General features: G+C 42.8%; 2 protein-coding genes across 2 annotated transcripts; one reads left to right on the forward strand and one right to left on the reverse strand.

The window, feature by feature from the left end:
• The first annotated feature begins 1,772 nt into the window (after nucleotides 1–1,772).
• On the forward strand, nucleotides 1,773–25,605 carry LOC126484530 (U6 snRNA-associated Sm-like protein LSm6). Its single transcript, XM_050108079.1, has 2 exons — nucleotides 1,773–2,095; nucleotides 25,316–25,605. Exons 1-2 carry the CDS (start codon nucleotides 2,005–2,007, stop codon nucleotides 25,462–25,464), a joined length of 240 nt encoding a protein of 79 aa, XP_049964036.1. The 5' UTR covers nucleotides 1,773–2,004; the 3' UTR covers nucleotides 25,465–25,605.
• Nucleotides 25,606–30,535: 4,930 nt separating this feature from the next.
• LOC126484813 (craniofacial development protein 2-like) lies at nucleotides 30,536–31,576 on the reverse strand. The gene has a single exon (XM_050108410.1). It carries the CDS (start codon nucleotides 31,574–31,576, stop codon nucleotides 30,536–30,538), a length of 1,041 nt encoding a protein of 346 aa, XP_049964367.1.
• Between the last annotated feature and the right edge of the window lie 40,513 nt (nucleotides 31,577–72,089).

Genomic DNA, 72,089 nt, shown 5'->3' on the forward strand with positions numbered 1-72,089 from the left:
TTTACAAAAATCGTACGTCTGTTGTAGCTGCTCTGTCAATATATGAGAATTGAAACTGTTGCATATTCTTTCCCATACTTCGTTCGGAAATCTATAAACACATCTTACTGGTGAAATAACAAATATCTGATACTTTAATTAATTTCGAGATACATAGTTACTTTGTTGTACATATAATTAGTTCACTCGTTGTTTTCAAAACAACAGCAGAATGACTCCCCGAAACAAGGCAACTGATAGTATGGTATGACACCATAATGAGCGCTGAATAGCGTGCCACAACCATGGAGGTAGAATAAGGGGAGATGGCGCTACAGACTTACGCTGTACGTTGTTTTGAAGCCAGTGGGTGGGGCCTGCCGCCATCTTGGATCCCCCAAAACATTAGCAGACAAGTGTTTACAATTCTTTCGTGTTCGTTATTTCTGTCGTGTGCACGCGATTTTTATTTTATATAGTAAATGTTACACTGTTTTAGTGAACAACACAGCATAATGAATGCAACTTCAATCGTTTTTCTGGTCTTAAATGCATATTCGATGCAGTAATACAACACCAAAATATGAAGCTTCTGGCCTCAGTACTGTAATTCCTTTTTGTTTATACAACGAATAACCGAGAAGAGAAGTATGTGCTGTGAAAAGCGTGCTTTCATAATCCATTTCTGTTCACTTTCATTGTGTGTGTGCCGATAATTGATAAAGCCAGAACTCCAAAACAATGATTGATAGTTTACAGGCACCGATTTGTATTCGTTGCATTTTCAAATGTTCAGGTTTGCAAGAAACTTGCCTTATTTCCTTTGGTGTCCCATACATGTATGCAGGGACGATATAAACAAGCCAGCTGTCATGTCAACAAAGTGAAAGGTTCGTTAAATTACGAAGGAAAAGAACGGAATTTAAGATTGTCAGGCCCATCGTAGTTTACACATCTACTTTGTTTTTAAATTGTACCTACCAAGTGACATTCAGTGTGGCAAATAACAGCAATTTACAGGTTAACACGACAACACAGTGATTAATATAATGATCTAAGTAGCCTGGACATTGATAGGGAACTTTGCTTTAACAAATATGTAAACCTTAAGTACTCATAATTTAACCACTGTAACGTGTTCCAGAGATTTTACTGAAGATTTAATTAACTACATGAAGTTACACTACTTTTATATTAAATTATCCCATTTTAAAACATTAGTCTACATTTCCAGGATATTTATTGCCAGGACTTTTCAGTTGCTTGGGAATAACCAAACAATGAAAACCAAGTGTATTGCTCACCTCCAGAGAGTTCTTCGCATTGGACTGATAGGAAATCTAAAGTCAAATCACAGAAATAAAACCATACTGTATTACTTCACAGTGCATCAGAATTTCAAGTATATATAAGAAAATAGCGATTAAATAAGACCACTTAGGGATGAAATGTGGTTTGTTTAAACTTTAGACTACAATCAGAACGATTAGTACACCAGTAAGCGACGCAAGCCGGCATTTTTTATCAAAACACTTCACGACTACACGAAATCAAACTACCAGAAGCGAATGTTTTGGGGTAGCTAACATGGCGGATCTTGACTTGGGTCGGCTTCAAGTTTGTGACGTCATGACAACTCCTCTTATTTTTACCTCCATGGCCACAACCTCTGTATGAAAGGGGTATATAGGTCGTTGCCAAAGATAAAGAACATAGTCTACCTGTTTGGTCATTGGTCTTCATGTGTTCCCTACTCTTTGCTCCAGTCTATCTTTGCATCTACTGTGGTTTGTATTTTCAATTTTGTAATCAGCGATTCGTATGCTTAACCGCTTATAATGTATCGAGAGATCGAAACCTAAACCGCTAAACGTAAATTGGCAGTCGTACATTGTTTGTGGTGTGCAGTGCCGGGTCTAAGACAAAAGGGTACATGGGACAGAAAAAATCAGAACTGTAGCGTTGACTCTAATGAATTTCGCCTAAGAGAATTGCAGACTTTTGAAAGAAAGAAATTACACAAAAATGAGCAGGAAAGAAGCTTTGTCACAGTTCATCCAGCAGATACATGGGCGCCCTGTAGTTGTCAAGCTGAACAGTGGAGTTGATTACCGAGGTACGCTTCAGACAGCAATATTTGACGATAACTATTTACTTCTCGTGTTACCATTAAGTTACTCGGAAGTGAGGCAGCTTGCACAGGATAGAGTGGCATGGAGAGCTGCAGCACACCAGCCTCTGGACTGAAAACAACGCCAGCAACAGCTTGATTTCTCTTTCCGCCTTGCCCCAGTAGTTAAATAAACGGTTTGTCATATTGAGGCAGCATGTAAAATATTGGATGTGAGAAGCTGTCTGGTGGCCTTTTAGCATAAGAAGTTTGCTGACAAGGACGACCGTGTAAGAATCCAGGCTTTAAAGTAAGCCAGATGCACGATATGAACGCAGGGAAATAAATTTGTGTAAATTAGTTTCCGTTGATACTGTTATCACAGAGTGATCAGTATTATTCACAGCCTGTGTAGCAACGAACTGATAATTCCTGATAGTATGAACTTCCTGATAGTATGAACGGAAAATCTATCCCTCTTTTTTACTTAATTACTGATTCTCCACAGTTAAAGTAAAATGTTATTTGACACCATTTTTATATGTAGTATGTGGCTAAGGCTTTTCACATAGTATGGTGTAAATAGCATATTAATCGTAAAAATTAATGAAGGCTCAGTGAACTTACGATGCATGATTGCATATTCGAGAAATGTTCTTCATGATGGTATTTTTTAGTAGGAAGCCGAAATGTTCATTAAAGTGAAGTTAGGTAGCCTACTCCATCCCAGTGGAAAAATAATCTTCATTATTAAGTCCCTCAAGGTCCTTCCCAGTCTGTGCTGCACATGTTCAACAAATATGAGAAAAATGTAAGGTATTTAGCTTGATGCTTCTCATAATATGCGAAAATTCCATGCTGTAGTAAACTTTTTCAAAGTTTTTGTTTTCAGGTACATTTAGTGGTGTTCTCTATGGCATAGTCCATATCAGTTCAGGCAGGCTAGGAAAAATTCTTGCCTTCATTGTCTTAGATGTTATTGAATTCAGCGTATGTTGAAATGAAGGAATATGTATTTTTTGTTTTCTCCAAAAACAATTCTGCTCAGAGATACAGCCCTCCAAAGATGGCACTGCGCATACCAGTTAAAATGTGAATTTTGTAAAAAAATTAAAATGCTGTATCTCTGGAACAGTTCTAAATATTTTGTGGGTTATTTTTATTTGGAAGATAATTGCTTTATGATTACAAAGAAATATGTGTTTCTTACTTACTCCTGAATTTCAACATATACTAAATTCAGTAACATCAGAGACTATGAGGGTAACCCCCTGCCTGAAGCGATATGAATTATGCCCTACGTTTCTCGCCTTGTGCTAACCTTTTCATCTCTATGTATAGTAACTACTATGTACTTTTGTAATACTTTTTTAATCAGCCAGGCAAGTCTTACAGTAAGTGTACTTTCATTAGAATGGGGTAGGTGGTCAGTCCTTGTAATTACCTGAAATGATTTAGGGAAACCTAAATCAGGATAGCCACGCAGAGCATGCTCCATTCACCCCAACTGTCTCATTGGGTTGGTCCCTATTGTACAATATTCTTTGGTCGACACACAGTTTGCTCCACATAACTTATGTCAGAAAACATAGTTTTGCTCTTCATCACTGTACACACTGACACCTTTTGGTGATACATGGACCATGAATATGCTGTTATACCACTTGCACCACTCCAAGCCCATAAACATGCAACTACATCCCATGCATGTCTTCATGCCCTCCCCTTAGTCTGCCTGGAAAACTGAGACAGCATCCCTCCATGATAAGAGGTATTGAACTTCAGGAGAATGACAAGACGTTACTGTCATGCCCCACAGATCTTGGCAAATGATTTTCGTGTAAAACCATTACATTATCATAAAGTACTGCAGTGTGGCAGGGTCTAGTAGTTATCACATAAAATTATTAATCACTAATTATTCTGATGACTGTTTTAGTTGCCTTGCCATTGTAAACAAATGTCTTTTAGTAATCTTTTTCATCTCCCTAGGCAGTCTATAATATAATTTTATTCAATGAAAAACAATGCTGGTTTGAACTTTGTTTCGTGTTCCTTGGCAAGTAATTTGCATATTCTAGTTTTTGTGTGTCCCTTCTATTTATCCCACTACTGCTCCCTCTAGTGCAAAGTTATTCATGATCCCATAACATATGTCCCACTAGCCCATCCCTTCTTACAGCAAGGATCTTTCATAAACTTCAGTACCAGTTATTTTTAGTATGCCATCAGATACTATTCACCTAATTTTCAACTTCGATAACTTCACATGCTTTGGGTGTATTATTCAGATTGCGATGGTTCTTTTTTTCCGTACAGTGCTGTGGTCGAGACACTTTTTGCCCAGTTCCATACGACTTTACTTTACATGTGGCAAGTGCCTTATTGACCATATGCCTGCTCTATGAGCCTGTTCCACTTCTGCGTATCCAATTTGCTGTTTGTCCAGTTGCTGTTGCTGTTCATCTTAGTTGTCCTCCCGAATGTTATCCCACCATCTGATTCTGGGTATCCCTCTTCCTCTCGTTCCATCTATTCTGCTAAATGACATTCTAGGTAGTCTATTCTGTCATTCTTGCTATATGACCTGCCCAATTCAACCTTCTCCTCTTGAGCACTTTGACGATGTTATGGTGTTTGTACAGCCCTCGTAATTCTTCATTTCTTCCTCTTCTCCATTCCATGTTATTTTCGTCGTATACAGGTCCAAAAATTTTCGTTAGTACTTTTCTTTCGAATATTAACAGTTTTTCTTCTTCTGCTTCTTCTTCTTCTTCTTGCTTTCTAAATGTTAATGTTTCACATCCATATAACATCACAGGTATAATGGTCGATTGATATGAGCAGATTTTGAAGTTACTGTTAAGTGATCTTTTTCTTAGAATTTTGATGAAACTAAAAACTGTCTTGTTTGCTGTTGATAAACGGGCATCTATTTCTATAGCAGTTCTGTTGTTATTACTAAAAAGAGTTCCTAGGTACTTGAAGTGGTCAACAATCTCGAAATCGAATCCATCTACACAGTCAGACGAGCATCTTTTCTGGTTTTCTTACTTATGGGCAAGTATTCTGTCTTTTCTTCATTAACATGTAATCCTGTTTTCTCAGCAATTTTTTAGTAATTTTGCATCATTCTGATTAATTCTTTTAATTCATTGAAACTTTATTCGCCTATGTCGTTTTACCTACATCTTCCTTGCATTGGCCATCTTCTATGATCTTGCTTCCTAGATAGAATTTTCACTTCTACACCACAGACATTAACAATTTTTAAAAAAATTTTAAGGCAGACAGTTTCTATGTAAGAATGCTGTACACTAATTTCAACAAACTTTCCAAGTCTTCCTTACATCTGGCCAGAACAGGCCCTACTGTGTTTTTGCATTAAACTCTCTTGGATTTTCTGCTGGTATAAAGATAACCTTTGCAGCACTAATGAGGGCATTGTTCATTTATACTTGCTCAATATATATGCTCAGTTTCCCTAAACAAACTATTGCTGTGTTCCAGAGAAGAATGAAAGACATGTTGAGATGCATTATAAAGTGATTATTAAAGCTAACTATGTAGTGAAAGTTGTCATGATTGATACACTAGACATGGATTTAGGATGAGCGGGCTTCAAATCTCCATCTGGTTCTCAAGATTCTCTGGTTTCTTTAAATTGCTTGGGTAAATGATTTTAAATACCAATGTAGCAAAATCTAACCCTACTGAAAACAATCCCTTTTGGAGAAATCTTTGATGTAGTGTATCATTGAAACTGCATATTTTTGTAATACACAATTATATATGAAAACTGTCGAATACAGCATGTTAGCTTTGGAAGCACTGAAATCAGATTGGTGGCTGCTTGATTTGCTTCTCACAGCCAATAACAGCACAAGAAACATGACCTATTCAGCCAGTTTTACCTGGCCTTGGGGCAAGCTACAGATAACTCCCCACCAAGTGAGGTTCTTGCTTTCACATTTATTGACTTTGCCAACTCACAACCAAACTGTTACCTTCTGACCTAACCCAGATTTCAGGACCTCGGGCAAAGCTGCAAATCTGTCAGCAATCAGTGGCCCCTTTCTTACAACTAGGAATATGTGTATGTTATGATTGGTTGACAAGATCATCTGACCTGTGTTGTTGTCTGACAGAAGCAAGTTGAGCAGCCCCCATCATTCAGTGCCCGTGAAGTTCAAATGCCATAGTTGATGATTTTTCATATTTATACTTAATTCCTTTGACACCTATGGGGGCATAGGGCATATATTTCTAATTACAAAAAGTGCAGTTTCAATGGTACACCACATAAAGGCCTCTACAAAATACATCATTTTTAGTACAGTTTGTTGTGCTGAAGTGGCAGGAAGTGTGACTTTGTTATATAAATTGAAGGGGATCACTGCTGTCAGCTGCAGTGGGACATTAAGTGGAATCAGCAGCAATGAGTGAAAGTGTGTACTGGAGTGGGAGTCGAACCCGGGATTCTGCTTAATGTCCCACTGCAGCTGACTGCAGTGATTCCCTTCAGTTTAAATGTTTGAAAGAACAGGCACCAAGCATTCATATAATCATTACATAAAACCTTTCCCATTACTGGAAAATATAGAAGTACAGTTCGACAAATGAGACAACAGTAGATTATGAACCCGTTCCATTTTAACCACATGTACTTCATGTATTATGTACGTTTGTGAGCCAAACATCAACACCTGTTTAATACTGAGTTGGTCTCTCATGGAATGCAGTGCAGCAATGATTCCCACAAGTCCGTTGTAGGTTACCAGAGTTATGTGGGATCAGATGTCTACACATAGGTTGCACAGTTCTAGAAAATAATGGGGTGGCAGATGTGGAACTGTTGTCCAGTTGCATAAGATGTGTTCAGTCAGTTTCAGATCAAGGGAATTAGGTGGTAGTAATCAATGTGGGAGTTCACTATCATGCACAAACCATGGTAGCACAATTCTAGCTTTGTGACAAGGAAAGTTACTATGCTGAAAAATGCCATTGACATCGGATAAGGCACGAGGCATGAAAGGATTCTAGTAGTCTGCAATAATCTTCATAGCCCATAGTTCTCATGGTGACTTCAATTACAACTAAAAGCCCCATGGAAGGCCAGTTGAATGTCATAGCATAATACTGACCTCACCAATCTGCATCTGTTGTGCAGTGCATGTGTTGAGTTGCTGTTCACCGAGATGATGGGGTATCTGGATATGACCATCAACTTGGTGTAACAAGAAGCATGATTCGTGTGGCCAGGTGACACTTTTCTATATGCTAATGGTCCAATCTTGGCTATGCTGTGTCCACTGCTGTTGTAATTAATGTCATTGTTTCAACATGAGAACAAACTTAAGCCATCTGTCACAGAGGTCCATAGTCAACAGTACACAGTGAATGGCATGCTCTAAAACACTTGTGCATGCAGCAGCATTGTACTATGTCATAAAGTGTGCTACACAATCCCAGGGGGCTCACCACCCTTTGGTCCCCCAGGGGATCCACAACTCTTTTGTGGATACGTGCGTAGCGAGCACGGGGCCCCGAGCTAATGTGGCCTTCCTTCCTTTCCGGGCTGCATACCTTCCCTTTCCGCATCCTTCCCCATCCCCTGTCTTCGCCCCCCCCCTCACCTCTGGCTGTTTCCTTCACTTTCTCCCCCTCTGGGAGTATGGTTTGCGCCTACGTCCGGAGACGGACGCTTGTAAATGTACCGCATTCTTCGCCTTCCTTGCTTGTATGTCTTCTTCCTTCCTTTGTCCTTCTCTTTTCCTTACCTCTTCTCTTTACCCTTTTCTCCGCTGCGGCGTTTGAGACCCCCTCTTCTTTCCTTTCCCTTTCTCTTTCTTCCTCCCTGTGCGTGTCTGAAGGCCGACCCACGCACTTCCATGCATAGCCGGTGATGGGGTAACGCGTAATTCCCCGCCCCGGGTAGACAGGTAGGACACGTACGTACCCCCTGGTAACGGCCAGGCCCAGGGAGGGGTCATTACCCGAGCTGATACCTTCCGAAAGTGCCGATTGGTCCCTCCGTCCGTTTGTCGGGAGGTGTGACCTGAGGTGTGAACAATCACCTAAGGCGGGAGTGCCCTCAGAGAGGGCCCCCACAAGGGAGGAGCGCGCCATCGGAGACGCCGGTAATCATGGGGGATTCTTCCGCAATGGTTTCCTCACCTTCCACTTTGTCTGCTCACAAACGTAAGTTCACTGAGTCTCAGCCACAGTCAGTTCTTCCATCGTTGCCACAGTTCCTTGTTGTTTCTCGGTCTGACGAAGGTCACGACTTCTCCACGGTCAACCCTTTCATTATTCAGAAAGGTGTCGACGCAATTGCAGGTCCTGTAAAGTCTTGTTCCAGATTACGGAATGGCACCCTGTTGTTAGAAACAGTCAGTGCCCTCCAGGCACAAAAATTGCTGCGTACCTCACTACTACACACCTTCCCTGTCCGGGTGGAACCGCACCGTACTTTAAATTCCTCGCGTGGAGTCGTTTATTCACGCTCCCTCGATGGCTTGTCTGATAAAGAAATTCAGCACTACCTGTCTGACCAGGGCGTAACGGCTGTTCGTAGGGTTATGAAGATCATTCCAACCCGCACTGTCTTCTTGACATTTGACAGAGTTCAACTCCCATCAAAGATCAAGGCAGGCTATGAGATAATTTCCGTTCGCCCTTACGTCCCAAACCCTACGCGTTGCTATCGGTGTCAGCGGTTCAATCACACCAGCCAGTCCTGTTCCAATCCGGCCAAATGTGTTACGTGTGGCAGGGATGCCCATGAGGGCGCTTGTCCACCTCCATCCCCTCGCTGCATCAACTGTATGGGTGACCACGCTGCTTCCTCTCGAGATTGTCCCGTTTTCAAGGACGAAAAGCTCATCCAGGAGATCAGAGTAAAGGAAAAGGTGTCGACCTTTGCTGCTCGAAAATTATTCGCCAGTTGACAGCCCACCGTGCCTCAGAAAGGAAAATACAGCACTGTCCTTGCTTCTCCTCGGCCAACAAAGGAGGCGGCCACGCAGACTTGCGACCTCACTTTTAGTGCCACAGTCGTCAGATCGGCCAGCGCAAAGATCGCCCGTTCAACCTCCCCGCTTTCGCCTGCCCACTCTATGGCTCACCCTTCGTCGGGTTCTGCTAAATCTCGAGCCCACAAGTCAGACACGAAGTCTTCGAAAACAGAGCATACTCGTGAAGAGTTTTTACGTACCGCAACTTCACAACCATCGGTTCCTCCTTCATCTAAACATCATACTTCCAAGAAGGCTACAAAGAAACCCAGTTCCTCTCCTTCTCCGCCAAGGCGTGTCCCATCTACAGCACCACCTGGCGGAAATCGCCCTCGGCCGTCCTCTGTGTCGCCGAGGCGCACTGCTGGTGGCCGGTCAACCGGCCGATCGCTGGTGGCAGGAGCTGCTCCTGACCAACCTATGGATCAGGATCTTCTGCCTTCGGCTGAATGCCATTCCATGCTGCCGGTCGCAAGCTCTGAGCAGTCGTTGAGTTGACAGCGACCTTGGTCACAGTCCTAAATTTTCTGTTCACCCTATGTCCATTATCCACTGGAATATCCGCGGCATTCGAGCCAATCGGGATGAATTGTCGATCCTCTTACGATCCTACTCGCCGGTCATCTTCTGTCTTCAGGAAACAAAGCTGCGTCCCCATGACCGCTTTGTTCTCCCTCATTTTCAGTCCGTCCAATATGACCTCCCCTCTGTTGAAGGCACCCCAGCACATGGAGGACTCACGATTCTTCTCCATGAAACTCTCCATTATCACCCAATCCCCTTAAACAGTTCCTTCCAAGCTGTTGCCGTCCGTCTTTCTCTTTCTGGATACACGTTCTCTCTTTGTACTGTATACATTCCATCGTCCATACCAATGGCACGAGCTGATCTCCTTCATCTTCTTGGTCAGCTTCCACCCCCCTATTTGCTGGTTGGGGACTTCAATGCCCACCACCCGCTTTGAGGATCTCCACATCCTTGTCCACGTGGCTCCCTATTGCTAGACGTCTTCCACCAAGCGGATCTAGTTTGCCTCAACACTGGGGCCCCCACATTTTTGTCTGCCTCCACGACACATTTATCTCATTTGGACCTTGCGGTCGGTACTGTTCCGCTAGCTCGGCGCTTCGAATGGTTCGCCCTTGATGATACACACTCGAGTGACAACTTTCCATGTGTCCTTAGACTGCAGCCTCAACTGCCATATATGCGCCCGCGACGCTGGAAGTTTGCCCAAGCCGATTGGACACTTTTTTCGTCTCTAGCGACATTCGATGACCGTCGCTTTCCCAGCGTCGACGATGAGGTCACACGTATTACCGCTGTTATTCTTACAGCTGCGGACCATTCAATACCACGCACCTCCGAATTGCCCCGGCGCCCCCCAGTTCCTTGGTGGAACGAGGCATGCCGTGACGCAATACGTGAGCGGCGACGTGCTCTTCGCATTTTCCGTCACCATCCTACTTTGGCCAACTGTATCCGCTATAAGCAGCTCCGTGCGCGATGCCGTCGCGTCATCCGCGATAGCAAGATGGCAAGCTGGAAATTCTTTATTAGCTCATTTAACACCTTCATTCCCTCCTCGGAAGTTTGGAGTCGGCTTCGACGGTTCTCAGGCGCGCCTAGTTTCTCCCCGGTCTCTGGGCTCACTGTCGCGCATGATACCTTAGTGGACCCTGTCGCAATTTCTAACTCATTGGGTCAGCACTTTGCTGAGATTTCGAGCTCTTCCAATTACCCGCCAACATTTCTCCCGAAGAAACGTGCAGCGGAAGTGCGACATCTTGCTTTCTCCTCTCAAAATCACGAAAGCTACAATACTGTTTTCTCCATGCGGGAACTCCAACATGCCCTCTCTTCTTCTCGCTCCTCCGCCCCAGGACCGGATGGTATCCACGTCCAAATGTTGCTGCATTTATCCACCCATAGTCTGCGTTTCCTCCTTCGCCTTTATAATCGAATTTGGACCGACAGTACTTTTCCCAGACAATGGCGGGAAGCTATCGTCGTTCCCGTTCCGAAACCTGGAAAGGACAAACATCTCCCCTCTAGCTATCGCCCCATTTCTCTCACGAGTAGTGTCTGTAAGGTTTTAGAGCGTATGGTGAATTACCGTTTAGCTTGGTGGCTGGAATCCTGCAGTCTTTTAACACCTGCCCAATGCGGATTCCGAAAGCATCGTTCTGCAGTTGACCATCTTGTTGCTCTCTCCACTTATATCATGAACAATTTTCTCCGGAAACGCCAAACGGTAGCAATATTTTTTGATCTGGAGAGAGCATACGATACCTGTTGGAGGACAGGCATCCTCCGCACACTGTTCTCTTGGGGCTTTCGAGGCCGGCTGCCCCTTTTTCTTCGCGAATTTATGGCAGAGCGCACATTTAGGGTGCGGGTGAACACTACTCTCTCCCGTACTTTCTCCCAAGAAAACGGGGTACCCCAGGGCTCCGTGCTGAGTGTTGTACTGTTTGCCATCGCCATAAATCCAATTATGGATTGTCTCCTTCCTGATGTCTCGGGCTCCCTCTTTGTGGACGATTTTGCGATCTACTACAGCTCTCAACGGACAAGCCTTATTGAACGACGTCTTCAAGGATGTCTCGATCGCCTCCACTCATGGAGCATCGAAACCGGCTTCCGTTTCTCACCCAGTAAGACCGTTTGTGTTAATTTTTGGCGACGTAAGGAGTTTCTTTCGCCCTCCTTACATCTAGGTCCTGTCAACCTTCCGTTTTCCGATGTCGCTAAATTCTTGGGTCTTATGTTTGACAGAAAACTGTGCTGGTCCTCCCACGTTTCCTATCTTTCGGCTCGCTGTCTGCGTTCCCTTAACACCCTCCGTGTCCTGAATGGTACCTCCTGGGGAGCGGACCGAGTGGTCCTTCTCCGCCTCTATCGCGCCTTAGTGCGCTCGAAATTGGATTATGGAAGCATAGTGTACTCCTCTGCTCGGCCGTCTGTTCTTCGGCGTCTCGACTCTATCCACCACCGTGGATTACGTTTAGTGTCTGGAGCTTTTTACACCAGCCCTGTGGAAAGCCTTTATGCTGAGACTGCTGAACCTCTGCTGTCCAATCGGTGGGCAGTCCTTCTGAGTCGTTATGCTAGCCATCTGTCTTCCATGCCTGCTAATCCAGCCCATGACCTTTTTTTCGACGCCTCCTTTGATGTAGGGTATGCAGGCCGCTCCTCCTCCCTACTACCCCCGGGAGTCCGCTTCCGTCAACTGCTCCATTCTCTTTCCTTCCGCTTTCCTAAAACCTTGACAACTTGGGGTACAGCACCGCCTTGGCTCCGTCCCCGGATCTGCTTGCTCCGTGACCTATGTCAATTTCCCAAGGATGGTACCCCTACACTTGTTTACCGTCGGGCATTTGCTGCTCTATGTGCACAAATGACTGACGCCACATTTATTTACACCGACGGCTCGAAAACATCGTTAGGTGTAGGGAGTGCCTATATTGTTGGCGACACCCCAAATCACTTTCGGCTTCCCGACCAGTGTTCGGTTTATACTGCGGAGCTTTACGCTGTTCTCCAGGCTGTCCGCTACGTCCGCTGCCATCAGCGGATACAGTACGTAATCTGCTCAGATTCTCTCAGCTCTCTCCTCAGTCTCCAAGCTCTTTACCCTGTGCACCCTCTGGTCCACCGGATTCAGGACTGTCTGCGCTTGCTCCACCTGGGGGGCGTCTCGGTGGCGTTCCTCTGGCTCCTGGGACACGCTGGTATCTGTGGGAATGAGGCGGCCGATATGGCGGCCAAGGCTGCAGTCTCTCTTCTTCGGCCAGCTATTCAGTCGCTTCCCTTCACCGATCTACGGAGCGGTTTATGTCGCCAAGTTGCTCATTTATGGTATGCGCATTGGTCAACACTTCCCCATAATAAATTGCGGGAAGTGAAAGCCCTTCCTTGCGCTTGGATCTCTTCCTCCCGAACGCGTCGTCGGGAGGAGGTAATTTTAGCTAGACTCCGGATAGGGCACTGTCTTTTTAGCCATCGACATCTTTTAAGCGGCGATCCTCCCCCACTCTGTCCCCACTGCTCTCAGCTGTGGACGGTCAGACACCTTTTAATTGAATGCCCCTATTTTAATCAGTTACGCTCCCGTCTACAGCTATCGCCTGATCTATCGTCGATTTTAGCAGATGACACGCGCTCAGCCGACCGCGTTCTCCAGTTTATTAGTGACAGTGAAATGACTTCAGTTATTTGGAGCTTTTTTGGGGACAACCAACCCCTTTCTGTAGTGGATTTTTAAGCATTCCTTCTGCTTTTAGTTTCTCAAATTTTATGACTTTGTTCCCATTGCTGCTGGTTTTAAATTTCGGTTTTTTCCTGTTTCCCAAGTCACGGGCTGGGCGCTAATGACCATAGAAGTTTTGCGCCCTAAAACCACAAACAAAAAAAAAAAAAAAAAAAAACACCCTTTGGTGAGCTAATGCTTGGCTACCATGGGGCCCCAGCCTTTGTTGCACCTTTCCCCTTCCATGCTGCATGTCTAGTCTCCTGCCATTCTTTTTCCCCTCCCTTGATGAACATGTCTGTGGTATTTTTGGGGAATGTGTTCTGAAGTTTTAGTATCCTGACATTAGAACAATCCCTCCTCTATTTTTTCTTGAATCTTTCTTCATTCTCCATCTCATACGCTTCCTCTGCTTTGGCGTTTGAGGTTCCTCCCTCTGTGCTTATGGCGGCCGGCCCATGCATTTGACACATGACAGGTGACCTGGATAACATGTAGTTCCCAGCCCCAGGTCGACAGGTAGGGTTTGCAAATATCCCCTGGTATAGACCAAGCCCAGGGATGGGTGATTGCCGCTGAGGGGACGGGGGAGGGGGGGGGGGGCAGTTGGAAGCAGTGCACCATCGGAGATGCTGGCAGTAATGAGGGTTTTCTTGCAGTGAGCCAATCGCCATCTCTATCTGCACCTACTAAATGTAAACCGAATAAGGCTAAAGGTCCCAAGGCTCTCCCAGTTGCACCTCAGTTCCTCGTGGTATCACAGATGGAGGAGGTCACTCCTTTATCAAGATTAATCTGTTTATCATTCAGAAAGGTGTTGATGTAGTTGCTGGCCCTGTGAAATCCTACTCTTTTATTTAATGGCACTTTGCCTTTGGAGACCAATTGTGATTCTCAAGCCGAGCAACTGCTTGTAGCTTCGCTCCTCCACAGCTATCCTGTTCATGTTGAGGCCCCTTGAGTGCTCAATTCTTCACATGTTATTTATGCTAGGCTGCTCGTTAGCCTTACCGAGGAAGAAATACAAACTTACCTCTCTGATCAGGGCATCACTGCAGTCCATTGAGCGATGAAAAAGGTTGATGAAACCGTAGCCCCTACACAACTCTATTTCTCACGTTTGATAGAGTGCTGCTTCCATCGAAGATCTAAGCAGGCTATAGAGTCATCGCGATCCAACCATCCATTCCAAACCTGATGAGCTGCTACCAATGTCAACATTATAATCGCACTCAAATGTCCTGTCAAAACGTGACCAAATGTTTTAATTGTGGTTGGAATGCTCACAAGGGTGATTGCTTGCTGCCTCATCCTCCTTGCTGTACAGATGTCTGTGGTGACCATGCAGCCTCATCCTAAGAATGGCTTTTGTATATGTCGATGAGTGAGTGATCCAGGAGCCCCAGGTGAAGGAAAAAATGCCTTACCTTGGTCGCTCGCAAGTTGTTGGCTAATCAGAAGCCCTGTGTTTTACCATCTGACACTTACAGTACTGTTTTTGCTACACCTCACTCCATGAAGGATGCAGCCACAGACCTATAACCTCAAATTCAGCACCATGATTGCAAAATCACCCAGTGTCATGGTAGTAACCCTGTCTCTTTCTCTCCAGCTGTGCAGCAAGCCACCAGTTCTTCACCTCCAGTGGTGAAATCACGTACTACACCACCAAAAGGCTAGAAATGGCAGAAGGAATACTCCCACAAAGACTTTTTATGTCCCTCAAGCCAACTAGCATCTTAGTCTTCATCTACTGGCCACAAAGGCTCCAAGAAATCAAACAAAGGCAAATGGTCTTCTTCAGACTTGGAGATTCTCTTCAGTGGTATTGTAGCATGATGCCTCTCTGGCCTGACCTGCATTTTGCCGCTACATACTGCCAACATTTTTCTGCCCTGGAGTCCACAGCCTGACGCAGTGGAAATGCTGACTCCTTTGGAGATCTCGTGGAACAGGATCCTATAGTCTCTGCACCCTGTAGCAGTGGGCCTTCAAAGGCTGGCACTTGTCAGCTGCCAAGGTGACAAGTCCCTCATTTTTTCCCTGGCCCCCTTCATGGCTCTCCTCCAAAGGAATGTTCGCAGCATTAGATCCAACAAGGAGGAATTGTGGCTGCTCTTGGAATCACAGTATCCGCTTGTTTTCTGCATGCAGGAAACAATATTGCTTCCTCATGATGGCTTTTTTCTCTCTTGCATTTCCTTCCAGTCCACTTTGACCTTCGCCCTGAGGATGGCATTCCATCTCGTGGGAGAGTCATGCTGCCCATCCAGGATGAAATTCATAGGCAAACCAATGAACACCCAGCTACAACCTGTTGCAGTCCCCATTTCATTCGTTCACCGTTTCTCGTTGTACCGTCTACAGCCCTCTGTCATTCATTGTCGCCATGGCAGAATCCCTTCAGCCTATTGGGCAACTCCGTCTCCCCATTTTACTGCTTAGTGACTTGAATGCACACCATCTCTGGGGCTCTTCCAGAACCTGTCGGAGAGGTGTCATATTTGTTGGCTTTGTAATCAACTTGTCTGTCTTAACACTGGAGCACCCACATTCTTTTCAGACTCCACACACATCTATTTCCATTTTGATCCCTCGTTCTACACTGCCCAGCTTGCCTGTCATCTTGATTGGTCCATTCTTTCTATCACATACTAAAATGACCATTTCCCGTGCTCTCTGCATTTTTAACAGCCATCCTACGATGGCGAACTGTATTCATTATAAATAGTTGCGTGCACAGTGTCATCACATTCTTCAGTATTGCAAAAAACCTAGCTGGATTTCATTTACTTGTTCTTTTAACAGTTCCACTCCCTCTTCCATCATGTGGGGCAACCACCATTGGTTCTCTGGAACCAAGGTCCATTTCCCGATTTCCGGCCTGAACATAGCAGGTGATGTTGTTGTGGACCCTATGACTATCTCCAACACCTTGGGCCACTATTTAGCAGAGATTTTGAGCTCCACACACTATAACCCCACCTTCCTCCATTGGAAATGAGGGGAGGAGGCTTGGGAGATACCTCATCTCAGAATTGTGAATGCTACAATGCCATATTCTCTATGAGGGCGCTAGATCATGCTCTCACTTCATCCCGATCTTCTGCCCAGGGCCAGACAATGTTCACATTCAGATGTTGCAGCACCTTCCTCTTCCAAGCAAACACTTTCTCCTTCATATGTACAATTGCACCTGGGCAGATGGCATGTTTCCCAAACACTGGCATGAAGCCACTGTCATAACCGTACCTAAGCCTGGTAAGGACAAACCCCTTCCTTGTAGCTAATGCCCCATTTGCAGGGTGATGGAATGTATGATTCATGCTTGGCTGGTACGGTGGCTCGAGTCTCACAATTTACTAACTGCTGCACAATGTGGATTTTGAGCATGCCACTCTGCAGTTGACTATCTTGTCACTTTGTCGACCCATGTCCATGGACATTTTTCTGAAGAAATACCAGCCTGTGGTCGTGTTTTTTTGATTTGGAGAAAGCCCATGACACCTGCTGGAGGACTGGTATCTCCGTACTCCCTACATGTGGGACTTCTGAGGCCGCCTGCCCCATTTCCTTCAGGAATTTTTAAAAGACAGAGTTTTCAAAGTATATGTGGTTTCTGTCTTGTTGGGTTCCTTTATCGAGCAAGGCGGGTGCCGCAGAGCTCCATCCTGAGTATCGTCTTCTTTGTTGTAACCCTTAAACCCATTACGGCCTGTCTCCCACCAAGCATCTCCGGTTTCCTTATTGTTGACAAGTTTGCAGTCTATTGCAGTTTCCACTAATTTGTCTCCTTGAGCAGCATCTTCAACAATGGCTTTTGCTTTTCCTCTGACGAAACCATTTGTATGAATTTCTGTTGGCACAATGGATTTCTTCTATCTTTACATCTTGGACCTGTTGCTCTTCTGTTCACTGAAATTATGAAATTCCTTGGGCCCATCCTTGGTAGGAAACTTTGTTGGTCCTACCACCTTGTCTTATCTGGCTGCAGCTACACTCAGTCCATTAATGTCCTACATGTCCTGGGCAGTACTTCATGGGGAGTGGATCGGACCACTCTTCTGTTTTTTGTTTATGCATCTGCTCATCCATACATCTTACATGTCTAAATAAAATCCACCATTGTGGATGATAATCTCTATGTAGAAGCTGCCAAACTACTGCTGTCATACTGATGTGGTGTTCTCCTCAGCAGATAAGCATGCTGTTTGTCTGCCATGCCCGGCCACCCATCCTATGTCTCCTCTATCCTATGACTCCTTTGACCACCAGTATGGGGCATGTCCCTCTTCTCTGTTACCTCCTGGAGAAAGTATCCTGGAGTTTCAGCTATTGCTCCAGTATCTTAACTTTGTGCTACCTGCCCCTTTCCTAATGGATGTGAATCCTTCACCATCTTGGCTTCGTGTGGCAACCATTGTTCAACTTTGACTTCATGCGCTTCTGAAGGAAACTACTCTAGATGCAATCTATCACTCTAAGTTTCTCGACCTTCTCACGGAACTTCGCGATAGTACCTTTGCTTATGCTGATGGCTCTTGGACTGACCATGGTGACGAGTGTGCCTTCATCATTGGCACTGATGATTTTCAGTAGGCTATCGACTTCCAGAACACTGCTCAATATTTACAGCAGAGCTCTTCGCCCAGCATCAGGCCACGCTGTACGTGAGGTGACACAGGCTTTTCAGTTGTCTTGTGCTCTGATTCTCTCAGTGCCCTTTAAGGCCTCTGTGTGCTGTACACAGTCCATCCGTTAGTGCTATGGGTCCAAGAAAGTATCCACTTGCTCACTCTTGAGGGAACCACCCTGATGTTTATGTGGGCCTGTGGTCATGTCAGTCTGATGGGCAACAAGGCTGCAGTCCTTTTACCACAGCCCACTAGTTCATCCATTCCTTCCTCCATGTCACCGTCTTGTCAGCAGGTGGTGTCAGTTTGGCGTCACCACTGTTCTTCCCTTCATTGGAACAAGCTCTGGGAAATTAGACTTCTCCTTGTGGCTTGGCAGACCGCCTCTTGGTCCTCTTGCAGCGAAGAGATCGTTTTAGCTAGGTTGTCGTTTTAGACATCACCATTTGTTACGTGGGGATCCCCCACCACTTTGTGCTCATCGTCATCAACCTTTCATGATTCGCCATTTCCTGACCAAATGCCTTTTTTAACCACTTACGTTCTAATGTATGTTTGTCATCTAGTTATCAGCCGTATTAGCGAACAACTCATGGGCTGTTGACTATTGCGTTTTAATTTTTATCTGTTGCAGCATTATGGTGAGGGACATTTAATCATTAGTTTGGAACCTCCGTTGTCTCTGTTTCCTTTCATCGGGCTTAATGTGTAGTCGCTTTTAACTCCTTTTTTGTCTTAGTGTTCTAAGGTTCTGGCATGGGCACATTTGACCTTAGCTGTTTTTGTGTCCTAAAACAAAACAAACGTGTGCTACAGGTTGCTGTATATCCTGCTGTACACCCCCCCAGTGGGTTCTGGGGTTAGAATAGGCCTGCGGTATTCCTGCCTGTCATAAAAGCCGACTAAAAGGGGTCTCAAACATTTCGGCCTATATGTGATGGTACCCTCTTGGGTTTGACCTCCATATTTCCAAATTCTTCCGAAGAGCTAGCCGATTGGGGAAGGGCACCTTACATGTGCATTGTGTCCATCGTGCATTGAGACCTTTAGCCAGCTTTCTCGTCGTTGCATTGCCGTCCCGCTCGTTCTCCATCTCTTGGGCGAGGCTACATTCCTGGGTGCAATTTCCACCATGCACTGTGCAGTGTTGCTTTTTGCGGAGACGACCACCATGGACTACCTTGCACCTAATATCCAGCACGGTAGCCAGTCTGTTGTGGTGGGGCCACCATGTACCCTGTTGTTTGTAGCCCCCTGACAATACAGGGATCGCTCTGCTGATGCCTGATGATCCCCACATATTCCAAGGAGTAGATGCCTATCTCCCTGGGGCATCAGGACTCCTGGCAATGGCCATCCTGCCAGATGGCCCTAGCTGAGGCTGGGTGGCACCCGTGGGGAGGGCCCTTTGTCGGAGTGGGTGGCATCAGGGCAGATGATCCTCAATGAAGCGTGGTACATCACCTCTCGCTGGTGGCCAGCCACCAGCAGTCTCTAAGCGTTCTCGGGCTCAATTCAACGCTGAGAAATATGATCCCAAATCGTTCCCCTCTGGCCACACCGTGGGAGGAGCGCAAAGCTCAAGATGGCAGTGACACTTATTCACCCCGGTTCCTAGTTTGTAAGAGAGGTGATGGGAAGTCTTTCATGTCAACAAAGCCTCAATTCTTCGTAGAGCATTTAGAGGACAAGTTTGGGAGGTGGAGGGCTTGTCTAAAACGCGCTCTGGGTCAGTATTGATAAAAACGGCATCCTCTGCCCAGTCATGAAGGTTACTTGCTTGTGACAAGTTGGGGGATGTTTGTTACCATCACACCCCATAAGAGTTTAGATATGGTCCAGGATATTATTTTCCATAGGGTCCTTCTTTTGCAGTCTGATGATGAACTGCACATCAATTTAGAGTGTCGAGGTGTTCATTTCGCCCGGCACGTTCATGGGGGTCCAAAGGATAATCAGATCGCTACCGGTGCCTTCATCTTGGCCTTCGGAGGTGATACCTTACCGGAGAAGGTCAAGGTGATGGTCTACCGCTGTGATGTCAAGCCCTATATCCCTGCCCCGATTCGGTGCTGTAAGTGCTGGAAGTTCGGCCATATGTCTTCCCGCTGTATTTCCTGCCTCACATTTTGATTGCGGATGCCCATCACATCCCAATAGGAAAATCATGGAATACAAGACCCTGGACCAACTGACCTATACTGAGGCTAAGAGGAAATACGAACGACTCCATCCTGTGCGAATGATTTCCTCATATGCTGCCGCTACGACAACCGTGATAGCCTCATCAGTTCAGCGAATTCCAGTCGGATCACCGAGCCGTACAACTCTACATGCCCCCTTGCCCAGGGGGGCACTACCCAACTACCCACCCTGTTGCTGCTCCTGCACCACCTACCTCGGGAGCAACACATCCCCTCCACCCCACCCCACCCACCACCCACCGGCGTCATCTGTCCCCACTTCTAAGCCAGAGAAGCGTCAAACTTCTTCAACTCCTCTCGCTCGCAGGGGGTCCATTGGGTCTCTCCCTTCCCAGGTTTCCGCAAGTGGCAAGAATGACACCCGACAGTGGCATAAGTGCCCACAAGCAGCTGGTCGTAGTGCTTCACAATCCTCTTCCATCCTGGAGACTAAATCAGTGAAGCCCTCCCAGCCAGTGAAACCCAAGGAGCAGCGAGTAAAGTCCAAGAAGAAGACCTCGTAAGATGAAGGCGCTTGTGGTGGCACCCGCCCCACCGCAACCTACAAGCTGTGCGTCTGAGGGCGAGGTAGAGATTCTGGTGTCTGCTGAGGACCTAGATCTCGCCGGACTCTGACACAGTAGTTGTCACTCGCACAGGTACTCAATGAATGGCAGCAGGTGACCCAGTGGCCCAATCTGCCTCCCCAGTCCCTTCACGCCTTTCTCGGCTACGGACAATATCATCCTCCAGTGGAACTGCAGTGGTTTTTTCCACTATCTTGCTGAGCTCCAACAACTTCTCAGGCTTCACCCTATTCTCTGCATTGCTCTTCATGAAACTTGGTTTCCGGCGATGCGAACCCCCGCCCTCTGTGGCTATCGGGATTCTTATAGGAACCGGGCAGTTTATGAGAAGGGTATCTGGTGGCGTCTGCATCTACGTCCTTCACTCTCTTTACAGCGAGTCTGTCCCACTACAAACACCTTTAGAGACTGTCGCTGTTCGGGTGTCAACGTCTCAGTCTGTTACTGTCTGCAGTCTCTATCTTCCACCAGATGGTGATGTCCCACAGCATGTCCTGGCTGCACTGATAGCACAATTGCTGCCACCTTTTCTGTTACTGAGCAACTTCAATGACCATAATCCTCTGTGGGGTGGATCAGTGGCAACAGTCTGAGGCAGCATTGTTGAGCAAGTATTGGCACAACTCGACCTTTCCCTTTTAAATAATGGTGCTTTCACACATTTCAGTGTGGCACATGGCATGTACTCAGCCATCGAGCTTTCAGTCTGCAGCCCTAGCCTATTACCATCTGTGCAATGGAGTGTGCGTGATGACTTGTGTGGTAGTGACCACTTTCCGATGTTTCTGTCACTGCCACAGCGTCACTCTTCTGGGCGCACCTGCAGGTTGGCTATGTGAATAAGGCTGACTGGGCTTTGTTCACCTCTATTGCCACTATTGAGCCACTTTCCAATGACGCCATTGATGTGGTGGTTCACTCGGTCACCACCAACATCGTTACTGTCGCAGAATCTGCCATTCCTCTTCTTCTGGGTCCCTCGGCAGAGGACTCTGCCTTGGTGGTCGCCTGAGATCGCTGAGGCGATTAAAGCCCGCAGGCAGGCACACCAGCATCACAAGCGGCATCCCTCATTGGAACACCTCATCACCTTTAAATGGATCCATGCGCGAGCGCGCCGCCTCATTCGCCAACACAAGCAGGAGTGCTGGGAAAGGTATGTCTCCACCATTGGCCTCTGTACCTCTCCATTGCGGGTTTGGGCCAAGATTAGGCAACTATGTGGCTATCAGACCCCCGTCAGCGTACCTGCGCTTTCGTTGAATGGATCACTCTGTACTGACTCAAACACAATATCAAACAACTTAGCGGAGCATTTTGCTCAGAGTTCTGCTTCTGCGAATTACCCACTGGCCTTCTGCTCCTTGAAAGAGCTGTTGGTACATAGGAGCCTTTCATTTCGAATTTGCCACCCAGAATCGTACAATGCTCTGTTCAGTGAGTGGGAATTCCAAAGTTCCCTAGCCGCTTGTCCTGATATGGCTCCCGGGCCAGATCACATCCACTGTCAGATGCTCAAATACCTCTCGGTGGACTGTCAGCGACACCACCTAGATCTTTACAAATGTATCTGGGTTGAGGGTGAGTTCCCGTCACAATGGCGGGAAAGGATCGTAATCCCCGTGTTGAAAACTGGCAAGAACATCACTGGAGGTGGACAGCTACTGCCCCATTAGCCTCACCAACGTTCTTTGCAAGTTGCTCAAACGCATGGTGAGCCGGAAGTTGAGTTGGCTACTTGAGTCTCGGGGCCTTCTGGCTCCGTCTCAGGATGGTTTCCGTAAGGGCCGCTCTTCCGCTGATAATCTGGTGTGCTTGGAGTCTGCCATCTGTACGGCCTTTCCCCACCGTCAGCACCTGGTTGCTGTCTTTTTTTGACATACGGAAGGCATACGATACGACATGGCGACATCACATCCTCTCTACGCTTCATGGCTGGGGTCTTCGGGGTCTGTTCCTGATTTAAAAAAAAATGTTTTGTCTCTGTTCCTTCCCCGTGTGCAAGTTGCGGCCTGCCACAGTTCCTTCCGAGTTCAGGAGAATGGGGTACCACAAGGATATATCTTAATTGTCTGCCTCTTTTTAATTGCAATTAATGGGCTCTCTGTAATGGTGGGAATGTCTGTCTCAGCTTCCTTGTATGCTGACGACATCTGCCTTATACTTTAATTCCACTGGCATTGCAGCTGCTGAACGGCAGTTGCAGGGTGCTATCCGCAAGGCACAGTCTTGGGGTGTAGCGCATGGCTTCCAGTTTTCAGCTGCTGAGACCTGCATTATGCATTTCTGCCGGCGACACACTGTTCACCCTGAGCCACGGCTTTATCTTGACGGCGAACCTCTTGCTGTGGTGGAGACGCATTGGTTTTTGGGGTTGGTTTTTTATACACAGTTGACTTGGCACTCTCATATTCGGCAGCTTAAACAGACATGCTGGCGGCATCTTAATGCTCTTCGTTCCTTGAGTCACACTAGCTGGGGTGCCGATCGGTCTACCCTTCTACGGCTGTACCAGGTGTTAATTCAGTCCCATCTAGATTATGAGAGCCTGGCTTACGGTTCGGCATCACCTTCCACATTGCAGTTGCTGGACCCCATCCTTCACAGCAGGATCGGACTCGCCACTGGAGCTTTCCGGACAAGCCCTGTCAACAGCATACATGTGGAGGCAGGTGTTTCTCCATTGCGGTTCTGGCACCGATTACTGGCCGCTTATGCTACACGTGTTTGTAGCTTGCCCAGGCATCCCAATTATCGTCTCCTGTTCCCTCAGTCAGTCGTCCATCTTCCGGAATGCCGGCCCCGGCCAGGGTGTACGATCGCGGTTCGCGTCGGAGCTCTTCTCTCTGGGCTTGAGATTTTTCCTCTTCCACCTCTTTTCCAGGCCCCTCTGCATATACCCCCACGGTGTGTGCCCCGCCCATACCTTTGGGTCAATTTGGCACAGGGCCCAAAGGACTCAGTCCCTCCTGAGGCCCTCCGCCACTGCTTTTTTTCAATCCTTGCTGCGTTTCAAGGCTCTGAAATTGTCTATACTGACGGTTCGATGGTTGCTGGTCATGTCGGTTATGCTCTTACCCTAGGGGATCATTCTGAACAACACTCATTGCTGGCTGGCTACAGCATTTTCACTCCCGAGCTGGTCGCCATCTCTTGTGCCCTAGAGTATATTCGCTCCTGCTCAGGTGAGTCCTTCATTATCTGTAGTGACTCCCTGAGCAGTTTGAGCTATCGACCAGTGTTTCCCTTGCTCTCGCCTGGTGATGGCTATCCAGGAGACCCTCCATACTCTTGTCCAGTGCGGCCGCTTTGTGGTCTTTGTGTGGACCTCGGGTCATATCGGCATCTTGGGAAATGAATGTATTGATGCGCTGGCCAAACAGGCTGTCGGTGCAACAAACTTCGGGCCATCAAGGAGGCTACCGGTGCGTGGCACTCCTCCTTGCGGGTCTCTCGCAAGGACTCTGTTGTCCTGTGCTGGCTGCACATTGGCCACACCTGGATAACACACAGCTATTTATTGCGCCGCAAGGACCCACCTTTATGTTGCTGCAGGTCAGCTTTGACAGTGGTCCACATCTTGTTCGACTGCCCACTTTTAACTCCGCTCAGGCAGATGTTTGCGCTGCCTGATACGCTTCCTGCACTTTCATCAGGCGACGTTGTGATGGCAGATTTAGTTTTGAATTTTATTCGTGCAGGGGGTTTTTATCGCTTGATCTAAGTGTTTGTCCTTTTTTGTGTTGAGTCTGGCCTTTGGCCTACGATTTTAGACTGGGGTTTTTAGTGCGTTTCTTGGTAGTTGGCTTTTCCGTTTTTGTTTCTATGGTCGGCCTACCACTGTCACACTCAGTGTGATTTTAATTCCTTTTTTCTGGTCTCTGTGTCTTTCTTGTCCTGCGTCGTCTCTTGTCATCACCATTGTTTGTTCTTATTCTTCGTGGGTGTTTAAAGTTCGTGGAAAAAGGGACCGATGGCCCTAGTAGTCCGGTCCCTTCAATCCCGCAAACCAACCGATCCTGCTGTACAGATCAGGCTGTACCATCTTGTGTACCTCTGGTTTCACCGTCCTTCCATCACATGCACACAGAAGGAGTACGCAAATAGCTGATCAGCTCTGCCAGTTTTGAAATGCACATACCCAGGTGTGGCACCATAACATATCTGCCCTTTGTCAAAGTCACTTATGTTTGTCAGTTTTCCCATTTGTGGCCCATATTGTATTTAGAGTGAATCCACATTCATCTCTGCTCTGCATATGTACTTCCTTACCATGTTATGTGTCCCTAGTGCCACCAGGGGGCCACCCATCTCGTGGTGCGAAGTGCTCGTGATGTTTTGGAACGTCAGTGTATAACTGTTGTTGAATCATCTTGATAAAAAGGTTATGTTTAAGTAATTTTACAACCAGTATTACTATTTAGATTTAGAAGCATGTGCTTTCCAGTGTAATTTATTAATTTGCTCTAAGAATTTGAGATCAGTCAGTAGAAACAACCTTTGACACACTAACCAGAATATTAAGTTTTAAGCTTTATACATCTTTGTTTGCAGGAGTGCTTGCCTGTCTTGATGGTTACATGAACATTGCATTAGAACAGACTGAAGAATATGTGAATGGTCAGTTAAAAAACAAGTATGGTGATGCATTCATCCGAGGGAATAATGTTTTATACATAAGTACTCAGAAGAGGAGAATATGATGGAAAATTGCTTTAATTTCTCTCTGTTTTGTTATACCTTGAAGATTTTTGTTTTATATAGAATTGAAATTGTAATATGATAACTATTTTGTGAATGAAATAAAGTGTCAATAAATGTGTATTGCACAAAGAATGTAGTAATTTAACTTTGTTAATACTTCCGTGTCATAAAACAGGTCGATACTTTTTTCATTCGGTAACATTTGTGTGAAACAGTTACATACAAAGCTTAGACCATATAGTCCACAACAGCATTTATGGCCTCTGGGTTGAGGATGCGCAGTACGACAGCTGTGCAGCTAGCCAGTCAGCACTCAATCTGTTTCCACATTCCATACTGTGTAAACTTAAGTCATATTTGACCATTCTGTTGTGTTTTACATGTGTGAAACTTTGACTCATTCCTGTGTGTTATGCGAATTTTCTCATAATGGCTGAATTGCCTAGAAGGTGCCAAGTGTTTCACAAACAGACAAGGGACCTTATTTTTAAAGTGTAGTCATTCTTCAAACATGCGGCAGATTCAGACGAGCCGGTCTGTGATGTTGCCAAGACGCAAGAATGTAATGTAGTTGCTGTCTGTGCACTTTCAGCCGAGTTGACAATGCAGCATTTCTTGTGAGCTCTGCAGCCAGGGGCATTAATGCTGTCACCAACTGTAGAATATGTTAACCTTGTAGGTAATATTCTGTAAAAATAATAGTGTTGCCTCTCTTGCTGTTGATAATATCTGCTTTCCCTGGTTATGAGTTTACTGCACATTTTTGAAATCTTGTAGTTGTGCTCATTAAAACAGCGTATCATGTTCTCATCTTAAATAAAATATGTGGATACTCATGTCTGTAAATGTTATGCTTTACTCCCAAGCTGCCCCCATTGTCCTCCGTGGTGTGGGAGTGGAAAAGAAGTGACAACTCGATCTCAAGACTCCTTGCTTTTTTTTAATTTAGAAAACTGAGCTGGGTAATGCATTCTCTTTGATTAGAACTCGGTAAGGTGTTTAAGATAATACTCATGTTCTCAATTGTTATACCAATGATAAGGATCTTAGTATTTTAATTTTGTAATAATGTAAATAAAATGTGTTCCGTCCCTCCCCTCTACCCCCAGCAGAAGAAATAGACACAACCAAAATGTTACTAAGGTATAATATCAGAATGCATATTTGAGATAAATATTGAGAAATGTGCGAAGATACTTCTTTTAGTGCTGGGCAAAAAAACACTTGACATAGTCATGCCAGCACTGTAGTGGGTTCTAACAAGCCTAGATTTGGTACTTCTGGAGATCTACCACACACACACACACACACACACACACACACACACACACACACACACACACAAACACAAAGTATTAGATCACTTTATTAACACTTGAACAATCTGAAATACTTAACTTGGAGACAATCCATACCCTCAGGAATGTCTGTCTACTTGTCACTGAAGCTGGACTCAGTGGTTCCCAGCAGGTGGTCCACAGACCCTCAGGGGTCCGCGAGCTATGCCAGAGGAGTCCGCAAGATGCTATTAGAATAAAAAATGTTTCGTATGATAATAGATTTTTTTTGTTTTGTCCACTTCCTGCGTGAGCAGAGATTTAGCAAACACTAACTTCTGCGTCTAGTGTCTTCCTAGAGCCAACTGACACTAGCACACTCTAGGGCAAAACTAGAATTAGATAGAGGCAAATCGTTCTGTTTTATGCTGTTAGACTGCGTGTGCTGCCTCTTTACAGCTGCCAACTGTCAGTCACTTTACACAGAAACTTGCATTTCAGACAAAACATGGCCATTGTTAATTCATTGCCAGTGCTTTCACAGATCGTGTTGTTTAAATATTCAATATTCTGTATTAAAACTGTAGTGTTTGTAAAGCGTTGTTTTTCATGGAAGCTACTGTTCGCGTAGTTAAAAATGGACCGTTGGTTAAAAAGTGGTTCGTTAAAACAAGAAAGTCCTACATATGAAGAGGAAGATAATGCATTTGATGTTCAAGCAAGTAAGTCAGTGACTCTCAAGCTCAGCTTGTTGCTAAATGTGGGAAAAACCACAAAATTGCTGAGGAACTTGTGCTGCCATCAGCAATAATACTTTGCAAGAATGTTAGGTGATGCAGCTGCCAAGGTAGTAGGAACTATCCCACTCTCAAATAATACTGTTCAAAGATGAATTACTGATATGGCAGTTAACACCGAAGAAACATTGGTGGCTAGACTTTGCATGAGTGACATGTACGCTCTACAATTGGATGAAAGTACAGACAAATAAAAGCTATGATGTTGGTTTTCGCACAATTCTTATGGGTGTACCAAGTGTTCAAAGATTTTCTTTTTCATGGAAACTACTGCATACAACAGCAGACAATATTTTTACTCCATTAGATAATCATCTCAAATAACACGATGTCGCCTGGGAAAAATGTGTAGGCTTGTCGATGGATGGAGCAAAGTCGATGGCTGGCAAAAAAAAACAGGACTTCTAGCTCGTGTCAAAGCATTAGTCCCCGAGGTGAAATGGTCTCACTGTTGCATCCATCGTGAAGCCTTAGTAACCAAAAGATTGCCTGAACCTTTGCTAAAGATACTAATGAAGTAGTTCAAATCATCGACATTAAAACTCGACATCTGTAATCCAGATTATTTTCTTTGTCGTGTAAAGAGATCAGCAGTGAGCATGAGCAACTTCTTATTCATATGGAAGTAAGATGGCTTTCTCGAGGTCGGATCTTGTTGAGATTCTTGAACTTAGAGACGAGGTTTGTGTCTTCCTTCTTGACACAAAGTATGCGGATTTTCTCACTAACTTTTCTTAGCTTTGCTCAGTTGTGTACTTAGCTGACATGTTTGAACACTTGAATGTGTTAAACTTTAGTTTACAAGGAGAAAATGTGGACATGTTCAAAGTTGTGGATAAATGGTAAAAAAGTGCCAGATCTGGGTGTCAAGGATAGAAAACGAGTCACTAACTAACTTTTCTACTTCAAAACAATTCGTGGAGTTGTCAGAGGAGAGTTTGCCTGATCAGATCAAGGTCAATGTAGCCGAGCATCTACACAGCCTAGCCACCACTTTTAGGGAGTATTTCCCTGACGACAGTTGTATTCGAAATCCCTTCAGCTGTGAAGAAATAGACAAAATCCAAGGCCTCACTGAAGAAGAGCAAGATCAAATTGTGGATCTGTCCAGCTGTGGTACAATGATAAACATTTTCATCGGTGATAAAATTACTGGCTTCTGGGTATCAGCATGCAAAGACTACAAGAAACTTGGAGATAGGGCAACGAAAAAGATCCTTCCATTTGCAACCACATATCGGTGTGAGCAAGCATTTTCTTCCATGTGTTTCATGAAAAACAAATATAGGAATCGGCTCGACGTGTGGTCGGATTTCAGAGTGAAAGTTTAAAGTTTGGAGCCTAGTATTTCAGAAATAATGGACTCAAAGGTCAGGTTGAACTCATCTCATTAAGAACTGAAAATTAAAACTAACTGTATACTGATGGAGTACTCTGTTAAAACTATATTTATTTCAAATAAATAATTCCTTTTATGAATTTAGTGTTTTCTTATTTTTCACACACGTCGTCTCAATGCAATCTCTAGTACACTTGAAAGACCAATACACTCAGTTTAATTTTTTCCTGTCATTTTCAGTTCATACTCAATTTATATATATTTTTAAGGAGTTTGTTATACCAAACACCCAGATTTGAAGACAAAGATTTTGAGCAATAATCAAAAATTTAACAATAACAATGATGGCTAAATTGAAAAAAGTTTTAAGCTCAATATTTTTTCAATAATGAATATGTCAGTGTTTTTTTCTAAGTACTAAAAATAGAAAACATATAAAAAGACTTAATTTGGCTTTTATGGTACTTGATACTGTGATATGACAAAGTACCAATCATGCTCGATGAGGGGTGTCCTTGAGAAAATTTTGTTGGGTACCCCTGCAGTAACTTATCATTCGATACAATACAGACTGATACTCACTTCTTTCAGTGTACAATTGACTATTAAGTAAGTTGCTGGATCTGAAATAAGACAATGCTGTTACCTTAGGCGATGATTAGTGTTGGGCTGAGTGGCACCACACACTGATGTAAGTACTCTTGCAGCAGCAGTGGATGGAACATCTTGAGGGAATGTCTATGCTGATGTCTCCCATTCATCACAGCATCTGGCAGCGGCTGTTCTTAGTTGTGGTTTTGTTGTGAGGTACCAACTTCAGCATGGGAAAAACACCACACCTTTTATCTTATTTTAGAATAAAACCTTCAATGTTGTTGGATGTGCTGCACCATTTGCAATAAACAAGCCTCTCCTCTGCCTCAAGCTGAATGTTTACATGAGCTCACTGTTTAGCAGTTGAAACTATTCCTTAACACATTATCTATGGATGTACATGCTGTAGTTCACTAAGGAAATTGCACTGATATGGCAGATAAGCCTATCCTAGAACAAGAATTGTTTTTAGATAATCTATAGCAGGCTGTTCCAATCCTGGGGAGCTCTCATCAGCTTGCCCATGGGCAGGTACTGCTAGTATAGGCTAACCACCAGATAGATCCATTGCGTGCGTTCTGTGTGTGTGCGCGCAAGCCACTGTCCACGAGGGCGAGCCCAGGGAAGTAAGGAGTGCATACTCTAGCCTGTCTGTTTGACTTCCTGATGTAGCCCGTGGTTGCCTCACTGGAACAGCCAAGTCTATGGGGCAAAGTTCAGCAGTACAAAACATTTGTGAAAACTTCTACAAGGGCAGATTTACACATTTTTAAGTATTGCTGCAGCCTCTGCATCATCCAGTTAGGTATACTGATTAGTTACTGGATGGTAAGGTGGTCTTGGGTCTATTCTTGACAACCTGCCAGTGTTAAACATTTAAGCTCAGTACAAAGGAAAGTGTGAGATGGAATCTAAGACAGCACTCCCACTTTCTGGAAGAAAATTTGTAGTAGAGCTCAGTGATGTTGATGTCTTGCCTTAGCGACTCGATATAAGTCTTGCTCTCCTTCATGTGTGTCAAGTTTTGCGTATAGATCAGCATGACGTGAGGATTTGGTTGCTGCTATAGCCTGTTTTGCATCTCTTTGGGCTGTTCTGTATGAATTCCATTGCTCCTGTGTTTTATCTGAAACTCATGACCCAATCTTTTCTTTATGTGTACCACATCTTTGATGGTGTCATTCCAAAGCCACGCATCTCTATAGGTCCGTCGTCGTCCTGGTTTTGTTGTCCCAAGAATTGCATGTGCAGTTTCGTGAGCAGACTCTTTCACTTTCTCCCAGCTTTCTTCAACTGTGGTAATTGGTGGCAAAGTAATTTGGGCTATGATGTCGGCTTCCTTATCCTTGAATTTCCACCATTTGATTCTTGCAGGTCCTGTGTGATCTTCGTGCTTGTTTGTTGGCAACTTGATTCGTAGCTTACAGATCAGTGAATGGTGTTGCATCACAACTGTTTTGTAGGGGATGACTTTTACATCAAGTACATCTTTGAGATCACAGCATCTCACGGGAATGTAGTTGACCTGCGTGGTGTTAGTGCCACTGTAATACGTGATTAAATGTGAGTCACGCTTTTTGAACCATGTGTTCGCAATTGCCAGGTTATGAGCTTCTGAGAAATCGAGGATACGCTGACCGTTCTCATTCTTTTCTCTGAACCCATACCCACCGTGAGCAGTATGTTCTTCCTTTCTGCACCCTATGTGCCCATTCAGATCACCAGCTGTGATGATGTAATCTTCTGGGGGCACTTCAGGAGTCTTTGCATCAAGCATCCTCCAAAAGGCATCCTTGATGGAAGTTGCTTGGCCAGTTTTTGGAGTGTAGGCACTGAAAATGTGGATTTCTCTGCTGTCTGTGATGTACACAATCTTCATCAGGCGATCATCATATCTTTGCACTTCAGAGATATTACCATCAAACTTGGATGACACTACAATGCCATTGTCATTAGTGGTTCCGCGTGTGCCCTTATACATCAGCTTGTAACTGCATCCAGTGTCATACAATTTGTTTCCACTCCACCATGTTTCTTGCACTGCACAGATGTCTATGCATCGGGTTTCAAGGGCTTTAGGTAGTCCGCTGTACTGTCCAGTCATGGTGCCGACGTTGAGTGCTGCAAGACGGGATGTGAGGGCTAGCTTGTTTAGCCATCGCCGCCCGTGCGACGGTAATCCTTGCATATTTTTCACACTGACTGGGCCATGCCAATACGCATCACCTACGGGGGATGCCCTAGCCTTTGTTCCGGATCCAGAAGACAATTTTTCCATAAACATGTGACAGAATTTTTATGGTCAACTCATCACATAGCCTGTCACCAAGCATTTTAGAGCTACTGCCAGCAGGAGGAAAGGCTGCTCCTGACATGGAGAACAGACGCCTGATGCAGCCACTCCTAACATGGAGTACAGATGCTGCTGAAGTACTTCGACCTTCTTCGCTGTTGGGTCTCCAGGCCTCATCCGCCGTTGAAGGTGTTGACTAACTTCAAGAGAAATGGAAAGAGAAAAAATTCCGACAGTCGAAGAATGAGCTATCAGAAGCACTAGGGCAAGGGCCAAGAAAGACAGAAATGAAAGACTCCCTAGGCCTCGGATGCCCTAATACCGTCAGGGTCAGAAGTGGGCAAGAGTTGACAGAGGGTGGAGCGACAGGAAAGAAAACAGGAGGGGCCTGACACAAGTTAAGTGGAAGCAATGCCAGGCCCAGCTTGAGGTCCTGTGCTCACAATGCCTGAGTAAAATTAATACATGGTCACAGTCTAATATATACAGTCGTGACACTCTCGCTGATTTTTGTTATACACAGCGATAACAGTGCCCCAAGTGGTGGAGAAGCTACGCTTCTGAATACGGTATTCAGTAAATGTAAACAGTATCGTTTATATTCATTTTTAAGATTGTTTTTATGAAAGGCAGCATATGTAGCGCAATAAATTGCAGTAATAATAGGAAGAAGACACCACATTTGTCATTCTTCAGGTTTCCTAAGGACCCTGAGAGGTATGAAACATCACAGTAGAGCGCTCTTTATGTACGATTTTTTTCTAAACTGTATTGAAGTACTGAATTTGTTTTTCTTATTTAGGAGCAAGAAATGGTTAATAAATAGTAGAAGACAGGACCTGCGAGATGGAAAGATGAAACTATATTATTTGCACTTAATTCGTTGTATTATAGTACTCAGGCATACAGTTTTTTATCACACTATTTTAGCCTTCCATCAGTACGTACCTTATAAAAGTATGTGGAAGATATACAATTAAATTGTGGGATAAATAATAACATATTTCATCTTTTAAAGCAGAAAGTGCAGCAGTTACCAGAAACTGATATAATTGTTAATTTGTCTATGGATGAGATGTCAATAATGGAAAATTTGATATATGACAGCTCTTGGGATCGTGTTATTGGATTTGAAGACATGGGTTTCATATGTACATCTGTGGTTGCCAATACTGCATTAGTTATAATGATTAACGGCATCTTCTCAAATTTTAAACAGCCATTAGTATATTATTTCTCCAAAGGACCAGTAGGAGCCACCATCTGACGCGCATATTTTTTGAAGTTGTCAAAAAACTCACAGAGATTGGTTTGGTTGTAAAAACATGTGTGACTGACTAAGGCTCGAATTTTGTGGAGTGGAGGCACAGACTGGGTATCACACCAGTTAATCCATGCTTAGTACATGAAGGGAGTAAGATCTACTTTTTTTATGACACCTCACACTTGATAAAAAGCATACGTAATAATTTATTCAGGTATAACATTATCCACACAACAGATGAAGGAGGGATTGGCACTGCTTCATGGAAGGACATTTGTCAGTTGTACTCAAGTGACTGTGAAAGGAAGTACAAGTTGGCCCCCAAGCTCACTAAAAGAGCTGTCCAACTGCCAGCATTTTCAAAAATGAAGGTTAGCACTGCAGTTCGTGTGTTGAGTCATACAGTAGCAGCAGGCATTGAGACACTTGTTACTTGTGGCACCATATCATCGTCTGCTACTGCTACCGCAGATTTTTGCCAAAAAGTAAACAATATTTTTGACATATTTAATGCATATAGTGTTAAAGGGCCTTTGTCCTTAAGAAACTGCATTACAAGTGCCTCAAGACATTTGGAAATATTAGAGACACTGAAGCCATGGATACAGTCATGGAAATTTGTAGATGTTGATGGGAAAGATTTTTCATCTAGGATTAAGTGTGTTAAAGGACTTCTGGATAACATAAGCGCTTTGAACATGTTTGTTGATGATGTGGATGAAACCAAGTTACATTTATTAACACGCAAAATTAATCAAGATCCACTGGAAAACTTTTTCTCAGTGATAAGGCATAAAGGCGGTTTTTGTAGCAACCCATCACCACGACAGTTTTGTGCTGCATTCAGTAGTTGTGCTTTAAGCAAATTAATGAACACACACAATGCAGCTACCTCCAATTGTGAGGGGATCAACTGGGGTCAGACAATAGTGGATATGAAAACAGCGCCCAAATTACTTGTTTCACCACTGTTGGACATCAGTGACATGAGTTCAGTGATCATACTACCAAATGTGGAAGCCCAAACAGACCTCGGAGAGGCAAACAGCAAGAGATACGTGTTTGGTTATGTATTAAAGAAACTGCTTACAATTCATGACTGTTATAAATGTAGGACAGTACTTGTAGATGGCAGCCAAGACTTAGACGCAAATGACAAAGTTTATTGTCATTTTAAAAGCTATGAAGGCAACTATGGAAGCCTATTTATTTGTACAGAAGATGTCAAAGAATTTTTAACTCATTGTGAGACTAAGATGACTTCTACTTTTGATGAATATGCTCACATAAGTAATTGTGGTGCTTTCTTTGTGAACATGTTGATGGACATCCCCAATTTTCCACCTGGGTGCTGTGCTGAAACCAAGCTGCTGTTAATAAGACTGTTTGTGAAAGTGAGGCTCTTATACATTATTAAATTCAGGAATCAAGACTTAGTCTGTAGGAGCAAGAGAAGAAATAAAAAATTAATGAAGCTGGCTCATTTGGGTTGCTAAAGTGTTAGGACAGACTCATTCATTTAATTTTATTTTCGTTAACTGTATCAATGGGATATAATAAAGTTTTAAAACAGTCATGCTTTTTATTGAGATAACCTGATACCACAAAGAATAAGATGGAAATTGTATTTTTGGAAGCAGGCTTCCTGCAAAGCAGAACATAATGAAAAGTGCTGTGCCGCTTCATTTTTACACAAGGTAGATCATCTATATACTTCACATGTGTGATATACAGTGTGTATTCTCTTACTTTCAGTGGAATAAGTGTGATTGTATGCTCCTTCTTAATTATTTCTTCAAGAATATGTTGCAACTTATGTCACTTCATTCAATAGTTCATGCTCTGTTTATTTATATTTCACGATCATTTATGTCTCTCGCTGTTCTCCTAACACTTGTGACGCAAAAATATACTAACTATTTTGTAAATTACGTACAAAACGAATTAAAAACAAACATTATTTTTACGTCGCATCTACCGTCAGAGGAAGGCGAGCTTTCTGGCCGCTAGGGGCGCTAGTGTCACTTGAACTGTCAAATGGTAACAACTTTCACAGCAGTAAGTGTCGCGACTGTATATATTAGACTGTGACATGGTAGTAATATTTATTTATGCTTGTTTAACTAAGGTTATAGTATAACTTTTATCAATACACAGTACTCGAGTTTGGCATCTTTAATGTTTATGTGCCTAACATTAATCATGCTCTTTTTGTAATTAACTACTAAAATCAGAGTTTGGAATACTGAGGAAAACGAAGTATCTGTGAGATATTTATTTATTTAACCTGATATGCTTAGGGCCCTCAGGCCATCTTATATCAGACCAGGGTTTCACACATACAGTATATATTACATCACAGTTACCTCAGAAAATAACAATTTCAGTATGGCAACTAGTATTAAAGTGATGGGAGAGTATGCAGTGGTGGTGTCAGTCAATTATACTGTCAGTGAACTAACAGTGCTAATACTGGCTGGCATTACTTGTATTACTGCAGCTGCAGCCAGTAATAGTAGCAGCAACTGCAGCAGCTGTGGTGTAAAAATAATGATAGAGACAAATAAAAGAATAATTTGTGGGGCTGTAAAATAGTTTCTTTCTGATATGGCGAGTTCTGGGAAAAGAAAATTTAAAGAGATTACATCAGCTAAGAATACAGGAAAATGAGGAAGATCTGGTTGAAATGAAGGATATACTACGGTAACAAGTGGGTACAAGGACAATGGTAATCGTATTGTTGCTTTAGTACAAATGTTATTACCTGTATTCTGAAGTTGGAGTTCTCTAGTATAATACAGAGGGTGTTCCAGAGTTGAGTTCCTGCTGCTGAGGAGGCCTTCAAGAAGGTCGCTGAATGATGGAGCTGGATGGAAAGGATTTTACTGTGATTGGAAAGAGTGTTTCTGCCATGTTGTTCAGATAATAGCATTAAGATCGTGGAGGTCTGTAAGGGACAGTGTACATTGATAACACAGTAGAGAATATGGATGGTATGTAAATCTCTGTGCTTGTCTTCGTGCAGCTAAGATAGCTGTGCATATGATGTGAAATGTGATCAAGGAGTCGAATGTCATAGATATAATGAACACAAACTTTCATAAGCAGTTCCAGGTGCTGTGAGTTTTCCTGAGAAAGGTGTTGCAGGATCACATCACTGTAATCAGTGAATCAGTAGTTGGTAGTATAAATGTTTGTAAAAGTTTCTTTTTCTGAAGAGCGAAGAACTTTTTATATTTTTGCAGGATACGGAGAGATGCTGATGCCTTCTTGTACATTACAGTTACGCATTCAGTCCAGTTTAGATTTTCTTAACATGTTGGGTTTTTTTTATGATACATAAGAAACTGAGACCTTTTAAATGGGCTAAAAAGTATTTTGGGTGAAGAAAATATGAAGAAAGTTACACAGGTATCAATGGATGACCCAGACTTCAACTTGAAGGTACTACGAGAGTTAACAAGTGAGTTAGAACAATCTCAGGGTACAGTGCTTTTAGAAATTGGTACCTGTGGATTACATACACTACATAATGCCTTTAAACACTCAGTTTAAGTTCTGACATCAGCTATTTTGCACCTTCAAGCAACAACAACAACAACAACCACTACCACCACCACCACCACATTTAAACACTGGTTGGGATATAGTACAGTAGTTTTTATGTGTTTTGTACTAGTTATTCGAGGACAAGCCAGCCAGAAAAGTTGATTATATTAACTCTATATATTCCAGTGCATTCCTGCTTAAGTTTTGCTCAGAGAGGGGGCTGGAAAATTTAAATGTAGCTGAGCGAGTTATTTCTTTCTTCCCAAATTTATCCATATTTGTTAACAGATGTTCAGAATCGTGAAGTATTAGAGACCATTCACAGTTTCAAAGTAGTTTCAGAGCACATCCAAGATAAATTACTTGATGCAAAATTGGCATTTTTTATGAGTTAAAGAAGGTTAACGGCATCACAGATTTACACATGCAGCTGTTCCAAAATGACTGTTCAACCTGTATGAAGGTACTATTACAGAAGTTAATGGAGAAGTCACCATTAAAATTTCATTTGATGAAGCCAATTTCATTTTTAGATCCAAATGTGGTAGGTAGCAATCAGATCAGTAAAAGCAACCACTCATTTACATTTATACCTTCCGCTTCTGGTTGAGAAAGAATGGCTTTCTACAATGACAACTGATAATGTTAAACATCAATTTAAGGAGTGTAGTTCACTACCTAGAGGAAAAGTAGAAAGTTCTTGTAGAAATGAAAGCAAAGTAGATTGGACCATTGCTGGATCAAACTTTTAAGCTCATTTGTGGGAAGAGGAATTTCACGATGTAAGATCTTTGGTGAGATGGGGATTGTCATGGGAATGTGTCATTGAACGGGGGTTTCCTGTGAATTCGTAAGGCATCATAGAACATCAAAAAGAAAAAAATTGTGATTCATCAATGGCAGGTTTTTGATGCTATTATTTCTTCAGGAGAGATAGCAAATGCTGAAATAATGAAAATGCTCATTTCCTTGTATGGAATCACTGGCAAAGGGTAAAAAAAAGAACAGAAGGAAAAGGCAGAGCATTAGAAGAGAGCCCTTGTAGAAATTCAACTTCTGACAATAAAAAGTTAAAATTGCTAGCAGAAACTGAAAGTAGGGAAGTGGCACTTACTGAAGAAAAAAATAAACATTAGTAGTGTCACATAAAACTCTCTTCCTTATAGTTTTGTATGTTTGAGACTTCTACAGTTTTTTTGTAATTTTAATATTGTGCTCAAGTTTTTCTTTAAATCAGCTGATGGAGAAAATTACATTCAGAAGAGTTACATGTGTGTTAAAGTGACTAGTGTATCGTTCTCTTGAATATTCATTCCCACAACAGTACAATATAAGGAAATACACTTCCTGAATCATCAAATGGGAGATTCCCTGTTTCAAATACTTGTTCACAGGAAGTCTTTCAAAAAGTGTGTGAATTTTGGATTTGCATTTAATTGTAAGTATTCTGCCAGTATTTTTTTATTTAAGTGGTAGGCCGTTAGTTAAAATTTATATGTATATCATTACTTGACTTTGCACACAATGAATAAATGTGTTTTTTCAATTTTTTCACAAGTTGTGATGGTCAGATCAGTTAATTTAATCTTATTTTAGGAACTGATTTCAAAATTGCGCATTTCATATTGAAATATTTCTTGTCTAATGTGTTGTGCTTTTTTCAGTGTATTGCAGTTCACTTTGCCATTTGGTGGTATGTTGAAATGTCAGTTGCTCAAGTATGTTAGACATTTTGCATTAAGCATGATATATAAAACCAGCACTTTAAAAAAGGCAGTAAAAATACTGAATATTTAAAGCATGCTCAACTTTCAGTTTACACTAATAAAAGACTATCTGGGAAAAATATAGTTAAATTCTGGAAAAGTCCTGGAGAAATCATGGAAATTTAATCAGCCAGTAGAATGACAAGCTTGGTGCAGAATGAAGACCATAGCAATACGAGGTGCGGCTAGAAAAAAACCGGACTGATGCTGGAAAAAGCATTTATTTACAATTATTTACAATTTCATGTTATCTCCTTCAATGTACTCTCTTCCTCGGTCTCTACACCGCTCCATACGAATTTTCCACTGTTCATAGCAATGCTGCAGATCATTTTCGATAAGTCCATACATTACTTCCGTCGCTTTTTCTTTTACTGCTTCAACAGTCTCAAATCTAGTTCCTTTCAAAGCTGACTTGACTTTAGGGAAAAGAAAAAAGTCACAGGGGGCCAAATCAGGTGAGTAGGGTGGATGATCTAAGATGGGAATGTTGTGTTTTGCCAAAAACGTCTTCACTGACAACGCACTGTGAGCTGGGGCATTGTCTTGGTGAAGGATCCATGACTTTTTTCTCCACAAATCGTTCCGTTTTCTCCGTACTCGCTCACGTAGGGTAGCCAGGACGCTGATGTAGTAATGCTGATTCACTGTTTGTCCCTCTGGTACCCAATCAATGTGCACAATCCCTTTGATGTCAAAAAAAAAAAAAAAAATCATCATTGCCTTGAATTTCGATTTTGACATTCGTGCTTTTTTTCGTAAGTAAAAAACCACGATTCATCACAAGTAATAACATTTTGTAAGAAGGTGGGATCACTTTCAATGTTTTCCAGGATGTCAGAACAAATCATTTTTCGGCGTTCCTTGTGTTCAATTGTGAGACACTTTGGAACCATTTTTGAACACACTTTGTTCATGTTGAAACTTTCATGAAGAATCTGCCTAACACTTTCCTTGTCAACTCCTGTTAACTCAGACATTGCTCTGATTGTTAAACGGCGATCTTGTCGAACAAGTTTACCGATTTTTTCAATGTTTGGATCAGTTTTTGCTGACAATGGTCTGCCAGTGCGAGTGTCATCACTGGTGTCTTCGCGGCCATCTTTAAATCGTTTAAACCACTCAAACACTTGTGTTCGCGATAAACAATCATCGCCGTACACTTGTTGTAACATTACAAACGTTTCACTTGCAGATTTTCCTAGTTTGAAACAAAATTTGATGTTAACACGCTGTTCTTTCTGTACACTCAACATTTTCCGACGCACAGACAAAACGTCAACTACTTAAAACAGACGCCACGGGCAGACTGAGTGCAGGAGGCAGATGAAACTCGAGCAGTAGGCGGAGCGAGAGTCACGTGACAGGCCACGCGACTTTCAGCCTTATTGCATTCGTTTTATTGTTTCACCAGTACTAGTCCGGTTTTTTTCTAGCCACACCTCGTATCCTTGCCAATGTCATTCTCAGACATGCCACTACCACTGCCATGCAGAGATACAAAGCACTTGCTTGGCTACTGAAAGCAGGAAACTAAGCGGAGTGGACCACCATAAGTAGAAATTTTGCACGGACAACAGTTGCCAAGATGTTTGGAAATGGCTGATATTTCAACAAAAAATCTTTTTGGACAGTAGTTCGCCCTGGGTCTTACTTTTCTACGACAGTGGATGTGCATTTTTGTGTAAGAAAGACAAATGTTTGAGGCTACAATGGATATTTTACTGTAAGCTGCAAATAAACATACATCTCTCAGTAGCCAAAACAGCCCTTAAAATAATATAAGCAACTTTTGAAGCCGATATGACTATTCTTTGGGTTCTGATTTTGTTTCTTGAAATGTTCCTTCACTCACCATCTTCTGGATAAAGTAATTTGTTGTCACATTCACTTTCATTTTCCAAATTTTTCTGCAGTATAGACCAGCTGTGGAAGAAAACCTTAAATAATGTTACTGCATGCAGTGTTGAAGATTATCTGTGTACAATATTTGCATAGGCATTAGGGCACATGAAACATATTAAATTAAATCGGCCATATTGTCAGGCAGGTATAGCAATTTTAGTGTGGATAGTTATAATCTTATTGCACTTCAAGGCCAACATGGTAGTCGGTACGACTTGGTAGGATCATTATATCCCCTTTCAGTTAAGCCCCCTGAAAACACAGTGATCACACTGCTGATGCATGACCTGCAAGCTCCCCACACTTCCCAAGGATTAGATGCCCATTGTCCTGAGGCATCAGACTGCCAGCAATGGCCATCATGCCAGATGGCCTTTGCTGCAGCTGGGTGACGCCCATGTGAAGAGCCCTTGATTGTTGTACATGGCATCAGGGCACATGAAACATATTAAATTATATCAAAGCAACGGCTGTTCTGATCCAGCCATCTCGTCAGACAGGAATAGAAATTCCAGATCGTATAGTTGTAACCTTATTGCTGTCGCTACTCAGGCTACTCCACGAGAAGAGGAACAAGCCGGATGTCAAGTAGCAAAACCATTTATACAGTAGTATGTACTTGAAACAATGGAGATACTTTTATTATGACAAAGCCATTAATTTTTGGGGAACATGAGGAAGATAAATTTGGAGAAGTTGTCATTCAGCAAAATGCACAATGAGTCACTATTGATTAAAGCCTTTATCGGCAGTTGCAACTTGGCATGTACTTACATTTCAGTTACTTGATGTGGGCTGTGAAAGCCAAAAACTTTTTGGTGTATATGGGTTGGTTACAACACCCACTGACCAATTCTGTGTTGTGTTAGCTTCCCTAAATGCTGCTCTGTCGTCCATGATATTCTCAGACTTCTGTATTGGCTCATTTTAATGCTAGGTAGGTATCCCAATTATCATGATGGCTGGTAACAGAGTGGCTTAAAATTCCGTAAATTCTCCTGTGAACCCTTTCTGTTCATCCATTTGCTAGTAGATGGAGATTACTTGTTCTTAACTTGTGAAAGCGAAGCAAATGACACAACTGCTTCATTAGATCTGATGTGAAATTTGCACCTTGGTCTGTTGTTACAGTATCCAGCACTCTGAACATGATCCAGTTATTTACTGTGACTTGCTCTACTGTGTTAGCTTGTTGATCTGGGACTGCCATTATTTCAACGTATCAGGAAAACTGATCTACTATTTTTAATATGTACTTATTCCCTGCAGAAATTCTATTACATGGTTCTAAGACATCCAGTCTTATCATTTCAAATGATTTGTTCACTTCTGACAATCTTTGCAATGGAACTTTTTGGTTGGTGGCTAGTATCAGTCCTTTCTACATGTACATCCATACTCTGCGAGCCACCTGACGGTGTGTGGCGGAGGGTACCTTGAATACCTCTATCGGTACTCCCTTGTATTCCAGTCTCGTATCGTTTGTGGAAAGAAAGATTGTCGGTATGCCTCTGTGTGGGCTCCAATCTCTCTGATTTTATCCTCATGGTCTCTTCGCGAGATAAACATAGGAGGGAGCAATATACTGCTTGACTCCTCGGTGAAGGTAAGTTCTCGAAACTTCAGCAAAAGCCCGTACCGAGCTGCTGAGCATCTCTCTTGCAGAGTCTTCCACTGGAGTTTATGATCATCTCCGTAATGCTTTCGCGATTACCAAATGATCCTGTAACGAAGCACGCTGCTCTCCATTGGATCTTCTCTATCTCTCCTATCAACCCTATCTGGTACGGATCCCACACCGGTGAGCAGTATGCAAGCAGTGGGCGAACAAGTGTACTGTAACCTACTTCCTTTGTTTTTGGACTGCATTTCCTTAAGATTCTTCCAATGAATCTCAGTCTGCCATCTGCTTTACTGACGGTTAATTTTATATGGTCATTCCATTTTAAATCACTCCTAATGCCTACTCCCAGATAATTTATGGAATTAACTGCTTCCAGTTGCTGACCTGCTATATTGTAGTCAATGCTAAAGGATCTTTCTTTCTGTGTATGCACAGCACATTACACTTGTCTACATCGAGATTCAATTGCCATTCCCTGCACCATGCGTCAATTCGTTGCAGATCCTCCTGCATTTCAGTACAATTTTCCATTGTTACAACCTCTTGACATACTACAGCATCATCCATAAAAAGCCTCAGTGAACTTCCGATGTTATCCACTAGGTCATTTATATATATTGTGAATAGCAATGGTCCTATGACACTCCCCTGCGGCACACCTGAAATCACTCTGACTTCAAAAGACTTCTCTCCATTGAGAATGACATGCTGCGTTCTGTTATCTAGGAACTCTTCAATCCAATCACACAATTGGTCTGATAGTCCATATGCTCTTACTTTGTTCATTAAACGACTGTGGGGAACTGTATCGAACGCCTTGCGGAAGTCAAGAAACACGGCACCCACCTGGGAACCCATGTCTATGGCCCTCTGAGTCTCGTGAACGAATAACGCGAGCTGGCTTTCACACGAGCGTCTTTTTCTAAACCCATGCTGATTCCTACAGAGTAGATTTCTAGTCTCCAGAAAAGTCATTATACTCGAACATAATACGTGTTCCAAAATTTTACATCTGATCGACATTAGAGATATATAGGTCTATATTTCCGCACATCTGTTCGATGTCCCTTCTTGAAAACGGGGATGACCTGTGCCCTGTGTGCAAAGTTTACAAATTTTTGTACTCTTTCACCTCACGTTTCCTAGTTTTCCACCAGCATTTTTTGGCAACTCTCCTATCCGTATTTCTGCAACTGCCATGACCTGCTAACATGTGGTCATGCACTTGTTAGGAAACTTCATCCTTGAGCATTGCTGAAACTACCATGCATGGTCTGCACTTTATTGATCTGCAGAAAAAGTTATCAATTGTCACGAATTGTTGGTGCAGTTTGAAAGCCTGGCACTTTACGTCACTTGCCTGTGCCTTCTGACTTTCAGCTACACTTTCACCTATTGTCTGCAGTACTATGATTTTTCTGTTCAATGCATCTGCATTTGTATGCTTCTTCCTTGGTTTATGAACTACTTCATAATTAAATTCTCTCAGTTTGAGTGCCCATCTCATCAGTCTACTAGAAGAATCATGTAATCCCAACAGCCATTTTAGTGATGCATGGTATGTTACTACTTTGACCTTTTGGCCATACACATGACAGCAAAGGTATGTAATTTCATATATCATTGCTAGCATGGCCTTTTCTGTCACAGAATAATTCCATTCTGCCTTGGTGAGTTGTCTTGATGCATAAGCCGGATGATGTTTTTTACTATCTAAACTTTACTGAGAATGCACCTGTCTGCATTATTACTAGTGCCACAAGGAAGGATGAATTCTTTTTCGAAATCTGAGAGTACCAGTACTGGATGTGATGTCAATATTTTTGTCAAACAGCATCTGAGGCATTGAAAATCTGTTGTCAATTTGAATTTTATGCCTTTTCACAGAAAAATCTTTAATGCATTTCCTATAATAATTGCATTGCCCAGGAAATGACTGGAGTTTTTGTGGTGTTGTGAAGTCACTGACAGCTGAAATTAGTTGGGGATCAGTTTTACACCTTTTGCACTAATTACAAGGCCAAGGTATTTAACTTTTGTTTAAGCAAAATAACATTTATCCACACTAAGCATTAGATGTGCTGTCTGTAGTCTGTTAAATACTTCTTCCAAACGCTACACATGTTCTTCCATATCTCTCAAAAATATATTGATCTGATCTAAGTACACCTTACTTTGTTTGGTTTCAGTACGCAAATTACACCATTCAATAGTCTTGGCCAGTAGATTTTTAAATCCAAATTTCATTCTGCAATACTGATAATGAAGTGATTGTGTCGTGAAGGCAGTTTCTGGCCTATCTTCTGGAACTCCTTCTAGTTGGTGATACCCATTTTTTAGATCAATCATTCAAACACTACTGCACTGACCTAAATTGCCCTACGTCTCCATAACATTGGCGATAGGACATGTGTCGGTAACAGTTTTGGCCTTCTAGTATCCAGTGATTTCTTGGGAATAATGACAACATTTGCACTCTATTGACTGTCACTACATTCTACTATTCCTTCTGCCAGTTGCTGGTCAGTAAATTCCTCCATCAATAGTTGTAGACACTTGGGTACAAAGTATGGCTTTCTATAGACTGGAGCATTGTTACCTGTGGTTATATGATGTGCAACAGGCTTGCTGGTAATGCACCATTTCTGTTAACCAAATCTAAAAATCGTAGTGACAAAGCTTCCATCTCTTTTTAGTCAATACCTTGTATGGTATTTATATTCTTACATAATGCAGATGCACTAACGATTTGTGTGCGGCTCTGGTCGTCACATGACCTATCAATGTCTTCTTCATCCAGAACATCTAAATTGTCAATCATCAAGACTTTTGGCAAACTGGCGTCATCCACGCAAAAATTATCTTGGCTAGCATGAACCATAAACTACCTGTTTACATTACTATTGCATGCCACACTTATATGCACAAAACAATGCATTTTCTCTAACTCTTCATTATTTTTAGTAGTTCTACCACACACACCACTTCTTGTGGTATATTAGCAGCTACAGGTATCCAAATCAGCTTTCCTGTAACTGGTGGTACATTATTGTGGGAACCAGTCTCTAGTATGAGTGTTCACAGTTCATTTGGCAACACCAACACCTACATGACTGTGCACCTTGCAACATTGTCCCGCTTGCAATTGTTCCCAGCGGAAACAAAGTTCCACTAAGTTCAATTGTAGTCTGCAAAAGATCAAATTTGGTTGATGTTTTTCAAGGAAGTGTAGTCCGGAATTCGTGGAGTAACCTTCTCCAACATTTGGCAATACTTCCATGTATTCTTAGTTTCAGTGCTAAAGTCAGGTAGTGTTGTCCCGAGTGACTTCATGTCATTGTCACCTACTCCACATAACCTGTATCATGTAGACCTAAGTCTCTTCCTGTCTAAGAATTCCAGACTAATGACTGACATGGTTGCAATTGTGTCTATTAAAAACTTAAGTTTCTTGACTGATAGTATGTGTAACAACCAGCAATCCATCGCTGCATATGTCTGTGCAGTGTTCCATTCTACAGGGAATGCCTTCTGATGGGCAATGCTTTCCCATCTGTGTTTAATGGACAATTTTTATGGTGATGTTTCCCTTGTTTCTTATTCCTACTCTCTTGTGCCTTGTGACTGACTCAGTTACACTCATAACAGTCTGGTTGGCAACATTGCTTATGCAGATGACCCTTACGACCACATCTGTGGCACTTTACTTCAGAGCAGACACCCAAAGGTAATTATGCTGGCAATCCTAATACTTTCAGCCAAGTCATATTGACCCTCAATCCCGACTCTGTGAGACATGTTGGCAGAGATACCCCTTAAGAAAATATCGAGAGCCCTATTTCCAGGTTCATGCAAGGTAACTGCATCAGATTCTGTTCTGTGTGCCAGCTTGTGTGTTTGTGCATAATTCTTCTGGATTCTACCAGAAAAAGATTCCACTGACTCATTAGCCTTCTGCACTACATATGCATTTCCTTCTAAAAAATCTCTCGCTCTCTTGCTTCTGGTAGTGCTTGTGCAAATCACCAGCCAGCTCCTGGAGTATTCATGTCTTACCAAGTACCTCATGGTACATTACATATGTTTTAGTTGACATATTAACCATAAGTTATCCATAAACAAACATGATTCATTCATCCAACTGCACAGTTCGGCTGTAAGTAATACATATTTAATGAATACAGTGACATTCTCTGTTGTTTTTTCTGGAAAAAGGTGTTATTAAATTCTTTGCTGGTGGATCAGGACTCTGACTGTAACTACAGTACCAAAGCTTGTAAGGTTTCACTATGGTTATGCAGGTTCTTATTTTCCTGCTCATTAGTTTTTACTCGTGCTGTTAAAGCAGTGGCAGTTTCACCTGTAGTAGCAATGCATGTTTCCACTATTTTGCAGACTTTACTACTATTGTCACTACAAAAGAAAGATATGGGAAACTACACACAACAATATAAGAAATGACTCCCTACATGAGATCATAGACCAATGTGACTCTGAACAGTCCTGCACCAAGTGCTCAAAACTTGTGCAAATGTGACCCTTAGCTGGTACTGACATAGTGTGTGGCAACTCATGTCATGATAAATTACCAAATCTGCATCTCACTGGTATTAAACACATTTCCCTGTTACTTGCTCTAAACATTGACAAGTCTGCAGCTTCGCACAGTTTAACAAATGGTACACTGGGAGTAGAATTAATGTCCCTACAATTTGCCATGGTGACAAACAATAAAACCATCAGAAAGGTCAACAGAAAAATTCTCCCTCACTCCATTGTGTTGCATCAGGGTGACTATGCAGGTTCTCAGTTTCCTGCTCATCCAGACAGTCATGACAATGATGCTGTAGAAATGGTTCTGCTATGGTGGCAGCAGCCAGTGTATACATTTCTGACGCCAGTTTGTAAGGGCCTGGCTTGGGGCCATTACTATTGTCAGGATGATGAAGAATGGAGTGTGGTGGAGCAGACCTGTCAGTGCACGACTTCAGTATGTGCTGAAGCTGTATCAGCAGTCTTCGGAGGACTTCGCTCCAGCTGTGACCATTGATGTAAACATGGTTTTGAGTGGGTGGCAGGTCTCACTAGTGGCCGACATAGCCCATACAGCAGGCATTGCTGCCCAGGTCAAAGACTGTATATTTCCAGAGTGCTCTTGTGGACATGGAAGGGATGTGCTCAGGTAACCTCTCAGTAGCACTGTACAGTGTGGAGATGGACAACAGCATAGTCCTTTCCACTAAGGGAGGTTTGGGATGTCAATGACTGCTTACAGGTACTAGTCAAGGGCATCAGCAGCTAGTGTCCCTCCTGATTATTGTGACAGGTGTATAGTGCATCAAGCACCATCAATTCATCTGAGCAAGTTATTGGTAGAAGTCTTCAACTCTTCTCTTCAGTAGTTGTGAGGTCAGCAGCTCACATCAATCGAGTAAAACAGACCAGATTGGTAGCTGTTTCGAAGGCAGAAGTCATCTTGTCAATCGGTAGCAGCACTTCACAGGTTTGGCCTTGTAGCTGGTGTAACACAACGTCATTCATGGGAAGGCTCATAAGCCTATTTTGTACTGCTTGTCTGAGGCAATAATGTTATGCCTACTCGATGATGGCTGAATGCATCATACTTTTCCAGACAAATCAGCAGTCTTCACTACCCCTCTGTTGCGCAAGAATGGCTTTCAGGGCTTCAGCTTGTTGTATTTCTATTGTATCACCAGGCTGATAGATGTTCTTGTGAAACTTTTACACTCTGTTATGAAATCAAGCTGTGGTGTTAAAATTATGTTATGTCTCCTCCTTGCTGAGGTCTTGTTCCTGTGTTTTTTATGCAGGCCTCTCATTCTCAGGGTGTGGCAATACATTTTGGGTTTGCTTTACTATTCACATTGTTAGTTTTCTGCCTGTTTGTTGTTCTGATTGTGACATGATACATTGACCTGTCTTGCCTTGGCTTGGAGTTGGCTGGAGAGGACTTTGAGAAAATTTTACATTCTGCTGTCTAAAAGTGATATCCATCTCCGCATCATAAACTAATTTATTTCATAATCAAATCTTGAGGTCAAATTCAGAGAATATCAAACAGCAGCAGAAGGAGTTTGCTAGTTTAGACCTAGCTGTATTTCTTATGACAGGTGTACTTTAAATATATAGTTTGAAAAAAAGTTCTTCCTGTAGATCAATAATTTTGTAATTTTTTGAGTCTCTTCAATAATCATGAATGGATCTACCTCTAGTTAAAGCCAGGATTTTGGTTGCAGAAAGTGCCAGTGTGTCCTGCTTTGCAGGGTTCTCAAATGACCTCATTGCTCAAAGTCAATTTGTGAAAGTGTACTTCATCTGCATCAATATTCGGCAAACCATTGTGAAGCGCAAGGCAGAGGGTACTTTCCAATGTACCAGTTACTACAGTTTTTTCCCATTCCACTCAAATGTATGTGTATGAATTCCTAAGGCCAGTATTACACTTATCATATTTCTTTGTCAAAGTTGATATGTCAAATATTTATGTCAAAGAAATTTGATGGTGTAACAGCCTCTGCAAACAAATGCAAAACTGTACTGGTCCAATAGGTCCCCTCTTGGTGGCCTGACCACATGGTGAGCAGCATCTAGATCCTGAGGTAGGAGACTCATGCTGATCCATAAATAACACTGTCATAATCTGGTCAAGATCTGTGTTCTATAAACTGCAGAAGTTGGGATCTGTCTGCACCTAATGTCTTTCTACTGAGGCATTTAAAAATGTTCCATGAATTTGTTATTAGGTCCTTAAGGTGCATTAGCGAGGTTAGTTTTATTTCTAATATTTGGCACATAATCCTTAAAATTTGAACACTAATTACCATTTTAAGCTCTGTTTGGTTAAAGCTCCGACATGAATAGTTGCAATTTACACATAGAGCTTTCTTTAATAAGAACCTAGAACTAATTGTGTTCGTCCATTTTCTAGCTTCCTGATGGTCTGCTGTAATTGTTGCATTGCAAGGAATAGAAAATAGCAAAATCATCAACAAAAATGAATTTTTAATGGGTATTTCTACCAAAGATGAGCTAAGTCAGACCTGTTGATAATCCACATTGGGGGCTTCTTTTAGATGGTTGTTTTGTCTTGCAATTGAATCTGGATGGGGTGGCAGCTTCCTGAGAGAAGACTGGCAACCATAATACACTGAGCAGTGTCTCCAAGGGAGGGTAAATATAATGGCAGGTCATTTGCAGGAATGATCTTGACTCATTGCATACAAAAGTCTTCCCAATATGGACCAGGCATAAGTCCTCAAAGAGGATAAGAATCTCAATGATACTTCCTCTGGAGCATTTTGTGCATCAGTGATCCCCAGGAGGAGGAATGGTCACAGTAGTTCATTAACCGCCATGGGGCTCAGCATTTGTTTACTAGCTATAGGCTTGGTGACACTGGGCTCCTGAGCTGGGGGCTGGTAAACACAATCCATCCTCTGTTACCATAAGCTCCGGGCATGCTTCAGCGACCACCATGCAATACGGCAGCGGAAAGTAGTGTGTTTTGTTGAATGGGGCCTTGGTTCCACCACCTGGATCACGAGGAAGGTACACAGTTCTATAAAAAAAAACCTCGACCCCAAAGTGTGCTAGTTGCTTATGAGGTCAATGGCTGTTGAGGTAAAACAGTCTCTAGTGGGCACCTGCTGCCTCCCCCCCCCCCCCCCTCCAGTTGTATAAGGATAAGGCTTGCTCAGGCACACAGGGCTCTGCCTGGGTCGATGTTTGTTTCTGTAGCATCTCGTGGGATCCCTATAGAATGGTCTCATCAAACAACTACTCCTGAAATGATGGGTGTACTGTCAGGTAGTACCTACACCCACTCATCAAAGAGAGCTTGGTTGGTCAGTCCTCCCAAGAGGCAGCCTCATAATCATAGTAACAGGGCACTTGTGTGCCATAACACTTTCATTGTAATCAAGAGAACAGGTCGAACCTTTGAGAAGGTCTCCCCTTTATTCATTCACAAGGCATGGAGGGGGAGGGGGTATTGTTGGTCCGTAAAAAGCGTCAGATGACTTTTTAACCCTTTAACTGCTCTGGACGTGTTAAGGCACGCCCTTTTGTACCTGTCCCTGTGTGCTCTGAATGTGTTAACGCGCACCACCAGTCCTTCTACCTGGTACTCTGAACGTGTCTATGTGTAGACACGTTCAGAGCACCAGGTAGAAGGACTGGTGGCGCACGTAAGCACGTTCAGAGCACACAGGGACAGATACAAAAGCGTGTGCGTTAACACGTCCAGAGCAGTTAAAGGGTTAATAGTTGAAACTGCTAATTCAAGCCAAGTATCTAAGCTTTGGGATGTAAGACCTTAAGTGACTACCCAGTCAAGGTTGAGTTACTTAACGCCCATAACTTCTGTAAAGGTGTAGTTCCCTTCTCCGACATAGTGGTGATGGACCCTGCGGAGTTACATGACGAATGGAAACATACGGGCATCACAGAAGTGCAGAACTATATGAGTTGAGTCAACGGCAAACTGGAAATGTCTGAACATTTATTGTAATGTTTAGTACTCCAGAATTACCTGAACATATCCTTGCAGACTACATCAGTCTTAAGGTCCACCCGTTTGTTCCTAACCCAATGCGATGCTTCAAATGTCAAAGATTCAGCCATATTACAGTGGGATATAATGAGAGAGCTACATGTGGAAATTGTGGAGGCTCAGCTCACCAATCGTGTAATTCTTGTACACTTCCTCCAAAATGTATAAACTGCTCCAGGGATCACCCAGTATGGAGCAGAAAGTGTGAGGTTTACAACAAGGAAAGGAAAATTCAGGAGTTGAAAGTCACAAGACGCACCCTATGGTGAAGCTAAAAAAGCTTTCAAAGCTAAGCAACCTCTGGTTTTTGGTACTTCTTTTGCATTGGCCCTTAACGAGCCAATCACCAAGTGTGATGCCTCCACACAAACTCAGACCACAGATTCAAGTACAAGCACACACACTTACTGGTGCACCTGTGGCGGGAAAAAAACTACACTTGAACCAGAAATCATTCGGAAGCCACTGGTGATGGGCTTAAACGTAAGCCATGCACTGCTGCCAGCCATCAGAAGCCTAGTAAGCTGTCCCCTCAACCCAAGCAACCAACTCCTCCCATAAGTAAGGAAAAACGTTCCTCAAAAAGTAGTTCAAAGTTGAAGAAAGTGGCAGTTAAATCTTTCATACCAGCAAGATTTCTCCTTCTTAGATGAGGACTTTACTCTTCAGGATACGGATTTCCCCTTGGAGGAACTGTAGAGCCAGGTACCGCCTAACATCACCCTGACCTCCCAGTTAACTCATCGCCTCTCAGGGAGAAAGACAAGGCCAGCCATCACTAATTAATGGCACCCACAGGGACTTCTTTGTTGGGGTGGAATTTAAATGGATACCGATCACATTTGGAAGAATTACAGCTCCTGGTCCGGAAGAAACCATTCTGCATCTGCTCACAAGAAACTCATTTTAAAGTCACTGACACACCTACATTAAGGGGTTACCGCCCCTAAAGGAAGGACGATATTACTGGAGACACAGCTAAAAGTGGAGTGGCTGTTGTCATTGATGACAGATGACCTCCTCTTCTGTCCCTCTTACCAGAGCCATATAAGCACTTGTCACGAAAGTTCTAGAACCATTTAACGTCATGGTGTGTTCTTTATGTCTTCCAGCTCGTGATCCTTTGGATGCAGACGTATTGACAGAACTCTTTCAGGCACTCCTACACACATTCATCCTTATGGGGGCTTTGATGTGCACAATGTGCTGTGAGGCTCGGCTACAACTTGCTCCAGGGGTCGATCTATTGAGCAACTCATCCATTCTGAGAATATCTGCCTTTTGAACTCGGGTCTGATGACACACTTTTCCACAGATACAGGGTCTTATTCAGCCACTGACTTTCATGTTTGCTTCCCAGATATTGCAGACTTGGCTCAGTGGGAAGTGGCTACAGATTTACTTTCTAGTGACCACTTCCCAGTGCAGACCTATCTGCCGACTTGGACGGGGGTCAACAGGGGACCTCAAAGATGGATGATTCAAAGAACAAATTGGTTGCAGTACAGTTGAGACACTATTTTTGAACAAAAGGATTGTGCACAGAAGATGGTGGCCCATATCACATGTGAGATCCAACAGGCTGCCACAAGCCCATCTTCCAGTCTAACAACTACCTCAGATGATGGCCTGTACTTTGGTGGAATGATGACTGCCACTTGGTAATCAGAGTGAGATGAACAGTTCTGCAGAACTTCAAATACCATCCAACTACAGAAAATCTTCATGCCTTCAGATCTGTGAGAGCACATGTGAGACGAGTCATAAAAGAATGGAAGAGGGATTCCTGGAAAGAACTCATGACTTCCATTAATCAGTCCACTTTCACTTCACAGGTTTGTGAATCGACAAGGCAGATTTCAGGCAAGAACAGTAAAGGTCCCCTTAAAGCATTGTCAAGAAATGGGTCTTGGTGGACATATCTAAAGACATGGCTCAGGTTTTAGCTGAATAGTTTTTTACTGTCACTGTGTCATCCAGACAGGCTCCTGCATTTCAGGTATTCTGTAGGACTGCAGAGATGAGAAAGCTCCATTTCTTCTTGCATAATGAGAAAGTCTACAACCTTCCACTCTCCATGTGGGAACTGGAATCAGCTCTGTCCACTGCCAGAGACACTGCTCCAGGACCTGATGAGAGTCATTATGCCATGTTGTGTTAGCTGTGCTCTGAAGTGAAAGGACAGCACCTCTCTTGTTTAAATCAGACCTAATTTGATGGACAGTACCCCACAACTTGGAAGAAGGCAGTATTAATTCCATTATGGAAACCAGGCAAGATCAGCAGCAGCCCTAACAGTTACCGGAGTGTAACCCTTACCAACTGTATGGGTAAGAATCTTGAATGCACGGTCAACTGCCACCTCATTTGGCTGCTCGAATCCCGAGGTCACCTGAGCTGCTTCCAGTACAGTTTCAGGTGCTACTGTTCCACCCTTGACAACTTAATTCTACTGGAGATGGCAATACAGGAGTCCTTCTAACGTCAAAATTATTTAGTTTGTGTGACCTCGAAAAAGCATATGCTACTTGGAGGTAAAACATCCTTCACCAACTTTGTGAATAGGGATTACATGGATGTCTGTCACTTCTTATCCAGTCCTTCCTCAAGGACTAGTACTTTCGATATCATGTTGGTGGTGTTGTCTGACTGCTTTGTTCAAGAGAATGGGGTCTCCCAAGGCAGTATACTCAGTGGCACATTTTTTGACGTTGCTATAAAAGCCATTTCCTCTACAGTCAGGAGCCCTGTCATATGCTCTTTGTTTATGAATGATGATCTACTTTTCTTCTGCTCTTACAATGATGACAAGGCAGCTACAACTGGACATTTCAGTTCTCACCAGAGAAGATGTTTGTTGTTGTGTGGTCTTCAGTCCTGAGACTGGTTTGATGCAGCTCTCCATGCTACCCTATCCTGTGCAAGCTTCTTCATCTCCCAGTACTTACTGCAACCTACATCCTTCTGAATCTGCTTAGTGTATTCATCTCTTGGTCTCCCTCTACGATTTTTACCCTCCACGCTGCCCTCCAATGCTAAATTTGTGATTCCTTGATGCCTCTGAACATGTCCTGCTAACCGGTCCCTTCTTTTTGTCAAGTTGTGCCACAAACTCCTCTTCTCCCCAATTCTATTCAATACCTCCTCATTAGTTTTGTGATCTACCCATCAAATCTTCAGCATTCTTCTGTAGCACCACATTTCAAAAGCTTCTACTCTCATCTTGTCTAAACTATTTATTGTCCATGTTTCATTTCCATACATGGCTACACTCCATACAAATACTTTTAGAAACGACTTCCTGACACTTAAATCTATACTTGATGTTAACAAATTTCTCTTCTTCAGAAATGCTTTCCTTGCCATTGCCAGTCTACCTTTTATATCCTCTCTACTTCGACCATCATCAGTTATTTTGCTCCCTAAATAGCAAAACTCCTTTACTACTTTAAGTGTCTCATTTCCTAATCTAATTCCCTCAGCTTCACCCGACTTAATTCGACTACATTCCATTATCCTCGTTTTGCTTTTGTTGATGTTCATCGTATATCCTCCTTTCAAGACACTGTCCATTCCGTTCAACTGCTCTTCCAAGTCCTTTGCTGTCTCTGACAGAATTACAATGTCATCTGCGAACCTCAAAGTTTTTGTTTCTTCTCCATGGATTTTAATACCTACTCTGAGCTTTTCTTTCATTTCCTTTCCTGCTTGCTCGATATAGAGATTGAATAACATCGGGGAGAGGCTACAACCCTGTCTCACTCCCTTCCCAACCACTGCTTCCCTTTCATCTCCCTCGACTCTTATAACTGCAATCTGGTTTCTGTACAAATTGTAAATAGCCTTTCGCTCCTTGTATTTTACCCCTGCCATCTTTAGAATTAGAAAGAGAGTATTCCAGTCAACATTGTCAAAAGCTTTCTGTAAGTCTACAAATGCTAGAAACGTAGGTTTTCCTTCCCTTAATCTTTCTTCTAAGATAAGTCCTAAGGTCAGTATTGCCTCATGTGTTCCAATGTTTCTACGGAATCCAAACAGATCTTCCCCGAGGTCGGCTTCTACCAGTTTTTCCATTCGTCTATAAAGAATTCATTTTAGTATTTTGCAGCTGTGACTTATTAAACTGATAGTTCGGTAATTTTCACATCTATCAACACCTGCTTTCTTTGGGATTGGAATTATTATATTCTTCTTGAAGTCTGAGGGTATTTCGCCTGTCTAATACATCTTGCTCACCAGATGGTAGAGTTTTGTCAGGACTGGCTCTCCCAAGGCTGTCAGTAGTTCTAATGGAATGTTGTCTACTCCCAGGGCCTTGTTTCGGCTCAGGTCTTTCAGTGCTCTGTCAAACTATTCACGCAGTATCTTATCTCCCATTTCATCTTCATCTACATCCTCTTCCATTTCCATAATATTGTCCTCAAGTACATCGCCCGTGTATAGACACCCTATATACTCCTTCCACCTTTCTGCTTTCCCTTCTTTGCTTAGAACTGGGTTTCCATCTGAGCTCTTGATATTCATACAAGTGGTTCTCTTTTCTCCAAAGGTCTCTTTAATTTTCCTGTAGGCAGTATCTATCTTACCCCTCGTGATGTAAGCCTCTACATCCTTACATTTGTCCTCTAGCCATCCCTGTTCAGCCATTTTGCACTTCCTGTTGATCTCATTTTTGAGACGTTTGTATTCCTTTTTGCCTGCTTCATTTACTGCATTTTTATATTTTCTCCTTTCATCAATTAAATTCAATATTTCTACTAGCCCTCGTCTTTTTACGTACTTGATCCTCTGCTACCTTCACTACTTCATCCCTCAGAGCTACCCATTTTTCTTCTACTGTACTTCTTTCCCCCATTCCTGTCAATTGTTCCCTTATGCTCTCCCTGAAACTCTGTACAACCTCTGGTTTAGTCAGTTTATCCAGGTCCCATCTCCTTAAATTCCCACCTTTTTGCTGTTTCTTCAGTTTTAATTTACAGTTCATAACCAATAGATTGTGGTCAGAGTACACATCTGCCCCTGAAAATGTCTTACTATTTAAAACCTGGTTCCTAAATCTATGTCTTACCATTATATAATCTGTCTGATACCTTCTAGTATCTCCAGGATTCTTCCATGTATACAGCCTTCTTTCATGATTCTTGAACCAAGTGTTAGCTATGATTAAGCTATTCTCTGTCCAAAACTCTACCAGGCGGCTTCCTCTTTCATTTATCAGCCCCAATCCGTATTCACCTATTATATTTCCTTCTCTCCCTTTTCCTACTCCCGAATTCCAGTCACCCATGACTATTAAATTTTCGTCTCCCTTCGCTACCTGAATAATTTCTTTTATCTCATCATACATTGCATCAATTTCTTCATCACCTGCAGAGCTAGTTGGCATATAAACTTGTACTACTGTAGTAGGCATGGGCTTCGTGTCTATCTAGGCCACAATAATGTATTCACTATGCTGAAATGAGATTTTCATTCTGCAGCGGAGTGTGCGCTGATGTGAAACTTCCTGGCAGATTAAAACTGTGTGCCCGACCGAGACTCGAACTCGGGACCTTTGCCTTTCACGGGCAAGTGCTCTACCAACTGAGCTACCAAAGCACGACTCACGCCCGGTACTCACAGCTTTACTTCTGCCAGTACCTCGTCTCCTACCTTCCAAACGTTACAGAAGCTCTCCTGCGGGCCTTGCAGAACTAGCAGTCCTGAAAGAAAGGATATTGCGGAGACACGGCTTAGCCACAGCCTGGGGGATGTTTCCAGAATGAGATTTTCACTCTTCAGTGGAGTGTGCGCTGATATGAAACTTCCTGGCAGATTAAAACTGTGTGCCCGACCGAGACTCGAACTCGGTACCTTTGCCTTTCGGGGGCAAGTGCTCTACCAACTGAGTTACCGAAGCACGACTCACGCCCGGTACTCACAGCTTTACTTCTGCCAGTACCTCGCCTCCTACCTTCCAAACTTGGTAGAGCACTTGCCCGCGAAAGGCAAAGGTCCCGAGTTCGAGTCTCGGTCGGGCACACAGTTTTAATCTGCCAGGAAGTCTCATGTGCACTATGCTGTTTGTAGTAGCTTACCCGCACTCCTATTTTTTTATTCATTATTAAACCTACTCCTGCATTACCCCATTTGATTTTGTATTTATAACCCTGTATTCACCTGACCAAACGTCTTGTTCCTCCTGCCACCAAACTTCACTAATTCCCACTATATCTAACTTTAACCTATCCATTTCCCTTTTTAAATTTTCTAACCTACCTGCTTGATTAAGGGATCTGACATTCCATGCTCCGATCCGTAGAAGGCCAGTTTTCTTTTTCCTGATAATGAAGTGCTCTTGAGTAGTCCCCGCCCGGTGATCCGAATGGGGGACTATTTTACCTCCGGAATATTTTACCCAAGAGGATGCCATCATCATTTAACCATACAGTAAAGCTGCATGCCCTCGGCAAAAATTACAGCTGTAGTTTCCCTTTGCTTTCAGCCGTTCGCAATACCAGCACAGCAAGACTGTTTTGGTTAGTGTTACAAGACCAGATCAGTCAATCACCTAGACTGTTGCCCCTGCAACTACTGAAAAGGCTGCTGCCCCTCTTCAGGAACCACACGTTTGTCTGGCCTCTCAACAGATACCCCTCCGTTGTGGTTGCACCTACGGTACGGCCATCTGTATCGCTGAGGCACGCAAGCCTCCCCACCAATGGTAAGGTCCATGGTTCATGGTCCATGGTCCATGTTTCATGGTTCATGAGAGAAAATGACATGTGTCAATTTTAACCATGCTCATTGAAGTTTTTTACCAACCGGTGTTCACAATGGGGGACATTATTTTACGTGTTCAGGAAACTGTGCACTTTTTGGGTTTATTATTTGACTCAAAATCAACATGGCTCCCACACCTGAATCACCTATGAACAATGGGCTTCCAGTCACTGAAGTTCTTGAAATGCCTTAGTGGTAAAGCATGAGGAGCTGACAGTTTTCTAGGGCATTTACTCAATCATGTTCAGATTATGGCAGTGTGGTCTAAGGACCAGTCTGTATTTCCTACCTCAAGATGTTAGATACTGTCCACCATGAGTGCATTCAGATATCAACTAGAGCCTTTCAGACCAGCCCAGTTCAGAGTCTCTGCGCAGAGGCCGGTGAACCACCACTCTGGATTAGGCAACTTATTCTTTTGGCTTGACAGGCTCTGAAACTATCAGTGTCGCCTCAATCATTGGGATTTAGTGCAGTGGTCCAACCCAACTTTGATGGCTGTTCAGGAGTCAGTCGTATGCGACTAAGCCATTCGGGATATGTGCTACTGACTGTCTCAAGAATCTGGATCTATCAGATCTCTGAATACACAGGCAAGGATGGAATGTGTTGCCACTTTGGTGTGTCCTGAGGCCCAAAGTGATTTTAATCTTGATGTGGTAGAAGAAGATTTGTACTCCAGATTAAAATTTTACAACTTTGTTTTCTTCCATTTTAAGTACACAGTTTGATCATTGTTTATACAGATGGATCCCAGCAAGAGAATATCCTCAGTTGTTCCACTGTTTTCCCTGATAGGGTTTTCAAAGTCCATCTTCTGAAACAATTTACAAATTACGATGGCACTGGAGAAGATTCACAGACATAAGTGTACAAGGTTCCCTGTCTGCTCTGACTTTCTTAGTGCCCTACAAGCAGTTCACCAAATGTATCCAGCAGACCAGTTGATTCAGATCATCCATGACTCCTTACAGTGTTTCCAATACTGTGGCAAGGAGGTGATGTTTTGCTGGGTATCTGGCCACATTGGGATACAGGGAAATGACATGGCCGACAAAGCAAGCAAGGAAGCATGTCGGGCTGGTGTTGTCCATCAATGTCCCATCCTGTTGAAGACTGCCATCTCATTTTCTGACAGAGGCATCATGTCTCAGTGGGAGACTGACTGGTTGAGGGTGACAGAAAACAAAATGCGGTCATTCAAAGCAACCACACAGGTATGACAGACTTCATGTCAGCCTCACCGCTAGAAGGAGGTTCTGCCTACCAGGCTGCGCATCGGACATAGTCCTTCAACACATATGTTCCTTCTCCGGCAGGAGGATCCACCACTGTGTGAGTTTTGTGATGTGCCACTTTTAGTTCATCATATTTTTGAAAACGTGTCTTATATACTGATTCAAGGCAGTCCTCAGTCTCGATGGACACCTGCCCACCATCCTTGCCCATACTGATTCTGGGTTATAAGAGTGGTGAAATTTTGTTAACTGTCAGGCCTCATTCCTAAATTGGTGAGGAAGGGATCCAAACTTTAATGCATTACATACTGCTCCGCATATGGGGACAGCCTCCGTCCCCACCCGTGAGATTGGCATGCTGAGTTTTTGTCGCGGCACTGTGACCATCATGTTGAGAGCCTGTCACCTAAAGTCATCATTGTCATCATAATCTTATAGTTCATTAAGGTATTTCAGAGTTCCTCTACCAAACACTCACTTTCTTCAAATTGTAGTGAACATACTGTTACTTTCTTCTGGGATTATATTATGACTGTAACTGCTTACAGATCTATCGTAAGGTTAACCTATGTTAAGATATGATATTTATTACTGGCAAATAAAGACCTCTCATCTATACCTTGATCTTGCACTAATGATGTTGTCCATGATAGGGTTAGCATTAGAGTCTTAGAGGCAGATGCAAAGGTGTGATACCTCCATCAGAAGTCTTACTTTCGTCACATGGTTCCTGCACTCATTAAAGTACCACATTGGGACCACCATATTGTTGACATTTACCTTTGGTTTTAGTTTCCACCTTGCTGAAGAACCTGTGAAAGTTGGGTAATTTTGATTTCTTAAAACTTCAATGTAGACAGGACTACCTACTCCACACCAGATCTTCATTTGTTCTGTTCAGTGTTAATCCAACACACAGGCGGTTTCAGTTTCATGTACAGATTTTCCACAAAGAGAGAGAGAGAGTGAGAGAGAGAGAGAGAGAGAGAGAGAGAGAGAGAAAGAGAGTGTTTGTATCAAGGTGATAGGCTCAAAATGCAACACAATACGTTAGGAATGTAGTGATAGACTTTAATGCAAAGAAATACTCCATTTATATGTTCTGGCGGCATATAAGGAAAGAGCTTTCTTGAATGACCATGAACAATGCAACATGAAAGCTGTAGTGATCATGTATATCCTGAGGAACAGTAGGAATGATATTAATGGGAAAATTAGGCATTGCGTTAATGGTAGATCCTTCCACTACAAAGACAGGCATTCTATAACATCAGTCGCCTTATATTTTTTCCTCTCAAAGCAGTAGCTATTAATAATGGAAGTATAACACTAAGAAGGGTTTTTTTCTGTCAGTTTGACATTAGCAAACAATCAGTCATTGTTTTATTACTTCAGGAGACACACAGAACTCAGAATGATGAAGCCCAAAATAAACATTAGGAATCCTGTCATTGAAAGACATGTATCTAAAGCGGTAGTGCAGCGTTCACCAAACTGACTTAAAAACATCCTGTACACAAACAAAGGGAGCTTGTGCAAATCGCGCGCACACACACACACACACACACACACACACACACACACACACACACACTGACAGTTGATCAGCCAGAACTTTATGACCACTGACCTTCTATTGATATAAACCCATCCAGATGATAGCAGTGTTACCTTGTGAGGAATGACTGCTAGTCAGACACATGAATGATGCGTGTAGTATCAGCGAGCATGCTGTCTGTGTGTAGAACAGGGAAGGTGCACAATCTATCCAAGTCTGACGAAGTGCAGGTTGTGATGGCTCAGAGGCTCGGCATGAATGTTTTGGAAATTTCACGAGTTGTCAGGTGTTCAAGGAGTACTGTGGTGAGCGTCTTCAACACATGGCAAAACCAATGTGAAACCACGTCCAGACATCATGGAGTTGGGTGGTCACCCCTTATTAAAGATGTTGGATGTTGTAGGCTGGGCAGACTGGTAAAATGGGACAGGACTGTGACAGAACTAAAATCAGAATTTAAAACTGTTCAGAGTACAAGTGTGTCTGAGCAGACAGTGCACCGAACACGTCTAATGATGAGCCTCCGCAGCTGAAGTGCCAATGTTGACACCATAACATCAGGCACTAAGACTGAAGTGGGCATGTGACCATCAGCACTGGACATTGGTACAGTGACAGAGCACTGCAAGGTCTGATGAATCCTCATTTATCAGCACTGGACATTGGTGCAGTAGCAGAGCACTGCATGGTCTGATGAATCCGATACCTTCTTCATCATGCTGGTGGGAGAACTTGAATCCGTCATCATCCAGGGGAACAGCTTCTTGACACCCGTAATGCAGGATGGAGATAAGCTGGCGGGGGCTCCATTATGCTCTGGGAAACGTTCATGTGGGCATCCATGGGTCCACTGGAGCTCGTGCAAGGCACCATGATGGCCAAGGAGTATTGTACACTGGTTGCAGACCACATACACCCCTTCATGATGATTGTGTTTCCCGACAGCAGTGACATTTTTCAGAAAGATTATGCACCATGTCACAAGGCAATGAGTATGATGGTTTGAGGTGGTTTGAGGAACACAGTAGAGTTCCAATTGATGTGATGACCCCCCATCTTGCCAGATCTGAACCTGATTGAACACATCTGGGATGTGTGGCAAAAATGTTTTTGCGTGGTGAAGTTTGCAATGTGTATCATTGCTTAAAAAACAAACACACACACACACACACACACAAATACCACATCATATTACAGATATCCTCCACCAAATAAATAATACGTATCTTGTGTAATCCTAGGTGCTGCTTCTTAATGCTGCCATGATGTTACTGCACCCCACACAGGAGTCAAGCAATGATAAAAAAATCCCAGTATTTCTTGTTTACAAAGAGTTTTATTTCACATGCTAGATGTTCAGTGGCGAACTACATGCGTCAAACTGACTTAACACTATCTCATGACTGTCTTCTGGCGGCATACAAATCACCTCTATTTATATGGTTTTAAACAATTACTGCCATTGTTACATATTACATTTTTAGATTTATACAATTAAAATGTTTACATGCATCTTCCCAGATTACATAGAAATTTACATGAAATAAAAGACAAGAAAGAACCTGTTTCTGTTAAGACTATAAATTACATTTTATCATTGCAACAATATATTTCGTTAATTTGCATATATCATTTTACTTACTTAAAGAATGATCACCTATCATTTACTGGTGAACAGAGCAATTATTTTTATTGAATGAAAGGCCTAGATTCAATTAATTACATTTTGCACAAGTAAAATTTTACATGTCTTTATAGTCATAATTACAGTTCTGTTAACTAATACCAATTAGAACATGAGCATATTTGGTTCTGACCGAACAATCATCATGTCGTATTTCTATTAGGGATACAAACAATTATTTAGCTTTAAAACATATAATTAGCTATCTTTCAATGACTAGAAATATCGAAACTTTAATTGTTATTCACTCCATAATTATAATAGCAAAATTATTCCTACCATGTGCCTCAAGTTTGTATAATGTACAAATTGTGATGGTACTTCAGCTTTTAATCCAACATGTTTCCTTTCCTTCATTCTACATACTGGTGAGGCCCAATGTAAACAAAGTCAAAACAATAGCTTAAATTAGTGCAAATTACTAATTTGCTGCAAATAATAATAATAATAATAATAATTGGAGTATTCAAATCCAGGTAACCAAAAAAGACAAAATCAAAGCAGCAGTTTAAATTGGTGTAAATTACTGATATTACACATATGCCCTCTTCGGGAGAGTAGGGATGAGACTTAACACAGGATCTCAAATATGGTTGTGGTATTACAGACTCATAGCCCCTTTCCCAGGAATTTATAGAAACTGGGTGAGTTCTGTATACAGATGTGGTGCCAACTCCCTACAGCAGCCTACCATGGCCTCATTGCTTCCACGCCATGATGTGTTGCCACTGGTATCCAAGCCAAATGTGGACATATGGCTATTAGGTAGATGGTCATAATGTTCTGGCTGACCAGTGTATAAATCTGTTACCATTGAATTCAGAATCGGACAAAGAGTAGACTTCCACTCCAAACCAAGAAAGCTTTTTATGGGTATATTTCTCTCACACATCATATCAGAAGGTTTGAAAAAATGAAGAAAATAAGCAAAGATCCTGAAGTATGGTCTCAACATAGTGGCCTAAAATTTTTATATGATTAAACTGTCACCAGCAAAAGGCATTGTAGATATAATCCAGATAACATCTTTGTGAGTAAAGGTGAGAAAGGAGATTTGACAGTTCCTTGTATAAGTACCATCATCACTCTATTATCTATGCTGTTGAAATAGTGTGTGTCCATTTCTAGAGGGAATTCAGCCTCAAGAACACACAATGAGATTATTTTTCTGAAGAACTAGACAAAAAATATTGAGTAATTTGATCTTGTTCCAGAAAACTGATCACTTTGTTCATTTTGTGAAAGGTGTCACTAGAAGGCACATATTGTAATACTACAGAAAGGCTTATATTCCACAGCCTGTGAAGAAACAATGACACTATCTGAAAAATATCAATGATCTTTTGATGAAGTTCCCTTTTCAGAAGCAACAATTCCTCAGTACTTTTTTTATAAATTATCATGTCGATGAAACACAACAGAGCTGATTAGATGATCAAATATAACTATCACAAATAAAAATGTTTGTTCCTGTAAGCAAAATGTGAATATTTAACATAATGAACAGGTGTGTCTCATAGCTTCCCCCAAAAACCATGGACCTTGCCGTTGGTGGGGAGGCTTGCATGCCTCAGTGATACAGATAGCCGTACAGCCATACCGTAGGTGCAACCACAACGGAGGGATATCTGTTGAGAGGCCAGACAAATGTGTGGTTCCTGAAGAGGGGCAGCAGCCTTTTCAGTAGTTGCAGGGGCAACAGTCTGGATGATAGACTGATCTGGCCTTGTAACACTAACCAAAACGGCCTTGCTGTGTTGGTACTGTGAACGGCTGAAAGCAAGGGGAAACTACAGCCGTAATTCTTCCCGAGGGCATGCAGCTTTACTGTATGGTTAAATGATGATGGCGTCCTCTTGGGTAAAATATCCCGGAGGTAAAATAGTCCCCCATTCGGACCTCCGGGTGGGGACTACTCAGGAGGACGTCGTTATCAGGAGAAAGAAAACTGGCCTTCTACGGATTGGAGCGTGGAATGTCAGATCCCTTAATCGAGCAGGTAGGTTAGAAAATTTAAAAAGGGAAATGGATAGGTTAAAGTTAGATATAGTAGGAATTAGTGAAGTTCGGTGGCAGGAGGACCAAGACTTTAGGTCAGGCAATTACAGGGTTATAAATACAAAATCAAATAGGGGTAATGCAGGAGTCGGTTTAATAATGAATAAAAAAATAGGAGTGTGGGTAAGTTACTACGAACAGCATAGTGAACGCATTATTGTGGCCAAGATAGACACGAAGCCCACACCTATTACAGTAGTACAAGTTTATATGCCAACTAGCTCTGCAGATGATGAAGAAATTGAAGAAATGTATGATGAAATAAAAGAAATTATTCAGATAGTGAAGGGAGATGAAAATTTAATAGTCATGGGTGACTGGAATTCGGTAGTAGGAAAAGGGAGAGAAGGAAACACAGTAGGTGAATATGGATTGGGGCTAAGAAATGAAAGAGGAAGCCGCCTGATAGAATTTTGCACAGAGCACAACTTAATCATAGCTAACACTTGGTTCAATAATCATAAAAGAAGGTTGTATACATGGAAGAAGCCTGGAGATACTGACAGGTTTCAGATAGATTACATAATGGTAAGACAGAGATTTAGGAACCAGGTTTTAAATTGTAAGACATTTCCAGGGGCAATTGTGGACCCTGATCATAATCTGTTGGTTATGAACTGTAGATTAAACTGAAGAAACTGCAAAAGATGGGAATTTAAGGAGATGGGACCTGGATAAACTGACTAAACCAGAGGTTGTACAGAGTTTCAAGGAGAGCATAAGGGAACAATTGACAGGAAATGGGGGACAGAAATACAGTAGAAGAAGAATGGGTAGCTTTGAGAGATGAAGTAGTGAAGGCAGCAGAGGACCTAGTGGGTAAAAAGATGAGGGCTAGTAGAAATCCTTGGGTAACAGAAGAAATATTGAATTTAATTGATGAAAGGAGAAAATATAAAAATGCAGTAAATGAAGCAGGCAAAAAGGAATACAAACGTCTCAAAAATGAGATCAACAGGAAGTGCAAAATGGCTGAACAGGGATGGCTAGAGGACAAATGTAAGGATGTAGAGGCTTATCTCACTAGGGGTAAGATAGATACTGCCTACAGGAAAATTAAAGAGACCTTTGGAGAAAAGAGAACCACTTGTCTGAATATCAAGAGCTCAGATGGAAACGCAGTTCTAAGCAAAGAAGGAAAAGCAGAAAGGTGGAAGGAGTATATAGAGGGTCTATACACGGGCGATGTACTTGAGGACAATATTAAGGAAATGGAAGAGGATGTAGACGAAGATGAAATGTGAGACACAATACTGCGTGAAGAGTTTGACAGAGCACTGAAAGACCTGAGTCGAAACAAGGCCCCAGGAGTAGACAACATTCCATTAGAATTACTGACGGCCTTGGGAGAGCCATTCCTGACAAAACTCTACCATCTGGTGAGCAAGATGTATTAGACAGGCGAAATACCCTCAGACTTCAAGAAGAATATAATAATTCCAATCCCAAAGAAAGCAGGTGTTGATAGATGTGAAAATTACCGAACTATCAGTTTAATAAGTCACAGTTGCAAAATATTAACGCGAATTCTCTACAGACGAATGGAAAAACTGGTAGAAGCCGACCTCGGGGAAGATCAGTTGGGATTCTGTAGTAATATTGGAACACGTGAGGCAATACTGACCCTACGACTTATCTTAGAAGAAAGATTAAGGAAAGGAAAACCTACGTTTCTAGCATTTGTAGACTTAGAGAAAGCTTTTGACAATGTTGACTGGAATACTCTCTTTCAAATTCTGAAGGTGGCAGGGGTAAAATACAGGGAGCAAAAGGCTATTTACAATTTGTACAGAAACCAGGTGGCAGTTATAAGAGTCGAGGGACATGAAAGGGAAGCAGTGGTTGGGAAGAGAGTGAGACAGGGTTGTAGTCTCTCCCTGATGTTATTCGATCTGTATGTTGAGCAAGCAGTGAAGGAAACAAAAGAAAAATTCAGAGTAGGTATTAAAATCCATGGAGAAGAAATAAAAACTTTGAGGTTCGCCGATGACATTGTAATTCTGTCAGAGACAGCAAAGGACTTGGAAGAGCAGTTGAAAGGAATGGACAGTGTCTTGAAAGGAGGATATAAGATGAACATCAACAAAATGTAGTCGAATTAAGTCGGGTGATGCTGAGGGAATTAGATTAGGAAATGAGACACTTAAAGTAGTAAAGGAGTTTTGCTATTTGGGGAGCAAAATAACTGATGATGATCGAAGTAGGGAGGATATAAAAGGTAGACTGGCAATGGCAAGGAAAGCGTTTCTGAAGAAGAGAAATTTGTTAACATCGAGTATAGATTTAAGTGTCAGGAAGTTGTTTCTAAAAGTATTTGTATGGAGCGTAGCTATGTATGGAAGTGAAACATGGACGATAACTAGTTTGGACAAGAAGAGAATAGAAGCTTTCGAAATGTGGTGCTACAGAAGAATGCTGAAGATTAGATGGGTAGATCATATAACTAATGAGGAGGTATTGAATATGATTGGGGAGAAGAGAAGTTTGTGGCACAACTTGACTAGAAGAAGGGACTGGTTGGTAGGACATGTTCTGAGGCATCAAGGGATCACAAATTTAGCATGGGAGGGCAGCGTGGTGGGTAAAAATCGTAGAGGGAGACCAAGAGATGAATACACTAAACAGATTCAGAAGGATGTAGGTTGCAGTAGGTACTGGGAGATGAAGAAGCTTGCACAGGATAGAGTAGCATGGAGAGCTGCATCAAACGAGTCTCAGGACTGAAGACCACAACAACAACACGTGTCTCATAGCTGAAGACACCATAGATGTGGTGCAAGGCAAAAAGTAGTAGCCTTAATAAGGCCTAGACAAGAACCATCATGCCCAAAAATCTATCAACTTGCTTCCTCCACAATCTCTACAGGTTCTTGGAGAGAATTATTCTAACTGTATTTCTGAAGTTATTGCTCCCATTCTTACAAATAAGCTGTGGATTTTGCCCTGGGAGGTCATGTTATAGTCAGTTTCTTTACCTGAAGAAGAATACATGAATGAATCTGAAGTCACCAAATCACAGGTGTGACATTAATTCACCTAGCTGCAGCCTATGACAGCATCTACCACAACAGATGACTCGTAAAATACATGCTAAACCATGTGTACATGCTGGACTTGGTCAGGATGGGAAAATATGCAGGAAGGGGGTGTATGGTGGTGTTAGGAGAAGATCTTCAAAAGAAAAGACTGTTTCCAGTCACCAGTGGAGGTTTTATTTCTCTGAAAGCCTATGTCAAAAGGGTACACTAAATTCAAACTTGCTACAATAACAGAGGCTGTCGCAGTTAAATTGAGAGGCATTGCATTCCCAAAGGGAGAAACTAGTGGACACATGGTCACAGACCAGCAGACCAAGCTGGCAATCCAGAAAGCATTCTCAATACCGACACATTCTCACCAACCTGCCCAGCGTGCACTCCGTGTGACCACCGCCCAGTCATCCTACTGGTAGGCAGAGCATGCTTCAGTAGGAGTCCCTTCTTCAGCGGTACTCAACATAGTGTCCCTATGCAATGGTACTACTGTGTGACAATTTTTCACGTAGACTGGGTGTGGGTGTTATGCAAAACATCCAGTATTATGCCTGCTCCAGACTCAACCAGAGTCTTGTCAAAGAGGCAGTACCATGTGGCATATGGAGGACAACTAATGTGGGAAATTCGAAAAAAATTTGAAAACCTGATTTTCCTCTCAATAAAACTGCTCATCATGCACATTTCCTCCTCCTTTCATGAGAGCTGTTTTATGGATCCTAAAAATGAGTTACAAATTGTAAAACTGGATGCAAATTTGAATTGCTCCCAAGGAAAGTTCTGCCAACATTTATGGTAATATGGGACTTAAAAAAAAATTGGGAGATGGGAACTAGAGCAAATCATTTAAAAGGGGCATGATTTACAAATCATGTAACTGTTTAAATTGATTTGGCTTTGACATTCATGAAAATCATGTGTAGAATGGCCACATACAACTCGATACAAAATTAAACAAAATTCCAGACAAGTGGCCCTGTGAGTTGGGTCTTGATGTGGGCTTGCTGATGTGATGCCATTGATGTGAGGGTGGAGCTAAGAGGACAAGGCTTGGATGCTGCGATGTAGGGCTGTGGTCGAAACTGACAGGGCTGGTGCTGCCATAGGGGATCGGCAGGCTCAGTAAGTAGGGCTCACAGATTACGGGCAATTGTAACACTCAAGGATGGGGCTCACATCAGTGGAAGGCCTATGGAAGAATTAAGGATGTATAGCCCTTTAAACAGTAACAGTAGCACACTTATTATTAACATAAATGCCATGAGATGTGCTTTGTTCAATAAATAAAGACAATTAGGTAATTTATGTGACTGTGGTTTACAAAACTGTATAATCATCTACATTTCTTAATAAAAATTGCAAAATAACCCATGCCCAATATGCAGGACTTTTAACGTTCAAACACATATATACTTCAATACACAATTATCCACTATAGTGACTCTACATGATCCCCCCCTTGCCAAGACACAAAATTTGTCCATTTAAAAGGAATATCAGTGTAATAACTTAAACTTCTAATCACTACATCTGAACATACGAGAGGGCCATGACTGCAGTGTGCCTAGGTATTAGCCATGGTATACACCTGATGGCTGCTGCCTAGATATTGGTTGAGGTCATGGCTTAAAACATTAACAATAGCCACAGGTACACAAAATTCATAGAAGCCAAACAAGGATTAGAGTTAGAGGAACAGCCATAGCACTGGGAATAATCATTCAGTAAATGTAATCTTTTTTTATCCATTCAGTGATGTGTGCAACTGTGTGATCAATAGTGACTTGTCCATGTTCTTTAGCTAATAGTTTGGTAACTGAACCTAAAAGTTGAGTCTTGGAATATTTGGGCAACACCAGCAAGCTGTACTGTTAGCAATGATGACATGGTACGTCTGAAACATGAGCATAGACTGACAGCAGATCAAAATTACTAAGTTGTGGCACAGAGTACAACAAACTATTTCTGACAGGGACAAACCAAAGTTCGTGAATCCTAAGGACAGCATGAGGGCAAGGAGGAGTTTTAACCTCTTCTAGGAGTAGGATAGCATAGAACAGAAGCAATAATTGGTGTAGGTACAAGACAGAAAAGAGATATTGCCACATGTGTTTGACAATCTTGACTAATGATCAGGACAAGCTGGGTTTGCCAGAGGCTGTGTTCCTGGGTGGCTGGCCAGGCAACTGGAAAAGAAATCACAACTGGCACAAGTGAAGTGCCTGTAAAATGTCTACCAATCATGACAAGTACACCTTGGCACTGGAATAATAATGTGGCAGAGTTGATTCCACAATAGGGTAAACCATTTGCATTGGCAACAGTAAGTGAAAAGAAATGTTAGTAAGCATTTGCAAGAACAGTTCACCGGGTAATAAGTTAGGGATAAGTTTCTGTGTAAACCTAGATGAATAATAGCACACAATGTAGCAGCATGTAATTGCACTACGCAGGTGTTATACATTACATTTGCAGTGCCTTAGTTACTTCCAGGGTAGCAGTTAGGTTTAATAGCTCCCGGGGGATAGTAACCAATTCATACTCGATTGAATTCCTCATATTGTTGTATTAATTCTGTAGCTACACTACTAATTTGTCTGGTGGTATACAGAAGATTGTCCTCGATATGTGTGAGGCACATACACTGGCGTACAAGCTTTTCATGGTTTTGGGCAGTAAAAGAAGTGACTTGTTGAACAGTTTTATCCCAACGACCAGTATCACCTTGGTCGGCAGTGCCAGATATTGTTTTCAGCACTGCGCCGTCTGCATTGAACCAGGCTTGCTCGGTGTGCTCCAGGATAATGGCATCCAAAATGCTTCACAGTTGTTCCTTGGTGGTAAAAAGTACCTTTGTAATGTCTCATAGGTACAAAGTATTCCACTTTGGCCCGACCTTCGCAACAATGTTTCACATGTCAGTAATCAATTGGTAATTTGTTATAGTGCTACTTCCTGTTCCTTTAAAATGACCAAGTCAAAGTCAGTCACTATACTGACTTGTTCAGGTGTGTACAACACATTATCTAACCACTCAAACATTAAACCTGACAACGTTGAGTGGTTTTGGGGAGGTGGAGCACTTGCAACACTAGTATGTTGAGCAAACATAATACAGTACCTCATGGTAAGGATCAGCAGCAGCTGATGAAAGAATGTGATGGGACTAAAGTGTCTCATTGAATGTGAGTAGCACTCATTTATGAGGCTTTAGTAGTAGCACCATCTAATACTAGCCTGGATGCCTCAAATAATACATACCATGTTACATTAGGACCAGTAAGTTCTAGCACTGTTTCGGTTAATCAGCTTTCACATAAGATAATTGGCAGCAGAGAGAGTGTCAGTCATTGAACAAACTGTTGAAGTACGCTGTGTGGAATGTGGCAGCATGAAATGCTGAACTTGGACTACGGCCAACGGAATGAGCCATGTTCACTTGTGTAACGATAATACATTGCATCAACCCAGAAGTGCACGGGGAAATATGAGGCATTGTGCAGTTCTGAATGCTTACGAACTGCATGAGTTGGTGTTCATGTGGAAGCAGGTGTAATCTGACACCTGGAATCATTTGTCTTGCGACCTCTGCATTCGGTCAGCAAATTTGATTGGGTGGCGAGAAGTGCTGATTTGGAGTGGCAAGTAATGGAAAATTCCAAGCAGGCTCAGCTGCAAGCTCAGGTGTACAGTAAGATGGTAGTATATATTTCCTAACAGTGGCTAGGAGAGAGGAGCAGGCTTAACAATTAGTTTGGCAAAATGGATACTGTGTGTAGTATGGGAACCCATTAACAGTGGTGTTCTAACCATGAGGTTCTATAAATTCAGTTTCCTGTACACTTGGTGGTAGAATCATAGCAATAAAGCTGAATTATTTTTTCTGAACAAAGTGATGTGGCTTAGTGTAAAGTGTTGTGATATGTACAAAGTGTATTTGGTTGTGTGCTAAGGTGGTGTGCAGTAACAAGACAGCAGATAATTGTTGAGTGTGACCAAATTGCAGTATGTGGTCAATTAGAGCAAATCTAGATGGCACTTCTGCTTCAGACTGCCATTGGTACTGTAGTGAATCTCTCACAGGTGTACATTATCATAAGGCAGTAATGGGTCTTTTGACATTCACAGTAATAAATTAGTTAAGGGGAAAAATCCATCACACCATATAATTGTATAAGTGTCCAAACTTACAGAAAGCATAAAAATGAACTGCCTAGCACATTCTGTGCATAGATAATGGACACAGTGTATGGCGACTCGGGTGCTGGTATGCTGTCCACATTTTGCTCTAGCTTTTACACCCAGTAAAGTGATGAATTCTCCACAAAATAAAAATAGCTGATGGGAAAAGCAAAGGTGTACGACAGACATTCCTGTGTAATTATGATGATCAGAAGGTAGAGTAACAGGGGTAACGTCAGCAGGGAGAAAGTGCAGGTAGTGAAAGATGTGTCGGAGGCCTAGTATGGCCACAATGAAAGGGTTTTCTTCCTAGAATTGCTCAAACACTTAGTGATGACACAACACCAGTCATCTGCTTGGTTGACTGACCAAGATGTCACCCCCCCCACGGGTTCAGGGGTTAGAATAGGCCTGCTGTATTCCTGCCTGTCGTAAGAGGTGACTAAAAGGAGTCTCAAACGTTTCGGCCTATATGTGATGGTCCCCTCTCGGGTTTGACCTCCATCTTTCCAAATTCTTCTGAAGAGCGAGCCAATTGGGGAAGGGCGCCTCACATGGTGCATTTTGTCCAACGTGCATTGAGACCTCTAGTCAGCTTTATCGTCGTCGCATTGCTGTTCCGCTCATTCTCCATTTCTTGGGCAAGGATACATTCACAATTTCCACTATGCACTGTGCAGTGTTGCTTTTTGTGGAGACAATGACCATGGACTTTCTTGCACTTAATATCCAGCACGGTAGCCAGTCCATTGTGATGGGGCCACCATGTACCCTGTTGGTTGTAGCCCCCTGACAACACAGGGATCGCTCTACTGATGCCTGCACCATTAACTCCCCAAGTATGCCAAGGAGTAGATGCACATCTCCCTGGGGCATCAGGACTCCTGGCAATGGACATCCTGCCAGGTGGCCCTTGCTGTGGCTGGGTGGCGCCCGTGGGGAGGGCCCTTGGTCGGAGTAGGTGGCATCAGGGTGGATGACACGCAATGAAGCATGGCACATCTTCTCTTGCTGGTGGCCAACCACCAGCGATCTCTAAGCGTTTGAGGGCTCAATTCAAAGCTAACATGTATGACCCCAAAACGTTCCCCTCCCAGGCCACACCTTGGGAGGAACGTAAGACTATGAAT

The sequence above is a fragment of the Schistocerca serialis genome, chromosome 6 (assembly GCF_023864345.2).
Source record: "Schistocerca serialis cubense isolate TAMUIC-IGC-003099 chromosome 6, iqSchSeri2.2, whole genome shotgun sequence".
Classification (NCBI taxonomy): Eukaryota; Metazoa; Arthropoda; class Insecta; order Orthoptera; family Acrididae; genus Schistocerca; species Schistocerca serialis.

Coding starts and splice junctions, on each gene's coding strand:
- LOC126484530 (XM_050108079.1), top strand. CDS start 2,005: ATGAGCAGGAAAGAAGCTTTGTCACAGTTCATCCAGCAGATACATGGG. Junction 2,096..25,315: donor CAGTGGAGTTGATTACCGAG/GTACGCTTCAGA, acceptor CTTTGTTTGCAG/GAGTGCTTGCCTGTCTTGAT.
- LOC126484813 (XM_050108410.1), bottom strand. CDS start 31,576: ATGACTGGACAGTACAGCGGACTACCTAAAGCCCTTGAAACCCGATGC.